Source organism: Nansenia antarctica (assembly GCF_963989245.1).
Source record: "Nansenia antarctica genome assembly, chromosome: 1".
Lineage (NCBI taxonomy): Eukaryota > Metazoa > Chordata > Actinopteri > Argentiniformes > Microstomatidae > Nansenia > Nansenia antarctica.
This window is the reverse complement of record NC_137674.1, coordinates 49,332,922-49,405,010: the sequence shown is the minus strand read 5'-3', so window position 1 is coordinate 49,405,010 and position 72,089 is coordinate 49,332,922. Positions and strand designations below refer to the sequence as shown.

Sequence of the window (72,089 nt, the reverse complement as noted above, 5' to 3'; positions counted from 1 at the left end):
GGAAAGCCAGTCAAGGTGACTAAGGTTCTATGTGTCGAAAACGATTTGACATCATCAATAAATCAAAATAAAGGATTCCGTCTGTCTCCAGACGAGGGAATCTTCTCTAAGTACCTTGCTACAGTACGTGCCCTGCCACTACCATGGAGGATCACACAGTTAGCTCACTGCAATGCAGGCTCATTAGGCTAACGTTAAGCCTCTCAGAGTGTGTCGCTAGCCTGCGGTGTCACAACCTTCACCCTCACCGTGGGTACGTGGTGGTACAGCACCATGGTAGTACAGTGGTGGTACAGTAGTGGTGGTACAGTGGTGGTACAGCACCGTGGTGGTACAGTGATGGTACAGTGGTGGTACAGTACAGTGGTGGTACAGTACAGTGGTGGTACAGTAGTGGTGGTACAGTACAGTAGTGGTGGTACAGTGGTGGTACAGTACAGTGGTGGTACAGTACAGTGGTGGTACAGTACAGTGGTGGTACAGTAGTGGTACAGTGGTGGTACAGTGGTGGTACAGTACAGTGGTGGTACAGTGGTGGTACAGTACAGTGGTGGTACAGTAGTGGTACAGTGGTGGTACAGTACAGTGGTGGTACAGCACCGTGGTGGTACAGTGGTGGTACAGTTGTGGTACAGTGGTGGTACAGTACAGTGGTGGTACAGCACCGTGGTGGTACAGTGGTGGTACAGTTGTGGTACAGTGGTGGTAGAGTGGTAGTACAGTACAGTGGTGGTACAGTGGTGGTACAGTACAGTGGTGGTACAGTGGTGGTACAGTACAGTGGTGGTACAGTGCAGTGGTGGTACAGTACAGTGGTGGTACAGTGGTGGTAGAGTGGTAGTACAGTACAGTGGTGGTACAGTACCAGTGGTGGTACAGTGGTGGTACAGTGGTGGTTCAGTACAGTGGTGGTACAGTACAGTGGTGGTACAGTGGTGGTACAGTACAGTGGTGGTACAGTGGTGGTACAGTACAGTGGTGGTACAGTGCAGTGGTGGTACAGTACAGTGGTGGTACAGTGGTGGTACAGTGGTGGTACAGTACAGTGGTGGTACCGTGGTGGTACAGTGGTGGTACAGCACGGCAGAGGCTTGATGGAGGTGGAAGATGCGGACGATGGGCTGATTGTAGCGCAGGGACTGGAATGGGGAACGGTATTGAACGTGTCGGATACCATTCCTCGTTCCGTTCCGTGCCTTACATGGAGCTCCGTCCTCCAATTTCATAACTAGGGCTGGGTACTCCACACATCACTGCAACTTCTACAGTTTATCTGGTTGGCCACCACTATCAATACGTAGACAGCATCACTGGTTTATTTTCAATTATAAAGCAATGATTGGATTGTTACCATCTTACTTATCAGTTTTTTCAATGGCAGTAAACAATAGATATAACCTCAAGTCTAATAACAGCATTCTCTTTAATGTGCCAAATTTCAGATCTGAATTTGGTAAAACTGCATTCTGTACAATGCTCCTTCAACTTGGAACATACTTCACTCTCTGACTTTAAACTGTGTGTTACAGAGACTTAAGGTTATCTTTTATAGCCTGTATCTGCTCACTGTTTCTGTTGCTTGTTTGTTGTTATTTTATGTTGTATGTTTTTATACTGTCTTTTTAAATTAAGTGCTGCTTTTCTTGGCCAGGGCTCATTTGAAAAAGAGGCTACTGTCCCAACAGTGGCGCCGGCAGGATTCAATGTCATAGTACGCACAGAAACGTAACAAAACTTTGCAGACTAGACTACAATATAGGTTGGATGGTTGTATCACCTATAACGCGCACTACACAGAGCGCAGCAACACAAACATTATGGTGAAGGCGCACCCGAAACACAGATGAAAACATAGCCCAGGTGACAGCGCACCTAACACATGGGGAAAATATAGAGCCCATTTGGTGACACTGTGACAGCGCACCAATACATAGGCTAGCACCGAAACGAGAGTTTTGGCATCTTCAGAGATGACCAGAGCCAGCACATACCATTGATTGATTGATTGATTGAAAACCTTTATTGTCCCCAATGGGGAAATGTTGTTGTCAAACAGCTCAGTTAGGGCAGAAAACATTCAATACAGAAAACAGAAAACATTCAATAAAATACATAAAACAGTGCAGGCTCAATAAGTAAAAAGTTCCAAAAGTTCCAGCTCCAGGTCTCCCCCACCCTGCAGGGCCTGGTTGTAGAGTCGGAGTGCAGCTGGAACAAAGGACTGTCCAAATCTTTTTGTACTTTGGCGGGGGAGAACAAATCTGTGGCTGAACTTGCTCCTCATCCCCGCCAGCTCGCAGTACATCGGGTGGGAGGGATTGACCAGCATGGCCGCCAGTTTTTTCCCCATCCTCTGTTCTGCCACCACCTCTAGGCTGTCCAGCCCGGTCCCCACCACAGAGCTGGCCTTCTTCACCAGTTTGTTTAGTTTCGCAGCATCCCTGGCACAGATGTTTCCACCCCAGCAGGCCACGGCGAAGAACAGAACGCTGGCAACTACCGACTGATAAAACATTTGCAGCAGCTTGTTGCAGACACCGAAAGACCTCAGCCTTCTCAGGAAAAACAGTCTGCTCTGCCCTTTCCTGAGAAGAGCCTCGGTGTTGTCAGTCCAGTCCAGTTTGTTATTAATTTGTACTCCCAGGTACCTGTAGGAGTCCACCCTCTCGACTTCCACCCCCTTGATGGTGATGGGGGCTGGGGTCCTTCTCTTCCTCCTAAAATCCACCACCAACTCCTTTGTTTTGCTGGTGTTAAGCAAAAGGTAGTTGGTGTCGCACCACTGCACAAAGCTCTCCACCAGGGCCCTGTACTCCTCATCCCTGTCGTCTGTGATGTAACCGACGATAGAGGAGTCATCCGAAAACTTCTGCAGGTGGCACTGGTCGGAGCTAAACTGGAAGTCGGAGGTATAGAGGGTGAAGAGAAAGGGTGACAGAACAGTTCCCTGGGGGGCACCGGTGTTGCACACCACCACCTCAGACTGACAGCCCTGCAGTCTCACATACTGACGCCTGTCTGTGAGGTAGTTGTGGATCCAAGCCGTCAGGGAGTCCTCCACACACATCACTGCTAGTTTGTCAGCCAGCAGTGATGGCTTGATAGTGTTAAATGCACTGGAGAAGTCGAAGAACATGGTCCTCACCATGCTCTGTGGCCTCTCCAGGTGTGTGTAGGCCCTGTGCAGCATGTAAATGATGGCATCCTCCACCCCCATGCTCTCCTGGTATGCAAACTGCCGGGGGTCCAGGAAGTCCTTCACCTGGGGCTTAAGGTGTTGCAGCACTAGCCTCTCCAGGATCTTCATGACCTGTGGTGTCAGGGCGACAGGTCTGTAGTCGTTTGGGGTGCTGGGCCGTCCCTTCTTTGGCACTGGGACGATGCAAGAGGTCTTCCAGAGTTGTGGCACCCTCCTCAGTCTTAGAGATAGACTGAAGAGATGTTGGAATGTGTCCGCCAGCTCTCCAGCACACACCTTCAGAACCCTGGGGTTGATGTTGTCTGGACCTCTGGACTTGTTCACATTCACCCTGGAGAGCTGCCTTTTCACCTGCTCAGATGTTATAAAGCTGTGAGTACCGGTGTCTCCAGGTGTGAAGCATGCTCCCTGGCTCCTGGTGTTGGTAAGGGGAGGCAATTGCTGCTGGGGTGCGAGGGGGTCAGGGGGAGTGGGGGCTACTGTTGCCAGGGGTGCGGTACATTGGAGAGGGGAGGAGAGGGTCGGGGGCTGTGGGGGGTGACAGGGGGATGGTTGGTCAAACCTGTTAAAGAAGCAGTTCAGGTCATCCGCCTGCTCTCGGGTCCCCTCCACCACAGTATGTGGCTGCTTGTGGCCCGTGATCTTCTTGAAACCCTTCCACACCTCCTTGGAGCTGTGGGCCACTAGCCCGCCCTCCAATTTCCTCCTGTATTCCTCTTTGGCTGCTCTCAGCTCCTTCTTCACCTCCTTCTGAGTGGCCCTGGCTCCCTCAGTGTCCCCTGCCTTAAACAGCCTCCTCTTCCTTTTCAGAAGGTTCTTGATGTTCCCATTTATCCACGGCTTGTTGTTAGGAAAGCACCGTACCTTTTTAATGGGGACGATGCTCTCCTCGCAGAACTTGATATAGTCTGTGACACAGTCTAGCAGACCATCTATGTCCTCCCCGTGGACTCTCTGGAACATCCCCCAGTCGGTTGTACCACCACATACCTCTGCTGCTGTGTGTCCTCGGGGATCGGATCCGTTACGAGGACGAGGTAGCAGGCCTAGCTACACAGCTAGCTACCAATGGGGGCTCGTCACCGTGTAACTGTTGTTTATTATATCGAGTGGGTACTTAAAAACTTCAAGTTGGTGTTATGAAAAAAACGTTCACTTTTTCACTTTACAACCCCTTTGAGTCAGCGGGTGGTTCGCACATGCAGCCAGCTCCCTATGTCCACGTGAGGCAATGTCCGTTGCCATGAGGACATGAAAGCTGTTTCCTGATAGGCTGAAGACGCTTCATAGAATCTGGACGTTCTGCTGCAACTGGAAAATTGTACGCATAGTGCGTACAGGATTCCGGCTGCCGACACCACTGTGTCTCAATATGACTACCCTGGTCAGTGTTTCCTCCAGGAATTTTTACATTGGCGGCGGATAGCCCTGACCGCGTGCGGATAGCCCTTTCCGCGTGCACGTGCGCTCAAAACAACGACCTCATTTCAGCCAAAACTAGAGGATGGCCAAATTTTTTTTATTTAATATACAGAATATAAACTTGTGACTGACAGTCACATACACACACACAAAGATCATCAGCTATAATATAATACGAAGTAGGCCTACATGAGCACAAAAGCGGCTAACGTTACTGATTAACTGTTTACTGTAGTGCAGAGAGATGGTAGTCGTAGGCGGCGTATCAAAGCTAAACGTTTAATGAAGGACATGAACGATTGTCAACAACACACTCAAGCAGTAAATAGAACAGTCTAAACAACTTGGGTACTACGCACTCAACTGCGGATGGAACAATAGTCTCAACCTATAGTTCCGTGCGTGAATTATGTCAACCCACCACATTACAGAAGTAAAATCACAGTCAGATGGAGCATTCGGTAAACAGCTGAGTATCAGCTGAGTTAAAGAAAACAAACTCTTACCTTTGATGACACCCACATCAGCCCTGTTTTCCTGTACTTCTCCCGTGTGTCTCTGAAGGTCCAAATGTTCCCTGAATTTTAGCTGCATGTTTTTCCAGCATGTAATTCCGTTGTCAATAAAAAAATCGTCTCCCCTTCTTTTCCCCTTGACAATCCTGTGTCGTTGCTAAAGTGACGGCACATAAGAATAGTTTTTTGACTTGCTAATGTCTGCTGATACACCAACACAGCTAGCCGATGCTGATGGCTCTCCCGCTGTAGTTGTAGTTGTAGCTGGTGGTGGTGGTACCCCGCCATAAACGCTGTTAGCTGATCCACCACCTAGCTTCTTTGGTCCTGCCAGCCATGCAGTTTCGGGTCGCTCATAGCCACTGCTAGCTTCAGCAATGTTTGAAGTGTCTGGGACATCTTTTTTCTTGAAAAATCCATCCATCTGTCGCTGTTTTCGTTTAATTTTTCGAAGAAGCTCTCTGGACTTCAGCTGCTCCCGCGTTAGCATTAGCATCCATTTTTTCTTCTCCCTTCTCACCGTCACGAGCTCAAATTACACTTGTCGGCCGATCTAACTCTTAACACTCACTTACAGGACTTCTGACACCATGTCGTGTTATTCTATTAAACATACACGTGAGTCCTTCTGTATTTCAATGTAAGTGTCTTTATTTTAACTCGCTCTGTAAGCTCTACAATACCGGTCTCTTGTTGTCTCGTCGTAACCTGCCCACCTGACCTGGGGGGTATTCCATCAACATCGCTAAAAGAAAATCCAGGTTTAGTCTGACAAGTCTCGCGAGAGTTCCTAAAAACATCCAGGCATATTCTGACAAGTCTCGCGAGAGTTATCCAAAATAAGCCAGGATTTTCCTTTAGCGACGTTGATGGAATACCCCCCTGATGTCACTACGGTGGCCTGTACACAATAACAATAATACCACAGTTCACATTTAGACCAATCAGGAGCCCTTGTGTCACGTCGTCAACTGAATGTTTAATGTCATTAATCTGATTTTGGATCAGCGGTTAGAGAGAGATGGGCGTGGATTTAGGTGCACTTTTAGTCAACATCCATTATAGCGCTGATCTAGGATCAGATATATTTTAATCAGCTAAAATGTTCAGATTTTTTTTGTTGTTGTTTTGAGAACTCTTTTTTTTTTTTTTGTGGACTGAATCAATTAGTGGTGGACGAAATTCATTCGTGGCGGCCCGCCACCAATAAATGCATATAGATGAAACACTGCTGGTTAAATAAAGGATCGAGCACCGGGTTCGTTTCATCTCTGAGGCCCGGACTCTCTAACAGCACTGCTAGCGCCAGTCTGCCAGAGTCTTAAGCTGCGTGCACACCAGGTCATTGCGTTGCACCGGAAGTCATTCATCTCAATGGGGCAGTTGCGTTGATCCGTTGCGTTGCTCTGCATTGCGTTTCTTGTCCGGCAGGGTGCGGTAATCAGTCAAAATATTTCAGATTTTGCGTTGCGTTGGATCCGTCAAAACAACCGGAAGTAAACCGGAAGTAGTTTCTTGACCAGAGCTTTCTCTCAGATGTAAAATCCGCCATTGGCGAAAATCTTTAATTTGGCTCTACAAGTGTTAATATGTCATTTTATGAAGTTATTATATGTTTTCAGGCGAGAAAGTAACCATATATATTCACAAAATGTGTCCAGTTTATCAAAATAACCCGTTTATATATCTGATGTTAACATACTGACTGTGTCCGCGAATGCTATGCTATTGTTGTGCTAGGTGCATTGACTGACTGTCCGCGAATGCTATGCTATTGTTATGCTATCTGAATGGTGTACTAGTTTTCACTGAATAAATCGCGATTTCTTTCAAAGAAGGTAGCAGGTGTTTATGTCCATGTCAAGGAGAAGGTACAACTTGTATGACAGTAGTGTGATTAGGACATAAGTTGAGGATATTAGTCTACCTCTGATGCTAACTTGTATGGCATAGTGTTTGTGATGCTAACGGCGCCATCTTTGCTATCTCCTCCGGACATATATTACCGCTGTGTTGTTGCGTCTGCATCGCATGCGACATGCGTCAAGCCCATCCCACCAGGTTGCGTCAGAACGGTGGGTCACGGTTCGCGGTGTGCACGAAGCTTAAGAGCATTAGCTATGCTCTCCAGTCTGTCACCAGGTTGATAGCATCTCACTGCTTCCCTGACACTGTCAACCAAGGTCAAGCTGAGGTGAGGTTGCACCTGATTATGACGATTTTGGTTGTTGTTTTTATCAAGTTTCTTGACATGTATATCTCACCAGGAGAATCCAGGGATGTACACATATCGTGTTCTTTTTCCTAAAAAGATCTTTAGGGGAAACCTGACCATACTTTCTAGTGGAAACAGGAAGAATGCGAAAATGAGAAAAACGATTTTTGAAAGAGAGCATAGTTCATTTTGTAGTTGGCAGCACTCCAACTAGTAACACTAGTCCAACTCCTCCTCCGGCTGAGTCGATCGGGGGTGTCAAACGTATCAGTCGGGCAGGGGGATGTTAAATCATACTGGACTGTTCTTACTGTATATAATGTTTCAGATGTCTGTTTTATTTTGATTCTATTATTCTATTGTCACTTTATCTTGTTGTTGTTGTAGTTTGTGATGTGAGCTGCTCTAACACTTCCATTTCCGCTCAGGGATCAATAAAGTACCTATCTATCTACAGTATCTATCTAACACAGCTGTCTAGGTTTTATAAACCGATACCATTCCTCTCAGGCCATTCTTCATAGTAATGCCTCATCTTTATGGCCACTATGGGTCGTTGATGTATTATTTAAAATGGCCCCCATCACAAGGTCCTCTGCTCCATATGTGTACCATAACTAAATTTTCCTTCCAGCAAGCCTTTCACAAAATGAATTCTGAACCTGTAGGTTGAAATGAACCATGGATGGATGGGAGTGTTTGAGCTCCTCCCCCTCTTCTAATGTGCATTACAGTCTCCTCTCATCGAATCAGCTCCTCAACTCTACCTCTCTACCTCTCTGCCCTCTACCTTAAAGAACCTCAAAGGAAAAAGACATGAAATGTCTGGTTTTATTTAAGCCTCAGAGCCAGAGAACCTGGAATACTGATGCAATCAGTATGTAAATAACTACTTAACCTTCCAGTCGCCCAAGTCTGTCCAGTCCCCACAAAAGCCATGCTGGAATATTCAACCTCTCCTCTCAGGGGAAATGGGAATAGGATGAATATATTCAATCATGAAAACACACCTTCTGTTCAGAAATCCAATTCAAAAGATAGATATGCAAGAAGCCTTTTGATGCATGAACAAACGCTGCTACACGAGGACTTAACCGTCTGGCAGTCTGGCAGTCTGGTGACCAATTATTGCTTCTGCGTGCACTACTGAGAGACTTCACCTGCTCACTAAGCAGAGGCTTATAACCCCTAATGTCATTAGAGTATAGCATATTAAATCATTCATCAACCTGGATTTAACCTGGAACCTGGGTTTATTTAATTGCATGGTTTTGCAAAATCCAACCCACCTGTGTCCAGTACTGCCCAAGAGGTTGTGAGCTGTGACAGCTACTTCATCACGGTGATTTTTATTGATAGAGAAGTGTGTGTTTTTTAGAAGTGTGTGTTTTTTAGAAGTGGGTGTTTTTTAGAAGTGGGCGTTTTTTAGAAGTGGGCGTTTTTCAGAAGTGGCAGTTTTTTAGAAGTGGGTGTTTTTCAGAAGTGGCCGTTTTTTCAGAAGTGGCCGTTTTTTAGAAGTGTGTGTTTTTCAGAAGTGGGCTGTTTTTTCAGCAGCAGATAGAGCTCTATTATCGCAGCGCAGCCCCTTTTCAGATTCCGATTCCGATTTATGAATTTATTGCCATTATGCATACACATATAGGAATTTGCTTTGGCGTTACAGTAAGTGCGTTTATACTTTTTTTTCACGTGTATACATGAACAAAAACAAATGCAAAAAAAAAACACAGGACAGACAACAGTGCATTGGATAGTGCTACATGTATAAAGTGCAGTGGAGAGTTTTTACAGTGGCATCCCTAATGAAATAAACAACCGTTGCCTTATTCAGGAGGTCTATTTTAGAGCTAAGTGTCCCAACAACAAACGACAAACGAATGATTTAGCGTCCACCACACCAGGATTTCACTTTGTGATTTCTCACTGTGAGTCACGCCAAGGCTGCCCGTCTCTGCCCGCCTCTGCCCGCCTCATTCTCCAAGGACAACACCAGTCCTGGTGGGCACAGTGTGTGTGGGTGGACAGCAGACGCTTCAATCACCCACGCCGTGCACACACACTCACACAGACACAGACGCACACACACACAATGAAACAGATGCACACACACACTCAAACAGACGCACACACACACACACACAGCGCACACACACTCACACAGACACACACTCACACAGACACACACACACACACACACAGACGCACACACACAATGAAACAGATGCACACACACACTCAAACAAACGCACACACACACACACACAGCGCACACACACTCACACAGACGCACACACACGCTCAAACAGACGCACATACTCAAACAGACGCGCACACACACTCAAACAGACGCACACACACACACACACACACTCAAACAGACGCACACACACACTCACACAGACGCTCACACACATGCACACACATTAAAATGCACACAAGCACACCCGCTAGCACGCTCGCTCTCACCCACAAACTCACTCACACTCACGGACACACACACACACACACACACACACACACACACACACACACAGCAAAGCCCAGAGGATCCAGCCACACTAACTACCGTACAGTCTGTTCGAACAGATGCCGTCCAAAAGACGAGGGCTCTTCCAGAGCCTCAGGGCCAAAACTCAAAGGCTAACCAACAGGTACTTTCCCCAGGCGATCAGGCTCATACAGGGGTGCAAACTGGTGGTGGCCCAAAAAGGTGACACTTTTTTTTTTGCGGCTAACCTTAGGGGGGGATAGTGCGCTAGCACTAATGGTGTTAAATAGATATCTCTAGCACTAACGGTGGTCTAACAATAATGCATGTGTAAGTAGCGGCAGCCCTGACCTTAACACCTGCAGAATTACTTCGAAAACAGTTTACCGTGACTGTAAACTCTATGCTGTCTGGAATTGTACCTAGCTCCCTGAAGCTAAAAGTTATTTCAACAGCAGTTAATGGATGACATATTTTGAGATAAAAACGGCTAATTTTGCAGAAAGGTGACAACTTTGCACCCCAGTCATAAACAAGCCTAGTGAAGACAAATTACTATTATCCCCAAGCACACCCCATGTATATGGACTACCTAACCACACACAGTCACTTTACTCAATACTACCTCTTACACCCACTGCCACCACGTGCAATACTCATGACATTTCTACTTGTACTCTTTTATTTGATTTGACTATTTGTACTGCTAATTGTATCCTGTCTTATTTGTCTTATTTGTCTCCCACCACTTGTCACTTGTCCAGTTGTCTCACTTATGTCTTCTACTATTGTCACTTTATTTATCTTGACTTATCTTGCCTATTGCCTTATCGTCTTGTGCTGCAATGTAAGGAACCAAAGCCTAATCATTTTACTCTCTTACAATTGTGTAATGTGACGTAACAATAAAACTTGAAACTTGAGACTTGAAACTTGAAACACACACACACACACACACACACACACATACACACAGGCAGTCTCAAAGCTGCCATCTCCCAGCCTACACCGACGCCAAACAGTTTGACAACAGTGACTCACCAACACAGGCCCAACACCCCCAGTGTGATAGGAGGCTGAGTGACAGGCTTGACACAGCACTCACAGCTGTGAGGGGAACAGATCAATCTCTCAACGTTACGACGGAGTGTTTTTGTTTTTAAGACCTAACGTCTCAAAGGCCATTTCTCAAGTGGATGAAGATATTGCTTCCCGGTGGTTGTGGTTGAGATATGATTCCATCTCTCAAATTAGGGCCTGTGTTTATGGTTTGTTAAACCAGGGGTTGCCAAAATGAACGGGCTTGTTTGCTCTGACACAAATCAAGGAGTTCTACATGTCAACTCTAGGCTGTTTAGGGGGGGCTGTTTAGGGGCGGCTGTTTAGGGGAGGCTGTTTAGGGGGGCTGTTTAGGGGAGGCTGTTTAGGGGAGGCTGTTTAGGGGGGGCTGTTTAGGGGGGCTGTTTAGGGGAGGCTGTTTAGGGGAGGCTGTTTAGGGGAGGCTGTTTAGGGGGGGCTGTTTAGGGGGGCTGTTTAGGGGTGGCTGTTTAGGGGAGGCTGTTTAGGGGGGCTGTTTAGGGGGGGCTGTTTAGGGGCGGCTGTTTAGGGGAGGCTGTTTAGGGGGGCTGTTTAGGGGGGGCTGTTTAGGGGGGCTGTTTAGGGGAGGCTGTTTAGGGGAGGCTGTTTAGGGGGGCTGTTTAGGGGGGGCTGTTTAGGGGTGGCTGTTTAGGGGAGGCTGTTTAGGGGAGGCTGTTTAGGGGAGGCTGTTTAGGGGGGCTGTTTAGGGGTGGCTGTTTAGGGGGGGCTGTTTAGGGTAGCTGTTTAGGGGAGGCTGTTTAGGGGGGGCTGTTTAGGGGTGGCTGTTTAGGGGCGGCTGTTTAGGGGGGGCTGTTTAGGGGTGGCTGTTTAGGGGGGGCTGTTTAGGGGTGGCTGTTTAGGGGGGGCTGTTTAGGGGTGGCTGTTTAGGGGGGGCTGTTTAGGGGAGGCTGTTTAGGGGGGGCTGTTTAGGGGGGCTGTTTAGGGGGGGCTGTTTAGGGGAGGCTGTTTAGGGGAGGCTGTTTAGGGGGGCTGTTTAGGGGGGGCTGTTTAGGGGAGGCTGTTTAGGGGTGCTGTTTAGGGGAGGCTGTTTAGGGGGGGCTGTTTAGGGGGGGCTGTTTAGGGGGGGCTGTTTAGGGGGGCTGTTTAGGGGGGGCTGTTTAGGGGCGGCTGTTTAGGGGGGCTGTTTAGGGGAGGCTGTTTAGGGGGGCTGTTTAGGGGGGGCTGTTTAGGGGGGCTGTTTAGGGGGGGCTGTTTAGGGGGGGCTATTTAGGGGAGGCTGTTTAGGGGAGGCTGTTTACAGGGGGCTGTTTAGGGGTGGCTGTTTAGGGGGGGCTGTTTAGGGGGGATGTTTAGGGGGGCTGTTTAGGGGAGGCTGTTTAGGGGAGGCTGTTTAGGGACGGCTGTTTAGGGGAGGCTGTTTAGGGGTGGCTGTTTAGGGGGGGCTGTTTAGGGGAGGCTGTTTAGGGGGGGCTGTTTAGGGGGGCTGTTTAGGGGGGGCTGTTTAGGGGGGATGTTTAGGGGGGCTGTTTAGGGGAGGCTGTTTAGGGGAGGCTGTTTAGGGGAGGCTGTTTAGGGGTGCTGTTTAGGGGGGGCTGTTTAGGGGCGGCTGTTTAGGGGGGGCTGTTTAGGGGGGCTGTTTAGGGGAGGCTGTTTAGGGGGGCTGTTTAGGGGAGGCTGTTTAGGGGGGCTGTTTAGGGGGGCTGTTTAGGGGAGGCTGTTTAGGGGGGCTGTTTAGGGGTGGCTGTTTAGAGACGGCTGTTTAGGGGTGGCTGTTTAGGGGGGCTGTTTAGGGGGGCTGTTTAGGGGAGGCTGTTTAGGGGGGCTGTTTAGGGGGGCTGTTTAGGGGAGGCTGTTTAGGGGGGCTGTTTAGGGGAGGCTGTTTAGGGGGGCTGTTTAGGGGAGGCTGTTTAGGGGAGGCTATTTAGGGGAGGCTGTTTAGGGGAGGCTGTTTAGGGGAGGCTGTTTAGGGGGGCTGTTTAGGGGAGGCTGTTTAGGGGCGGCTGTTTAGGGGGGCTGTTTAGGGGAGGCTGTTTAGGGGAGGCTGTTTAGGGGCGGCTGTTTAGGGGCGGCTGTTTAGGGGGGCTGTTTAGGGGTGATGTTTAGGGGAGGCTGTTTAGGGGGGCTGTTTAGGGGAGGCTGTTTAGGGGAGGCTGTTTAGGGGTGGCTGTTTAGGGGAGGCTGTTTAGGGGAGGCTGTTTAGGGGTGGCTAAGTAGCTCAGCCGGTAGAGCTGGCGCCTAATGATCGCAAAAGTCGGCAGTTCGCAGCAGTTCGAATCACAGCTGGCCATGTGTCGAAGTGCCCCTGAGCAAGGCACTGAACCCCTAATTGTTCCAGGGTGGCGGACACCTTGCCTAGAGCATAAAATACCAAATTCCAACAATTGACTGACAAGTGATTGCATACAATCGGATTGCAATGCAACAGTTATTATTATTATTTATCTAATAATTGCTTTGTAGCAAATTAACACAAATACATTTCACCAGTTCGACTAAAGTTCGACTCATACCACCTCCTGGAAGCTTTGAAATTCACCTGAACAAAATAGAGTTGTTCATCTCCCAGAGAATCTAGTCTTAATCCTGGAGACTTGATCTCCCCTGGTTGAGCTGTACATACTGCTGTTTATGGGGGAGGTCTGTGACTGTTCACTCATGCGATTAATAATTGATTCCCTATAGAGACCCCTGGCCTCAGGCACACACACACACACTCACACACACACACACACACACACTTATTTCTACACCTCCTCCTTCAAGAAATACTCCCATTGATTTCGACAAACTGCACTTGGTTGAGATGACCTTTTTTCTCTCAAAATACTGGTCATGATGGTGGGCGATAATGGAAAGAGAGGCAGAGAGAGATGGAGAAAGAAAGAAAGAAAGAGAGGCACTCAGATATTGAGTGGAGCAGTGTTGAAGATGTTAACATCAAATGGAACGAGTCTACTGGAGCAAGAAACTGGAGCAAACCAAATTCTGTGTGGTTACTTCTCTCTTTGGGGGGCATTTCCTAGTTAGAAGCTGAGGCATATAGACAAAGGACCTATTCAGACAATGAAGTGAAGCTTGGCTCTGCTGCTCTCATACTGTACTAGTCTTTTGGATTCCCTAGCATAAAGCTAGCATACAGAACTGTATGCTGTTGTCCACCGTATCATGTCTAGGGCTAGATTCACACACACTGCTCATTGAACCTCCCCAGATGCATTTCTGCAGGAACCACAGCTATCCATCTGCTTCCTGAATAAAAAATACTGTACATCCCTAGACATTCCCAGTGCAGCTTCATCTTTTGAAAAAAAAAGAGAAAAAAAAAAAGAAACACAGCTCTCCAAGAAAAATATCTCCATCTGACATGACAGGAAATCTCTGTTATCTTTCGGTCCCATCTCTTCTACAGCGGTATGGAACTACAGGACAGTGGCAGCTGAATAAACAAGCGCCACACAAACCCCGTTGGGAGACAAGACAGGGACCCTGATCTCTTGCCGGTCCTTTCAATCACCGGACACCTTCGCGCACAGGTCTCAGACGTTTAGCTCGGTCGACCGCAACGGCAGATCTCAAATCATTTTCTAATCCCGGAGGCTCTGTCGGTTCGGTGTCCGATTGATTTATGAACTCAGGCTTGACTCCTTTATCTCTAGGTGGTGTGATGTTTTTTCATTCACTTCGCGATTTTTGGGATTTCATTTTCAAGTGTGCCCTATAGCCAGAAGGCAGCATTACACAAAGTTATACACGCACACACAAAAAACACTACACAGTATTCAACATACAGTGCCCTGCGTAAGTAATGGCACAGTGAAGACTTATTTTGTCTTTTGGCTCTACACTGCAATTAAACAATTACTATGAGGTGTAAGTAGAGATTCTCAGCGTTTATTTGATGGTATTGGTTTCACTATTCAGAAATGAATTCAAAATGAATTTTAAGCATAATACCCCTATTTTACGGTAGCCAGGGGTAGTTGGCTTGACAGGTGTTTCTGTGACAGGTGTTTCTGGAAAGTAATGGTAAATGGACTGCACTTATATAGCGCCTTTATCCAAAGCGCTTTACAACGGCCTCTCATTCACCCATTCACACACACACATTCACACACCAATGGCGGCAAGTTACCAAGCCGACCCGCTCACAGGGAGCAATTTGGGGTTCAATGTCTTGCCAAAGGACACTTCGACATGTGGCCAGCCGGGCCTCGAACCGCTGAATCTGCCAACCTTGCGATCATTAGACGGCGGCTCTACCTCCTGCACCACAGCCGCCCCATAGGAAAGTCAGGTGTGTTCTGTCACATAATTTGTGCAGGCATAAGAGAGCTGTCAATGTCTTGTATTGTTTCTACGCTTTGGATTTGCCTTTGGAGTTTGCTATCTGTGTCTGTCAACATGAGGACCAAAGTGGTGTCAGTGAAAGTCAAGGAAGCCGTTATTAGGCTAGAAAAACGGAAACATAGCCAAAACCTTAGGCTTGCCAAAATCAACTGTTTGGAACCTCATTAAAGAGGAACAAGTTGCAGGGGGGGTTAGATTTGGACATGGAGAGCTGCGACTAGAGCTGGCTCACTTCATGCAAACAATTGTCCACCAATAATAATACTAAACATGAGTGCCTAATTTGGACATTTGCAGATTGTAAGCTTTCAAATGATGTTTCATACATTGAAATCTGAAAATGAAAGAAGAAGATATGTTGAAGAAGATATGCTTATTTGGATGTTGGTACTTTTGGAGTGTAGAGCCAAAAGAAAAAAAAAATGCTTCACTATCCTCATAACTTACGCAGGGCACTGTATATCAATCGCTTGGTAAAAACAGTGCAAAGTGCATGAAATAACTAAAAACTGTGAATTCGTCTTCGGTTCACAAGCCTAGTTCTTATATCTAAAACAGGTGTCCTTGCAATGAGCACGACAGACACGTGTATTGGAATCAGCTCCTGTCCACATTTTGATGGTATTAGTTAAATAACATAGTTTACAAATGTTAACTTCATTGTTCATATTTTCTTATAATTAAGAAGAAGAAGACAATTCTGATCATTAGAAATATAGAAAACATCATCATTTTTCAGGGAGTGACTTCAAATTGCAGGTACAGTATAAAAGGTACAGTACTATATTTGTTGCCTCTTCCAAAGCTGTTGAAAGGACCGACTATAAACAGCTCACTAACCGACATGGCTCACAGACTCAGATGCATATTGTACTGCATGTTTTCATACAGAAAAAGAATCGCCTGGCACACAAATGATCATGTTACATACATCCATAAGTAACATGAACTTGTCCATGACCACCACCTTGCCTCCTGATTTAGCAATGTGTGGGTGTTGCTAAAGAGCGAAAAAAGTCAATACGCAGCCTTAATTATTCACAATATTTGTGTCAATGACCTTTCTTACACATGGAAAGGTCATAGTTCCAGAACTTTACATAAGAAGGAATGTCTTACACCAAGTGAAGAGCTATCGAACTTCTCTTCCTTGTGTCTCTGCTAACTTATAGTTATGTAACAAAGGCGGTTGGTCGATTTTGTGGCTAAAGTGTGTGTTTACATACAGCATCTGGAGTGTCACGGCGCATTACGGCTACCGTGGCGACAGAGACAGCTGGCGGGGGGGGGTCTTCATTAATGCTACCGTGGCAACAAAGACAGCTGGGGGGGGTCTTCAGTACTTACTGCCAGCGGATGGACCGACCTGTCAGTCAACACATGACCTGTCAGTCAACACATGACATGCACTTATCAATTAGAACACACAGCCCAACCGGGGGGGAAACTGTAGGGTGTGTGTGTGTGTGTGTGTGTGTGTGTGTGTGTGTGTGTGTGTGTGTGTCTGTGTGTGTGTGTGTGTGTGTGTGTGTGTGCGTGAGTGCGTGCGTCCATGCGTGAGTGTGTGTGCGTGTTTGCGTGTGCGTGCGTGCGTGCGTGCGTGCGTGTGTGTGTGTGTGTGTGTGTGTGTGTGTGGCTTCTGATGCTGGCTGGTCCATTAGGGATATTGCATGATTCATAGACACAGCAGGAAGTGTCCTAATGAGCTCCTGCATTAGGATAACTGATGTTACACTAAGCAGGTTTCACAGAATTCCATTGCTATTGTTCAAGGAGTGGCAGTAGGTCATTTCGCAGGGGCGGCTGTGGCGCAGGAGGTAGAGTCGCTGTCTAATGATCGCAAGGTTGGCAGATCAGCGGTTCAAGCCCCGGCTGGCCACATGTCGAAGTGTCCTTGGGCAAGACACTGAACCCCAAATTGCTCCCAGTGAGCGGGCCAGCGCCTTGCATGGTAGCTTGCCGCCATTGGTGTTTGTTTGAACGGGTGAACGAGAGGCAGTTGTAAAGCCCTTTGGATAAAGGCGCTATATAAGTGCAGTCCTTCCATTTCAAACCCATTTTCTAACTTATATACAGATGTGCATCTGGTTCCCAGAATTCCTACAGTGTGAATATCACATTTATACATTTCTACTTTTTGAGATAGAGCTGCCTGAAGCTGAGCATGCTTTTCTCAAGCTACTATTGTATTGCCGGGCATGGGACTCATAGGTTACTTCTGATTGGTTTAGATCTGGTGCTACGAACACACGGGGACACACACATCACGTATAGAAGCGGCTGCAACACTTAAAAAATGGAATTGAACTCAAAGGATGAACTTCTTAAAAATAACCTTCTTAAAATAATGCCGTACGTCACTTTTGAGGAAAGTTTTTGCCTAAATATCATATATTCTAGATTTGGTTCAGTTTATTCTGTTTTTCGCAAAACTTTAAAATTATGACTTACACCATGAGAAGGGGATGAAATATTGTGCATTCTTGTATGAACCAATCACATGCTAGGCTGGCCCCCATGAGCAGATTCCATCATGCACGGATAGAATCCATCATCTAATAAATCACATAATAAAAGGTTAATGGTTAATTAATTCCCCTCTGTAACGTCTACAATACAACCATTACGCCCAATGACCCCTGTGGAGGTTGCCACTACCACTACCACTCTCCTCCACCACCCTCCTCCACCTCCACCACTCTCCTCCACCTCCTCCACCTCCACCACCACCACTACCACCCTCCTCCACCTCCTCCACCACCCTCCTCCACCTCCTCCACCACCCTCCTCCACCTCCACCACCACCACTACTACCACCCTCCTTCACCTCCTCCACCACCCTCCTCCACCTCCTCCAACACCCTCCTCCACCTCCTCCACCACCCTCCTCCACCTCCTCCACCACCCTCCTCCACCACCACCACCACCACTACCACCCTCCACCACCCTCCTCCACCTCCTCCACCACCCTCCTCCACCTCCTCCACCACCCTCCTCCACCTCCACCACCACCACCACTACCACCCTCCTCCACCTCCTCCACCACCCTCCTCCACCTCCACCACCACCACTACCACCCTCCTCCACCTCCTCCACCACCCTCCTCCACCTCCACCACCACCACTACCACCCACCACCACCACCTTCCTCCACCTCCTCCACCACCCTCCTCCACCTCCACCACCACCACCACCACTACCACCCTCCTCCACCACCCTCCTCCACCTCCACCACCACCACCACCACCACCCTCCTCCACCGCCACTACCACTACCGCACTGCTATACGACCCACTACCACCCTCCTTCACCACCACCCTCCTCCATCACCACTACCACCCTCCTCCACCTCCACCACCACCACCACCACCCTCCTCCATCTCCACCACCACCATCACCACCACCACCACTACCACCCCCCTCCACGACGCACCACCACCACCACCAACACCACCACTACCACTCCCCTCCACGACGCACCACCACCACCAACACCAGCCACCCCTTCACCACCCACCCCTACCCTCCACCACCACTACCACCCTCCTCCATCACCCACCCCTACCCTCCACCTCCACCACCACCACTACCACCCAACCCTACCCTCCACCTCCACCACCACCACTACCACCCACCCCTACCCTCCACCTCCACCTCCACCTCCTCCACCACCACCCACTCACCTTGATGAGGGCCTCCAGCTCGGCGGGCGAGACACAGGAGTGCCTCTGCAGGAAGCCGGCCTTCTCCAGGGTGATACTATCCTTCTGGTTGATCTCGAACGGCTGCTCCAGAGCCCTGAAGCCCAGGCCGCCCCCCACCAGGTAGAACACCACCACCACAAACACCGTCAGCACCGTCTTCCACTTCATCACAGAGTGGAGCATGGCGGCCTCGTTGGCCGGGTCCATGCTGGCCACCAGGCTGGCGGACCGCGTGGACACAGAGAGGCGCGGCAGGGGGCAGTGGCCGTTGGGCCGGGCCTCGCAGTCCATGGGGTTCTGCATGGCCGCCACGCTGGCCTGAACCAGGCTGGACTGGACCATCCCCCCCCCCGAGCCGGCCGGGACCTTCTTGGGAGGCACCAAGTTGGTCTGAACCGCCACTGGGAGGAGAGAGAGGTGTGGGTGTCAGTCGTTGTTGGGTTAGAAGGAGCCGATGTTGGATGATGTCGTAATAGAGTGAATTGGTGTCATCTTGGTTTGGGTCCTGACTGTATATAACCAGTTGGCATGACGTGAGCTTAGAATTATAAAGTTCTATCTCCGTTTAGGGTAGTTCAGAGATATTGAGCGTCAAAGTTTTTACATTCTATTATGTTTTGTGAGATGGAACCTTTGTATTTTATTAATTACTAACTCAAAAATGTCAACATTTTAAAAATAAAAATGGATCGGATTATGTAAAAAACTCAATTTTGACAAAAATTTAGATAGAACCTTATAATTCTAACGTCACGATGAGCTGTGTGATGTAGTGCTTAAGACAAGCATTATATGTACTGAGGGTTTGTGATGGCTTCATGAAGTCTGGACATTTGTTTCATGTGGCTCGCGGGTTCTACACCAATCTCTGATGACTCAGAGCAGAAGGGACAATGTTGCATTGTCATTCTGCGGCTTCAGTAGCAGGGTTCTTCACACACGCGCGCACGCATGTACACACACACGCACGCATTGCTCGCACACACACACACACACACACACACACACACAGACACACAGACACAAACACACACACACACACCTAACTGTATCCCAGCAGGCTAATGATAAAAGCCATTAGTCCTGTGAACTCTAGTCTGGACTGCCGCCCCAGTTCGTACCCCAAAGCACTTCACCTCCCCGCCTGTCGGGATGAGTCACACCCCCAGCAAAACACTCAAACGTGTTGATGTAAAAGAGTTTCACAGCCCCCCCCGAATAATAATGGTACTGTTTCAGTACCAAGGGAAGGACAAATTGTTTGCCACAAACACACCTGATGCTAATGAATGATGAATATTATGTGCCGCATGAAAAACATTTAGACACCCTCTTCCCACAAAAAAAACTAAGATGCAATCTCTTTAATAGACATGCGTGGACCGCGAGGGATAGAGGTAGCTGCCACTCTGGGTCATTGGTTTCCGAATGGGGTGTGAAACGACGGCACGTGAGCTGGAGGAGGTCATACAAAGTGGGGGAGGGCATCAAGAAGGCAGCCATATTTAGATCATTTGATGTATATATAGTATACTACTCATACTGTATAGGGTATTTAAAGCCCCAGCTTTGACCTCCCTGACCCCTCCTCCTGCCTCTCCTATGGGATTGGGGAGGGGCCTGGGTCTCACAATGATGCAATCTCTAACACTCTGTGTATAGAAGTAACACATTGTTCAAAGGGAGGTGGTCTTTCGTCTCATTTGAGGGACTGACACATACGTAATGTGCCAGGTCCATCGATAAAGCAACACAGATGCCATTTGGTAATGAGAGTATTCTGAGGCAAACAGAAGTTGAGAATGAGAATGAGAATGACATGTTAGTGTTCTAGGAATGAGACCTCTCCATCCTCTCTACCCCCCTGTACAGTTTTTCTACTGTAAAAAATGTTTTGTTTAAAAAGTCTTCCTTCTTCTAACATTATGATTGCCAATGGCCCCTGGCCCGAGCATAGATTATGACTGATGGATGAGTCACTTACTTAGTCAAATGTATTTGTTGGAAGTCGGTTTGGATAAAGTCTAATGCCAAAAATGAAATACCGTACTTTCCAATAATGACTGGCATATTCCAGGATGAGCTTGCGCAGCTCTGACACCCGTGACTAACACGAACACACCCCCCGGGATGACTCAAGGACTAACTCACTTCCAGTAGATCAATCCTGTTAGGCGATCCTTTGACATGGATCAAGGCTAAATGAATCAAAGCAATCAAAGCAAAGTTACAGGAGTGGGAAGACATTGAGGGATTCATCCACATGGGCAGCACTTTGAATTATAAGATAACAGCTAGATAAGTCTTCAAATGACTTTTATTCATACTGTATATATACACATTATCTCAGATCTCCAGTTATATATTGATGGACATTCTAGAACATCCAATGTTACAGCCCCATTCCATTCAAACCTGAAAATGTCGAGTCGAGTGTCCCTGACTAGTCTGACAAAAACAATGAATTGCTTTTCATCGCTTCTGATAAATGAGTGGAATGAATCGGCTCTAGCAGAGTAGCCCACGCCATGTCAAGGGGTTGAGCTATCTTCCACTTTATCCTTATCAGTCTAAAAATAACCATCTGATTCACATCACATAGTGACAACAAATGGTCCAATCGTTAACAAAGCTTCTGATTCTACAGATAATCAATGATTTCAAATCCAAATCACCTCTCCCGAAATGCGTTACCTTAATCATAAATTGTGTTCAAATAACCAAACCCGCCTCTTATTGATTTTGAGTTCTACAGATTAGATTATGGGAGAGCAATGCTTTTATCTAATACATTCCTACTCCCTCAGTCTTCCACCTCTCTCTCTCTCTCTCTCTCTCTCTCTCTCTCTCTCTCTCTCTCTCTCTCTCTCTCTCTCTCTCGCTCTCTCTCTAAGTCTCTCCCTCACTCTCTCTCTTTCCTTCTCTCTCTCTCTCTCTCTTTCTATCTCTCTCTCTCTCTCTCTCTTTCAATATCCAGGTATTACCAGAGGAATACTGTATGATGACAAGACATTTTCTAGTCCACAATTGTAAGGATATAAAACTAGGTGGTGATGGTGATGGTGATGATGATGATGATGATGATGAGGAGGAGGAGGAGGGGGGAGGAAGATGATGATGATGATGCAAATAATGATTTTCATATCTCATTTTTATGTTTACAACAGCATCATCTTCTGCGAAACCACACACACATTGAAAGTGTGAAACCTGACTCCTAAACTGTCTCCCTGAGGCGGCACACTGGGAGACTAGAATATTAATATGTTCAGCACAGCAGCTGAAGATGGGGAAACACCTCTGTTCAGCGTGAGGGGAATGATTAACTGGCATGGATTAATGAATAGAAAATAGTCTATGGGATTAACAGTTTGGGGCGAACATTGAGCAACTGAGTCCAATAATAGAATGCAAAATGCAAATTCAGTGCCAATTCCATTTGGGCCCTTTGCCCGGTAATTCCCCAACGGTCCGAGACGAACGGCGGGCATCTCCCCAACCCCCAGCAGCTGTCCTATCCCCCTCCTGATTATCCCTAGAACGAACAGCGCACTGTTACACAGCTAAACCCACGAGGGATGGGGAAGAAAAGGATCCACTCCCAATCGCCTTGATTCATGTAAAAGCACATTGCATGATAAAGAGCATTTAAGATGAAATAAACAAAATAGAACCAAAGGTGTCTAAATGTTGAAAGAAAATATTGCTGTATTTTTGGGGGTATAATTATAAACCATCTATGTTTGCGACAGCCACAGACTGGTGTACCCACAGAGCGTAAAGATGCTGAGAGTAACTGTAGACTATTGATATATTTGAAGGTAGTATTTCACTTTTAATTTTTTTACAGTTAAATTATTATTTACTAACCTTGTTCTGGATCCCATTTCACTTGTTTTATCGGGTTTTCTACTGGAAATTTCATTGCTATTGTTCTTCTCACTAAACACAAAGACCATACATCTGCTCTATAGAGCTTCTTAAAAACGCAGAAAAATAGACCAATTAAGCCAGCGCCCTTCTCTCGTATCTTCCTCTGATAGTTATTAGGCTAATAGTTTGAATGGTAAAATACAAATAGAAAGGAAGATAACGCAAAAACGCATTGTCTGCAGCCATGTACCCTTCTCCCAGTTTGACGTGGGCGCGCTGGTGCACGCCTGGACACATTGATCGTAATGAGCCTTTCACTGTACTATCGTAGCCTAGGACCACCCTACACCGTACTACTACACATCTTACGCGTCAGAGTCAGTCAGACAGTCCACTTGAATTAGGGTCGGGACTCGGAGCCATATGCTTGGAACAAGTGTTTTGAACACCGAACTTTACGCATCTGGATTTTGGATTTGGATTTTTTGATCTATATAGCCTTTAACAACAAAGGACAACTGGTTCTCCTATCTACGTCCATCCAAGCACGCGCCCCCCCCCCCCCCCCCCCCAATTCCATTCTATAATACTATCGGTACGCTGCACTAACATTGCAATTAGTCCATATTATCTAACTATGAAGTAAATGTGATACTTACTATTGCAATATCCTCCTTGCTTTGTTAATAAACGGGATTCTCCAGTCGCGATTGATTACCGGCTTGGAGGCACATGGCGCGGGAGTAAAAGTCATAAATACATTCAACGGTAGATGGCTTAACCCATTACATCATCCCTATGTTGGAGAAATCATAAATAATGAATGAACATGACTATCTCCAGTCAAGTAGGGCTACACGCCTGTCAAATGTCCCACTTGCACAGCTTGCATTAAATCTCTGGGTGTGTTATTCTGAAGTTCCAGTGGGAAACGGTTATGGTGGTCGAGGTAATTTACTAAGTCATAATCGTGACTTATAACAAAACAAATGTAGTTTACCGAAAACCTACGAATGAATATCGCCCTACATGTATTATCCAGATCAAAAATACTATTGATTTGCATATTACACAATGTATTGAATAATGCATTAGAGCAATACAATGCGATCTCTAAAACATAATTGACACATTGAGGATACAATTATTTCCATTGATGCTGATATGTTGTAGCCCGACCTATTCACTAATCCAAAGTATTTACAGATGTGACAACCATACATACAATTCTAATGATCAGCAAATTACCCCAGGAACCAGAATTTATAATTCCATCTGCTGTTTGACATGGACACATGGAATTGATGGCCAATCAGCACTGTGGGCAGTGGGCAGTGAATTCATCAGAAGTGAAAAGTGTTAAGGGCATATCAGAGGACGTTTTCCACATCAACACATTGATCTTCAAGAAGCTGACAGGGTTTTATCACCATGAACATTAGGTGATGTATGCCATATAATGCCATGGTATACGATGTCATCTGCTCGTTTGGGTTGGAGTTAGGGTTATACATGGAGTTTTTAAAATGTATTATGTTTCTTATTCAACATGTTTTAGGTTCTCCCTGAGTGTCCTTGTTAGATTTGTTACAAATTCACAAGCCCTGAACAAAGAAATAGAGAGACATCTCTTCATCTAAAATACAAGGATTGTCTATGGACTCACCTTTGTACAGCATGGCATGAGTCCACTATCCCCCATAGCTGCCTGAACACACTCTTCACTTAGTACTTAGTACGGTACTACACTAAGTACTTTTTAAATACGATTTTATCTTCTGTATCTCTATTCTGTTTCTGTTTGTTGTGGGGGGTTTTGTGCTTATTGTCCTGCTTCTCTTATTTCTGTACAGTGTCCTTGAGTTTGAGAAAGGCATTTTTAAATAAAATGTATTATTATTATTGTTATTATTGTTATTGTTATTATTGTTATTGTTATTATTGTTATTGTTATTGTTATTGTTATTATTATTATTATTATTATTATTATTATTATTATTATGGATTGTGTGTGGAACTGATTGTCTACTCAACAGGGTCTGAGATACTGAGCAAACTGGAGGAATCAGAGAGGATATTGGTTTATGATTTAAGAGTGAAGTCCAACATTGCCAACACTTCAGCCTTGAAGGAGAGTTATCTGTCCCACTTGTGTGCTTAGCCACACAGCTGTGGAATAAATCACAATACTTTTCTGTGAATGGATGGTACTGGGTCAAAAGGTCCCTCAAACAAAAACAAAGGACATGGCACTAATAGCGCTGTTGACAGAATGTTCCTTTGAGCAAAGAGTACTCAGTCTAATCAGATTTTCATTTATTTCTTTTTCATACCATGGACGGGTAGGCTATTTCTCGCTTAATCTTAAATTCACTGGAGCTGCTGAGATAGATGATTTACTGCAAATCTGTGATGTCATGTTTGGCTTGACCTCATCTATTGACTGCAGTCATACAGTTAATGGTATGGCATAATTGCCTTATAGTAAATGCACAGTGAGTGAGTCAATGTCTGTGGTTCGGGGAAGTCTGAAACCATGCAGATTTGCAGCATATTTGACGTAACATGAAATGTGTGCGAAGGAGACAAGGAGATTAGCAAACTAATTTAATTACAGTAATATGTAAAGTACAGTGCAGACAAACCTATAAGTGTTAAATTGTGAATGCTTTCTTTGATCCAAATATAGTCCAGTCCAAGTCTATTTTTTGCATAAATGTACGGCTATTATGTTTTTGTGATAAATGTACGCCTATCATTTTTGTAGACAAGGCTATGGAGAGATGTTGACCTCCAGTGAGGGACCACCACTGAGAATTTCACCTCCCCACCATTTAATTATGAATGCCTTTTTACTGTACGCACCCCAGACCTGAGCATGAATTAATAATGGTATGACATTTTAAGGATGAGATATAATGGGCCCAAGTGTATCATTTTGTGCTTGAAACAGTGTGGGTGTGCAAATTATTGTGTGGCTGTGCAGAAAATGAGCAGAACATGTGTGAACACTATTAGCCTACTATTAAAGACACACGTTATGTGTGTGTGTGTGTGTGTGTGTGTGTGTGTGTGTGTGTGTGTGTGTGTGTGTTTGATTGATGGTTTTATGTCAACATTATGGATAATAATATCATAAAACGTTGGTCATTCAGAACCACGGACAGCTCCTTACTTAGTCATCTCCCCTAGTGCCTCTTGGACAATATCAGTGCCCTGCTGGTTAACGTCAAAAGTCCTCAGAAACGTTTGACCTGGAGATATGTGTGGCTATAGAACGGCACTTGACGCATTGGGTGCGTTCGTAAATACGCTCTGGAAATCTGATCAGAAATCATGGAATGCCTCTTGTCCAATCAAATTACTCGGTCTCTTTATGATGTCGACCCCAAGTGTGCCCTCCGGCGCTCTCAGAGCAAATGTGTGAACGCAGCTCTTTTCGCGTCGAGCGTAATGACGCAGTCATAGCAACCAGCATGGCGACGAAGAAGCTTCATAATCTCGTTGAGGGAGTCAGCGGCAGATTAGGGATTTGTTAAACGACGGATACAATATTGAATTCCACACCCTTGCACTGGGTTGTAGAAGCATTACCATTGATGTATCTGGAAAAGTGAGAGGAGCATGGGATACACTCGGTGTATTATGGAGGCGAAAAGAGGTAAGAGGCAGCAAGCCCGAGGTAGCTAGGTGCTACTAGTAGTTTAGCTAGCATTCTGCTTGTTGTTTACCTGCTGCTAGCCTGGTAGCATTAGCTAGCTTCTACTGACGTTAACCCTTTTAACCCAATCAATCAATTATTGATCAAACATTCCGCCTGGATTTATTTTAGTTTTTATGGCTATAAAAGTGTCAGACAATGTCCTAGGAGTATGTGCTTTTGCCCCTTTTTCCAGGATTGGTTCAGCTTTCAATATATGGCAGTTATTTAACATTACTGTATGTTTATGAGTGTGTAAATACCACAGTTATTTAACATTACTGTATGTTTATGAGTGTGTAAATACCACAGTTATTTAACATTACTGTATGTTTATGAGTGTGTAAATACCACAGTTATTTAACATAACTGTATATTATGAGTGTGTAATACCATTATTTAACATTACTGTATGTTATGAGTGTGTAGTAACAGTTTAAGCTTCGTTTCATGTTTCAGTGAATGCATCACCTGTGCCAGTGCACAAACTGTCTGGACCACCCAGAGGACAGATGGTTCTAAAGAGCAGTCGTAAGTAGCTTACTAGCTATATACATAAACAAACACACATTACCTAGATAATCTAGTTTGGAATGGACATGAGCTAAGTTAGCTAGCTAGCTACCTGGCATTGTATTATTGTAAGCCAATTATTGTAAACCATTGTGTTTTTGTAAGCCAATTGATAAATACATTAGCTGCAGCTCAACGTCATAGTGGAAAAAGTGTCAATAAACTCTCAATAAACCAGAATGATGTGTCTTGTTTGTTTCCAGCTTTCTGCCCTAGGTCGTCCAGCAGGCTAACCCAATATATTATTCAAGACCATATGGTGTCCCATTACAAGAAGGTGTACTCTGCTAAAGGTAAGGGACATGACAGGAGCAGTAAGAGATCCAGCGAATGTGTGCGTAGGAATTGCAAATAGACATGATGTGTCCAGTCCAATATGATTACTTGGGTCTAGATCGATTATTACTGTAGAAGATCACGTGAACTAATTACTACAAGTGATAAACGATCTATCGATATAACATTTTCTCCTATTTTCTTATAGCTGCTGTTGATGCATCAGCACCAAAAAGCTTGTTACACAGTGTCAAATGTAGGTGGTAAACATGACAGCTGAAATATGGCACAAATATAACAACAACAAAATATGGCCCTTTTATTTTCTGTTACGGAATCATTTTTGTCTCCGTGTGATGTTTTGAATTGGCAGACAATGACCAGTTACGGCGAGAGCAGTCGAGGAAAGAGGCGTCCAGGTCTGAGAGACGTCCCCAGTCAGCTCGCTCTCATTCACAGAGAAGCAGCAGAGCCAACACCATAGCCTCACCAGTAAACACCCAGGTAAGAAGACTGCCCCATTTTTAGTTGTCTTACTATGGTAAATGGTAAATGGACTGCACTTATATAGCGCCTTTTTTGCTGCTCCAAAGCTGCTCCAAAGCGCTTTACAACGGCCTCTCATTCACACACATGGCGGCAAGCTGCCATGCAAGGCGCCGGCCCGCTCACTGGGAGCAATTTTGGGGTTCAGTGTCTTGCCCAAGGACACTTCGACATGTGGCCAGCGATTCTTAAAGCAGACACTGGCAACTGACGCTTTCGTTGATGATTCTTAAGACAATTGCATACATTTTAATGATTCGTCTCATATTATTGCGTAATAAATGCACGTGAGCTGGAGGAGGTAATCAAAGGTGGTGGGACTGCATCAAGGAGGCAGACATATTTAGATGCCTTTATTTATTTATTTATTAGTTTATTTGACAGGGACAATGCACAATACATATATTGCGCCAGATATAGCTCAGAGCTCATTTTCATCTAGTCCCTGGGGGAAGGGTAACAAGACAAAAGGGAAACAGGATATACTAATACAAATGACTAAGATACAATAATGTTCTAATCAACAATGGAATAATAATAATCATTTTAAAATATATATATAAAAAATGATGTTGATAATAAAAATGAAAAATAAGGTAAAAGCATTACAACACAACATTACACTAGTTAGGACACACACACACACACACACACACACATCATCACCATTACAATGAATGATTACAGAACAGATTTTCTTTCAGCCATTTTTTAAATCTATGTGTCGATCACCATATTACAGATTGGATATATTCTAAAGAAAACTGCCTCGATTTGTCTCTCTTTGCTTTTCAGAGCAGAGCTTCTGCGTTAGGGGATGAAAGTGCCTACTTCTGCCTGGGAAGCTCCATGATCTCCTCTCCCAGACTCAACACCTCCTTCCATGCCAGGCAGCTTGTTTATCCGTCGTCCCATCCTGCCGCCGGGTCTGGGAGCCTCTCGCTCCACCCCCCTCGCTCCCCGTCAGAGTTCAGCTACAGGAGCCCGGACGACCGGAGGCAGCAGCAGCAGCAGCATTCGGGTCGCTCCTACCTCACCGCCTCAGGCGTGGCCACCGCCCAGAGTGGCTACAAGGCCTTCCAGGACCCTGTCCAGAAGACCTACGGTGGCGACCTGCTCCAGAAACACGCCCACCACTTCACCCAGGACAAGCCCTTCACTCCCAGGACGCTGAAGTCGGACGGCAGGTCCTACCTGGCTGAGTATCGCTATTACACGCCCCCTCGGAGGAAACCCACGCAGGAGAGGGCTAGCCCCAGAGAGCCCCGACAGAGGACTAGCCCCAGACTGACACGGCGAGAGACATATCATGGAAGGTAAATGTGGGCAGCACAGTCATTGACAGCTCAGTTTGTATGTTTCTGTGTGTGTGTGTGTGTGTGTGTGTGTGTGTGTGTGCATTTGTGTGTGTGTGTGTGTGTGTGTGTGTGTGTGTGTTAGAGAAATAGAGAGTTAAGAAATAGAAACGGCAAGTGTTACCATTACCATGGAAACATAGGTCTTTCAAATGACAGAGAAGGTAAATAGATGAGCTTGATTATCATGTGTGAGCACACAGCAGTTGTCCCAGTACCCTGAATCCTGTCTCCTTTTCCTTCTCCTGCAGCACACGGACCAAGGAATGCTCATCGGCTGAACTGGAAGATCCACCTCAGGCAAGTTGAATAAAACCCATAGTTTCTTCAGATAAAGTTCTGCAGTACAGTACAGTATTCTTAACAGGGGGGAAGCAAATGTTGTTATAGAAGTGGTGGATTCTCTCTGGTGGCAGAGAGAAAGTGAAAAGAACGGTTCAATAACAACAATCACAAATGAAAGACAATGCAAGGCTAGCATAAGTTGGAGAATGGTTTAAGCAAAGCTTTGACAGGTGTAGGAGTGACTGAGAATAGAAAAACAGAATATTATTGATCGCGTCGCAATGGCAAGGTCTTGCCATCAGGTAATAATAATGTAAGGGAAGACTGACTACGGCCGCATCAATCATACTGACAGCATCGCAAGGAGCAGCTTCCAATAAGATACTCTTTCAAATTGGGAGAGCAGAATGATGTGTGCTGCAAGGTCAGTGTTATTGAAATGACTGGCGCCGTGTAAACAACTCCTGTCAAAGTGAGCAAACCCCCCAAACGTGGACATCAGGAGTTCCCAAACTTTTTCAGCTTGTGATCCCCAAATTGACATTAATAATTTCCTGTGAGCCCAACAACTTGATCGCAGGCGATGCCAACAGATAATAATGATGTCCAAGTGTATTCTAATCACCTTAATAACGCACTAATTGGTTGGATATGAACCCAAAACACTGCAATATAGACTACAGGTGCAGTACACAAACATTGTTTGTCGTCATACAAAATCTAAATAAATGGTTGTGTCTTATTTGTCAAATCATAGAGGTTTGTTTGTTTTTCTCAGGGGACTCCAATTTGAACTCATGTTTGGGAATTGCTGAAGTACAGAAATAAGTCCAAAACAAATGCCTTTCAACTATTTTCAGATTTCAATGTATGACACATCATCTGCACCTCCATAACCTGTATTTAAAAAAATAAAAAAATAATTACCTTGCCCTACTTGGGGACTTTGTCACCAGTTCCTGTCACATGTATTATTATAACAACCAACGTTGTCCTTTTATAGGGATTTGGTATTGAGTGGTCAGACGATGAGTCCCATACACTCAATCACTCATCATTTGGACGACACAGCAAGGGAAAGAAATGTGATCTCTCCAGAAATAGTGATCTCCTTCACTCCTCATACAGGTACTGTTTAGAAGGGTTTCAGACTGTACTCTGTGTGCTTTGTTCTCAATGATTCAACTATACTGTCAACTTTAAACTATGTATTGCCACAATATGGGTGTCTTCCAGGGTTTCACCGGAAGGTATGAAGTCCCCTATCATGAGGAGGGTCTCTGCAGAGTAAGTAGTTAACGTTTTCACGCATGTAAGCTCTGACAGCTTCTAGAAATACAACTGGGGAATGCTCAGGTGTGAAATAGGCTGCTAAATGTGATAAATGAAGGAGACCTCCTCCAGCTGTAGTATGTCCTCACAGGACTCACTTGGTTTCTATGCAAAGTGACCATCCTTTCCATTTCTCAACAGGGAGGACGAATTAATGTACCTTGAATTTATCGCTGATGTAACAGATGAGATCTTGTCAAGGGGAGTGTACTCTGACAGGTATGTCACTGTTATATGGACTGTTTTCTCAGGACATGATGAGAGGCTGTGTAGCCACTAGCCCGTCCCTCATCTGGCATTAATGCTTTGCTGTAAATCACACAGGCGTACACCCTCACTGATATTCATTATAATACTGCCTCATGAATCCCGTTATGGGTCTTTAAACAGTGTGATAATATTGCTTCACTGCTTTATGTCAGGGTGAATGAATGTGTGTGAATTGCTATTACTGCAACTGTGAGGCGTTCATATTGATTTCTCCCTCCCTGAAAGGATCTTGGAGCGGGTATTTGAACGTCACATTGACAAGAATATACATCGACTAGACAAGGTGAGCATGTGGAGCATCTGCTCTGGCGGCATCGATAATGCAAATTCTATATAACGCATGGTATTCAATATGTTCTTTAAAAATAGCAATGCTGCAACATTTGCTGAGCAAAGCAAACCAAGCCATTATTTTGGTGAACAGTATGTTATCACCCGGACCTGGGGTGATAGGGCCTTTTCAGCCGCAGCCCCGTCCCTCTGGAACGCCCTCCCCAACCACATCAGACAGGCCAACACCCTCCCAACATTTAAACAGGCCCTCAAAACCCACCTCTTCAAGCTTGCCTTCACCAGTTAACCCTCTCCCCCTCCCCTTCCCATGTGTCCCCAGCACTACCTTAATTACGGTTATACTTTCTTTTATTTCTTTTTTTGTGTCTTTTTATTATTACAACTCAATCTTTTCAGTTTGTAAAGCGTCTTTGAGTGTCTAGAAAAGCTCTATATAAGTCTAATGTATTATTATTATTATTATTAATATTATTATTATTATCTTTAATGATGTGTATATCTATGTGTCATTAAGATGTCAGAGAGATGTCAAAAAGTTAACAGGCGTTAGAAAAGGTTTTGTAACAGTCTTGTGTTTATGTTTTTTAAGGACAAAATGCGCCACCTTCTGGAGGTTCTACGTTATGACTTGCAAAGTCCAGCCAGTACGCCCATCTGTACCGCAGAGCCAGAGAGGAGTGACGAGGAGACTAGTGACCTGCTTCATAGACACCTGCGGAGTCTGAACCCTGGGAGGCCATCAGAAACCAAAGAGGACAATGACCTTTTCGCCTACGCATCATTTAACAAGGGTCGTGAGGAGCTGGGAAATGTTGTACCCTTATCAGTCTCCACACCCTTATATGGGAGTCCCCCTGAGAGGATTGCATCACCTGTTGAAGGTGAAGGTGCAGAGGACTTGGAAGAGCACAATCATATAAGGGAAAATGGATCGCCTCCTTGTGAAAATCCAAATATGACCATCACCAGTGAGGAAGACCAGGAGGAACTCAAACATCCGGTTGACAATCATGACGGACTATCGAGAGATGTTGAGGATCTGGAGAGGAATCTCCAGTCGTTGTTCGTGTCTGACAGACTTGACTCCCCCTTAGGGATCACTGAGCACATCAATAATACAACTGTCTCTCTCAGTGACGATGAGTTCTGACATTTTTATTCTGTACTGTATTTAGAGATGAGCCTTTTAATAATGGGTTTTGTATTCAAAAGAGTATATTGTTACAAGTTTAGCATTTTGAAATTGAGGTTTTGTATCTCGTTTTCTAAATGGCAGCTGACATGTATATTTTCAATATTTTTCAAATACCCATTCGTTCCAAAGTGGGCACTGTTTTGCCGTGGAGATTGTTAACCAATAGGCGTCTTTGCGATGTATTATTGTCAGGCAATGGTGAAAAAGGCAAAACCAGAGATGAATGTCATACTGTATCTATCAGCTCACTGTGTAGCCAATTAGTGTTTGATATGAGGTAGCATCAGTGAGCGTCTGTTCATTGTATGAATAGTTTACACACTCAGGACACTTAGAAAAGGCTTTATGCAGATATTCAAAGAAATACTGTACTGTAGTTCTTTCTTCTTGCCAGGGTTGGCTAAAATGAATTGTATCCAATGCACTGTGCTTTTTGACATGTAGCTTACATTAAAACGATTTGTTATGATTCGCCCCCACATTCTTTATGGCATGTACAGTACACAAATAAATTACCAACTTCTGCAGAAAAAATCTGCAGCAGGCAGCACCTGGTTAGAATAACAGTAACTTAGCGTGAAATAAAATAGTTTGACAGATATTTTAACAATGTAGAAATATGAGGCACACACAACGAACTGACAGACAGAGATGTGTGTGTCAGTGGACGGTACTACAGCACTACACCACAGGGGAGGCAGGAGGAGGCAGCTGTCCCATTCCTGCCATGTTCCCCGTCCAGCATTCCAGCTGTCTGATGTCATGGCTTTGCAATCTCCGCGGTGTATCACGCCGCTGATGAGGAACTACGAAAACGTTCCCGACGGAAATTATACAGTAGAGCCCAGTGCTTGAACTTGAAGAAAGTGTTCAATACGATTTCGATTATGTATTGTATATCGTTTTTAGCTATCTTTCGATTATTAAACGAGTTGTGCTACAAGAGTAGAATGTAGATCCGCGGACGTAGATGATTACACACTTGTTGCTCTTTCGGGGGTGCGGTCGTAAATTTGATCTGGAAATCTGATCAGCACTCGTGGAATGCCTTTCGTCCAATCAAATTACTTGGTTTCTTTATGACGTGGAATCCAGCGTGCGCTCCGGCGCTCTCAGAGCAAATTTACGAACGCAGCCACGGTAAGTTTTTCGACAGGAAGTGAAGCACGTTAGCTGTGCTGGTCTTGAGTTAGTTAGACATGCAGGTTCCAACATAGAAAGAAAGTTTTAAAATGTCTTTTAGATGATCATACGTTATGGTTGATGTCAGCTATGGATGTACACCAATCACAAGTGGAATAATTTGACGTTTGACGAAGTGTCAACAAGGTAACTCAACCGATGTTAACGCTCGAGCTATCTGCAGGGATTTGTTGTTATGGTGATGCTTCTGGAGCCAACGTACTCTTACTAGCTTGCATGCTAACTGGCTATCAGTCTACCTGGCCGTGTTCTCAACAAGGAGCTGGCTGATGCTGTTTTGGAAGTTGATGTTTCTCAACCATGCTATGGGTAAATGTGAACGACTTGCTGGTGTTTCTATAGCTAGCTACCTGTTAGCGTTAGCCAGCATTAACCAGGTTACTTCAGTCAAGCTAGCTTGTTCAGTAGCCTTGTTGGCTGTTTAGTTTAGCCAGCTAACTTTTGGCTGTGTCTGACAAGTTAAGACCCTGCACCTGGCGGGGACGTTATCACTACTGTCCTCCATCGACGGCTTGGCTTCTGCTGATCAGAGATGAGCTCTCTAGAACATGATGGTGATAGCATGTAGCCGCTGTCAGCTGTGCCTGGGCTGAGAGCAGAGCTGTCACCAACACACGATGCTGACTGAACTGTCTGTGATTCCATGATTGTCTTAAAGTGTCATTATTGTAGCTGGCACTTCTGTTAGACTGTTTACAGCCAGCTAATTTGTTGATTCACATTCACACTTAAGTCACACTTAATTTTATTATTTAGTCACACTCACACAGCTCAGTCCAACACTCACTAGTGGGGTGACTTGCACCAACCAATGCACCGACGTTAAGGGGATTAGGGTTAGACATATGTGTGGTTGGCATTGGTGGCTACCATCTGTCTTTAGGATGCATTGAGGTAGCAAGCACCACCTTAGTTTATTTGTGCCCTGTGCATCAGTGTTATTGGGTAATGCCATTGATGATGATGATGATGATGATGATGATGATGATGATGAGGCACATCAACTATATTGTTATATTGAACATTTTACATCAACTGTCTCTGTTGAGGGCACTAACAACGTTAATGGCCTCAGAGCCAGTAGCATAATAGGCCGGTACATGTTTTTGATGGGAAAGACAGTTATTATGTATTTACAAATGTTTGTCATAACTACCCTAATCGAAAATAATATCACCTGTAACTTTTTTTTTTCTTCTCTTGGCAGGGATACATGCATCTGACATGTGGATGGCCTCATATTGACTCTCACTTTGATGGACAACGTTTGAAGAGAAGGACACACATCTCTGGACTAAGGAAGAACACCCCCCCCCCCCCCCCCCCCCCCCCGCGACGGGCCTTTGAAACATGCCCCTGCCCTTCGGCTTAAAACTCAAAAGAACTCGAAGGTACACGGTCTCCAGCAAGAGCTGCCTCGTCACCCGCATCCAGCTGCTCGATGGTGAATTTGTCGAGTTTACGCTTTCTGTGGAGAGCACCGGACAGGAATGCTTGGAGGCGGTTGCTCAGAGACTGGAGTTACGGGAGGTATGTATGATGACCGTGCAGAAAACACACAACAACGCTGTATTGTCGTCCTGCCGTGCATTTGTGCGTGTGGGATCGACCCGTTTTCATAATGGGAAGCGATGTGTTTGTTCCCTTTTTAGGAAAACGGATCTCTGGTGTGATTGACCATGATTTGTAATCAGAAGCCATTCTGACTAATCTCTTAATATAGCCTATCCGATGTTCTGGTCATCTTCATCATCATACCGGAATGAATAGTGACAGAGACGGTCTGTTGTTCAAGTTGAACCGAATCGAATCGAATCTTATCGCAGGCATGTCATTGTTAGGCCCAGAGAATGTAGGCCTATTCATTCAGTATTGTCATGCTTTTCACACAGCAAGTCTGCATTGTACTGAGAATGTGTGAAGTAGAGGCGACTTTACTAGTTTCGGCCAAAGACATACCACCGTGGCTTAGTCATGTGTAGTCACATAGTCACACAGCGCTGACACAATGGTGCTGACTATCAGCCATGAATTGGAATTGAATTTGGTGAATTTCCGTAAGCACCTATATTGACCTAGGCTAGCTGTTTTTGCTCTCAGTCATTCCGCAGAAGAGGTCCGTTCATTGTTGAAAGGTCACGCAGTTTCCCCCAACAGACATTGATGATTGCATGAACCTCAAATAGTTTGAATACCGATGGTGTCTGATATGCAACAGGCCCCATCTGTCAACAAAACCAACCTCATGAATAGCATGCTGTTACCATCTGGAGTTTGTACGTCGAAGAATGTGAACAAATGTATAAATGGTGCGATAAAACAATGGATGTAGTCCCCCCCCCAAAAAAGGGGAAAAAAAGAACTAGAATTCCATCTCCAAAACTTGGCTACCTGACACCGAATCACTCACTTGCTCCTCTAGCACCTTGTGTTGGCTAAAGCGCCATGTGTCGACACAGACATTAATTCACTGGGTTAGTAATGGCATATCTGGGGGGCGGCTAGACCGATCAAACCGAAACATTCCCTTCCCCATAAACAGTACGTGTCAGGCCTTCTCTCTAGCCACTGTTCCTTATGTACGCTGATGCACGCTGCTGAACTCATAAGACAGAGCAGGGAGTGGCAGCGTGGAGGCTAGCTCTCCTGGGCTTGTTTGCAAGGTTCAAGACTCACTTGGGTTCACGTCCCACAAGAAGATTACCTTTTTCTCTTCCCTCTCTGCCGTCCTTTATATTGACGAAAGGTTAACTATGTAGCCTGGAGTGTTTGAACGGGACGCTTTATTGATCTAAGGCATTCTAGGCATATTTATGTTCATTATCCACACTGTGATGATTGGTACAAGGGGTTTGGAGGAATAATCAGCTCACAGTCCCAATCGTTCTCCAGAAGACTCAGCTCCTCTGGTTCCCTGTGTCACAACTACTGCTAAACGCTCTCTCTCTCTGCTGTCTCTCTCTCTCACTCTCTCTCTGCTGTCTCTCTCTCACTCTCTCTCTCTCTGCTGTCTCTCTCTCTCACTCTCTCTCTGCTGTCTCTCTCTCACTCTCTCTCTGCTGTCTCTCTCTCTCTCTGCTGTCTCTCTCTCTGCTGTCTCTCTCACTCTCTCTGCTGTCTCTCTCTCTCTCTCTCTGCTGTCTCTCTCTCTCTCTGCTGTCTCTCTCTCTCTCTCTGCTGTCTCTCTCTCACTCTCACTCTTTCTTTCTCTCTTTCTCTCTCTTTTACACTCTCTCACACACACACACACACACACACACACACTTTCTACTTCTCTCTCTCTCCCTCTCTCTCTCTCTCTCTCCCCCCCCCCCCCCCCCCCTCTATCCTCACAGATAACATTCTTCAGCCTGTGGTACTTCAACAAGCAGAACCAGCAGCGATGGATCGACCTGGAGAAGCCCCTGAAGAAGCAGCTGGACAAGTACGGCCTGGAGCCCACCGTGTACTTCGGGGTGGTGTTCTACGTGCCCTGCATCTCCCAGCTCCAGCAGGAGATCACCAGGTGAGCCACGGACAAACACAGCCAAACCATAGCCACCCTGGGTCCAAACATATTTGAAATACAGAGTGTCAGATATGCCAGAGTGCCAGATATGCAGGGTTTGGCACTTTGGTTTCCATTTTTTTTTATCTCAGGCAAACTCAATCAAGCAACTGCTAAGTATTTTTAATTGCTATTTGAACCTATGTCTGGGCAAAAATGGCTCTTTCAGCTTCTTATCTCCTAGCTAAAACATTGTCCCCTTCCTTCTTCCTACCATTGTTCACTGCAATTCGTTTGCTACCTCAGTAAGTCCCCAGTAACACATACTGAGCTTCTCCAAACCCCCCCTGGTTATCTTCTCTGTGTGATGGTTACCCGTCGCAGTGTACATGAGTGAGGATGTCAAAACTAGGGCTGGGTATCGCCACTGATTTCCCAAAACGATTCGATTCCGATTCACAGCTCCTGATTCGATTCGATTCGATTCGATTCCGATTCGATTTAGTTACAATATACATTTTCCTTGAATATGAAGAGATTCTCAGAACTAATGCTATATAAATGGTTCAAGGAACCCTATAACATGTAGCATTGTTAAACATATCAATGTTTACATTAAGAATTGACTCCAAAGCAGTTACATGAATACTTCTTATTGGAACATAAATGAACATCATTGACCAACATTTTGCTAAATCAGACACTACAAAAAGTGCTTTTTAATGTGCTTTACTGCAGCCAGTGTAAATAAAGGGGCTACAAACATAGCCTAAAATAGCTTATTTGCATTATATATATATATATATATATATATATATATATATATATATACTAAATAAAAATTTGCAAAACTCAAACGAAAATAGTGCAATAGATGAGGGTATTTTGGGGAACAAAAAAACACATTGTAAACCATAATGTCCATGAAACTAAAGCCCTTCATTACTGCTTTCTCACTTTTTGGAGATTGGAAGATTTTATTCAGGAATAAACGTAATTGGAAAATCAATGATTATTAAAATATTGTAGTATACAGTAACAATACGTTTGTGGAAACACCACAAATCTACGGAACCACTTATTGAGGCATCACCCTGACGTGAAACATGGAAAAGCGGATCCGAAACAAGCCTCGCTGATAAAGTGGCAAGTGATTGTCAGGTACGAGTCCATTGCTCTGGATGTCCAGCTGTCACACGTTATGGCAACTCTCTCTGCTGGCTGAAGTGAAGTTGCGATGTCACGTTTCACCTGCACGGACATGTCTGGGACTATCACTTCACTCAACTGTTTGCGTGTCGGTAACACGTAGCGTGGTTCTAGTACACTGACGAGGCTTCAAAAGCCAGCATTTTCGACAACGCTGTACGGGCGTATATCCTTGCAAATAAAATTTGCTACAGCCTCTGTAATTTGTTGGGCACACTGAGAATTTGATTGTAATTTGCAACCAAACGTCTTTATCAGCGAGGCTTGTTTCGGATCCGCTTTTCCATGTTTCACGTCAGGGTGATGCCTCAATAAGTGGTTCCGTAGATTTGTGGTGTTTCCACTAAATTTAACCTCCACTGCGGCGCGCACAGCTTGCATATGGCTTTGCTTTTGTCCTGCTCATCTCTATCGTCATAATTTTTACATCCAAAATGCACCCAGACATCTGCCTTTAAGCCTGGTGGTGACTTGAGTGTCCCTGCCATCGCCATGTTTTTAGATTTTACAGTGTTGAGACCTCTCGTTGCGTGAGGTATGAGATATGATAAATTATTGTAGCGCGAGATCTGGCCACGAGATCTCGTTGCGGGTTGAAGCTGCAAGCAGGAAAATGCATGAAAGATTGATCTCGGGATTTATGAATCGATAATCGCTCATTCAATGAAGATCGATTCAGAATCGGGAAATCGATTTTAACCCAGCCCTAGTCAGAACGAGTTGTCTTGTTTCTCATTATCGTTTGTATTCTTCTATCCACACTTCAATCATCTCCTGTTTCCTCTCCTTGACAGATATCAGTATTACCTCCAGTTGAAAAAGGATGTTTTGGAGGGTCATATCCCTTGCTCCATCGAACAGGCCATCCGTTTGGCAGGCTTGGCAGTGCAAGGTAATTTTTACAACTGGGGGGTTTTAAAAAGCCAGAAAGGGAACTAGATGAGATGAAGAACCCCAGCTGTTCAGCCGGTGGTGGCAGCAGCACCTGTCGTAGACCAACACTGTGTGCGTTGTCGCTGCGCCGCGCACCACCGCCTCCACCTGCTGCTGTTGTCATCAATTCCAGACCTCGTGCTTTTTATTAATCCGTAAACTGTCGACTGTCCACCAACGAAGGAGGAGTAACGTTGTTAAGTATGTGAGTCTCGAGGATCAGTTATCGTACCATGACTCGTGGTCGTCATGTAATTTCAAAGGACATCATAGTGGAAAAACTTCTAACTGTTTTTTTTTTTTTTTATGCGCTTGGAATATTAGAGAACACGTTATTGTTCTATCGTTTTTGTCAGTCAGTTTTTATATTAAAAAGTGTCTCTTGTAATAACTTTGTCTGTGGCCTGGTCAAGCACTTCTTCTGGGTTTATAAAGGTTTTCACGAGTCCTTTTTGAACGTGGAGCACTTAAGAAGCAGCACCGAGCCCAAACCAACCTCTGGGGCCCAGGGCGGGGCGACGTGCTGCGGTGTCAAAAAGAACCTTGCGTGCGTCTCCTCAGCATGACATTTCCTCCTCCGACTTCTGCCCCAACCAGAAGAATCTCAAACACTGCTGGCAAAGTTATATCAGGCGCTGCAAGTTACTGGCCTGGGTGTTAAACACAGCACAGACTCTGAGAACACACTCACTGTTCCAACCTGGTCATAACAAACTGACCCCCACGGGCAGAATCGCCCCCTCTGGGGCCAAAAAGGACTGTATAAACGACTGTGGTTGTTCTTGAAAGCTCTGAGAAGTTGAGAAAGTGTTCATTATCTCTCTGAGATAAGAGAACCATGTTAAGTTTGCTTTAGGCTGCTTCTGGCACAGACAGTGTTGGACACGGTCTATTTTTACCTAGCCGCTAAGGTTGGGGGCTGTGGGCCCAGGGGCTGTAGCTTTTAGCACGGCGTGATGCCTGGGATAGCCGACATAGCTGTGAACATCGCTAGCAGGCAGACTGGAATCGCTGCGCTGCGCTGTCGGACGGCCAACACCATTTCAGATGTTGAAGCAATCCCCCTGGCCTGCCGTAACAAACGGGTCCCCTGCTTTTCTAAAATTAGCCTGCCTTGTCATCATATAATACACCCAGGCCTCCTAGCATCACGCCATTCTAGAAATCCCCCCGCATGCCCCAGCGAGCCACGCACTCAACTCCGAAATAGACCCATTACAGGATTTGACCTATTTTTGAGAGAAAATGGAATGGAAATGTGCTTTAATTTAGGCTGGATTGCTTTGTATTTATTTTTAGTGAAGGGGGGGGGGGAAATAAATGTATTCACTGTATTCATCATTATATATCCTGGTGTGGAAAACATTTCTGATTTATTTTTTTCTTTTGAAAATGTGTGTTTCAGCCGACTTCGGAGACTTCAATCGCTACGACTCGCAGGAGTTTCTCCAGAAGTTTGTGCTGTTTCCAATCGTAAGCCCCCCGTCTTTTACGCTTTATGCTTTTTACGAGTCTCACAGCTGAAACGTTTCAAAGGTCTCATTTCCCCCCCAAAAAAACGAAATAAAAAGGGAAATAATATGACGTTAACGTTCATGACGATGTACAATGTCAATGTCAACCTTGGTGTCCCCTGTCTCTCTCACCCTGCAGGGCTGGATCCAGGATGAGAGAGTGCTGGAGGAGGCCACTCAGAAAGTGGCCCTCCTCTACCAGAGCTACAGGTGAGAAGGCTTCAAAGCCCACCCCCCCCCCCCCCCCAACCCCTGCACGTCCTGGGGTCCATCTGGGGAGGAAGACTTTGCCTTTCATCCTCCACCAAACAAACCCCCGTCAGCTCCTCACATCTCCGTAGCAGGCGTAGCTAATTCGGTCCAGGTTCGGTCGCGCGTCGGCCCGCGACGACTCTCTCATCTGGTCCCGGTTAGGAGTCCGTTTTTAAGCCCATCTGGCCCGCGAGGGCCTCATCTATGATTTACACCCCAGGCAGATGAAAAGCCCAGCAAGCACTAAGGCCTGGCACCAAGGCCCCCACCGACACCCCCCCCACCAACTCCTCAACCCCCCACACTCCCCCCTTCAATCCAAGGACAGCTGTTTTTCATCCTCCCGATCTTCAGGTTCCCCCCCCCATCCCGCTCTGCTCATCTTCCCATCCCCTCCATATGGGCTAGCTGGGGCCGTCTGGCTGTCTGGATGGAAAGAGCTATTAAAGCACATAACATCCCTAGGAATAGTTGTCATTCCTTGGCCCAGAGTGGAACGGCAGGGAGGGAGGGTGTCAGTTTCAGGTGGGGGGAGGTGAGAGGTGAAGAGGTCACATACCTGTCTCCCAGTCTTGGTGTTTATGATAAGGTGGGGGTGGGCGATGGTGGTGGCGGTGGGGGTGGGTGGGGGTGGGTGGTGGTAGTGATGGTGGAGGTGGCGGAGCGACATAGAGACTTCCACTTCAACGTGATGAAGGGTGGTGATGATGTCATCCTGATCCGGCATGTGACTAAAGAATGTGGGTGTGGACGTGTTGGTTTACTGGGCTGTGTGGGTTGTTTGTCTTTGGTATTGATTGTGTGTATGTGTGTATGTGTGTACGTGTGTGTGTGCGTGTATGTGTGCGTGTATGTGTGCGTGTATGTATGTGTGCGTGTGTGTGTGTGTGTGTGTGTGTACACGTGTGTGTGTGTACACGTGTGTGTGTGTGTGTGTGTGTGTACACGTGTGTGTGTGTGCGTGTGCGTGTGTCTTGCTCCCTCAGGGGGTTGCCTGCTCCGGAGGCAGAGATGGCGTACATGCAGGAGGTGGAGAAGATGGAGGGCTACGGCCAGGAGAGTTACCAAGCCAAGGTGAGCGTGACATACACAACAGTTTTTTTTTTTTTAACACTCTCGCTATCTGTTTGAAATGAAAAGCCGTATAGGTACGATACTATAGTTAGATGTTGCTGAGGTAATTAAGTAGGGCTAGTTTGTCTTAGTTTTGGCAGTAAACAGGATCATCAGTCAGGACACATGAAGATGAGGAGATGTCATTTCTTCTCTGAACTGTGTTGTGTTCCACCAGTGGTCATTGGTACAGTTCACACTCAGTATTATCATCACTCTCAAATAACAAATAAATCACCATCAGGCTCATTCAACATAACACAGGTACAACGGTCATTTTACATCAATCACATAGGCTACAAGAACTTCCTCCATTTGTTAAGTCGTGACGTCCTTCCGGGTCCAAAGTTGGCTGAGGCGCTCTCTTCGAAATGCCTCAGTAATAATAATAATTCATTATTTTTATATAGCGCTTTTCCGAGGCTCAAAGACGCTGACAAATATGGGAAAAACGGGAAAGTGCTGTGTCCCTTGTTGTATGAATAGATCCGAGTCTAAAAAACGATTTAACTGTCATTCTACCGCTGTAGTACACTGGTACTATGGTGCGGGGAATTTCTGGTTTGGAAATTGCTAAACGTCACGTGTGACGTCAGACTTAACAACCGAATTACAGAATGAGCATCGTGACGACATTGGAAATATTTCTCATCACGCTGGGGATATACAGATGCGCGGCCAAACTCACGAGGTATAAACATAGATAACAATGAAGCAACTGGCACTTAAGACTCAATACTCCGAACGCCGCAAACTGGATCACACATGAAGATAATTGTTAATCGTCACTAATAGGTGAAACTAAACTTAATAGGCTATAATGTGGTGCACACTGAACTTGAGAATCGTCACTCTTTTTAGACGCAATACAAAACTAGCAGGGTCATTTCCTATCACCAGAGAACGTGAGTCTTAACGTGACCCGGAAATGTCAGAGCCTTTTCTACAGTAGGTATACTATGTCTACTGTAGTCATAGCAGAAACCCCACTTATGCTATAATTATATTATGTTAATAAGTTAAAAGAACATCAGGCGAAGGGCAGGATTTTTCCAGTGGTCTCTCTCTCTCTCTTTCTCTCTCTCGCTCTGAACGAGGGTAAACAAAAAAAACGACGTGACTGCTTCCTGGTTCTAACCGTTTCACTTTTTGAACAGCTCATTAAGGACGGGTGACAGCAGGGACCGAACCCAGAACTATTTAGAACGAAGTGAAATGAAACATTATATTATTGGCGGCCATTATCAAAGGCAAACTCAACGTACAAAGACAGGGCTGGCAGTAGCAGCTCTGCAGCAGAAAAACGCTGTCTGTATGGACACCGCAGACGTGAGAGCGGCGGAAGCTCCGCCATGCACACGCACTGCTGAGGTAGTGGTCGCTGGTGTGTCTCAAGGGTTAGACAGGGTTCCCACGAGTCCTTGAAATCCTTGAAAGTTTGTGAATTAAAAAATAAATAAATAGACATGGGTCATTGAAAGTGCTTGGATTCCCCTCTCTCTCAATACTCTCTCTCAGATTTTAAAAAAAGTTTTACGTAATTATATATAAGTCTCTGTATTGCTTAACTTAACACAGGAACTTTACACATATTTTACAATATATTGTTTTGCTGTGCTGTGGTAGAGAGGGCAAGAGACCATCTAGTGTTCAAGCCTCTACATTCAAAAGCCTCTCTTTTTCATTGTTGTCTGTGAGCGGATAGTTCCTATTATATCAATTCTCATCTAGATCTGTCTCAAACTATGCCGTGTCGGGTCCTTGAATTTGAGGGAATTGTTTCAGAAGGTGTGGGAACCCTGGTGAGAGACCGGGCACGGTCCACCAGCCATCACACGCTAGGGCCTACGCTATACCACTGCCCTTAACGCCGGCCCACCGTCCGTTCCCATACGGGGGCCACCTCTACTCCTCCTATACACATGTTCCAGGGGAGGGGATCTCTACCCGTCCTCCGAATTCCCAGCCTCCCCTGATGTGTTAACTGAGGGGAGAAGTTGTCTGTTAAACGTCCCTCTCCTCTGGCCCTCTCCCACAGGACAGCCAGGGTACAGACATCCACCTGGGAGCCTGTCTGGACGGCATCTTCGTCAAGCACAAAAACGGCCGGCCGCCCCTGGTTTTTAGGTAAGGCTCCGGAAATAACCGGCAGAGTTGTTTTTTTTACATTTTCATTTTTATTGACAAGTGATGCCACAGGCGCCAGCGATGTGATCCGCATCTAAATATGAACTGGCTGAATGGAAAGCCCTGTCTGGTTTGTTTCTTCCCGCTCGAAGCAGTCGACGTATTTCACGAGGGGGGGTTATCGTTATCACTATCTATTTGTATACAAAGCAGTTATTTTTAAAGTCTCCCCAAATATTAATACGGAGACCTAGTTGTGATCAGACACACTCCCGTGTCCCGAGACACTCTCCCGTGTCGCTACTCTCCCGTGTCCCATGGGTGTTTTACAGGATTGGGAAAAAGCTGCTTTCTAGCCACTGTGCTCCTCAGATATTGGATGATCTTCAGGGTTGACTAAGGTTGGAGGTACCTGACCCATCACACTCGTTTGAAGTCCTTGGTTAGGGAGCAGCTCACACAGAGATGCTCTGGGTTTTCATTGATTAGTGTTGTTGTTTTGGGCATTTAGCAGACGCAAACAAAGACATTTGTCTTAAGTAAGCCGATCATCTATCCATCAGTCAATCACAAGAAAAAGTAATCTATTCTGGGGCCAGGGGCCCATTGGCAGTCATAATGCTAGAAGAAGGAAGGCTGTGTTATTTATATTTATTTGATTTGATTTACAGTTAGAGAAACTTTGCAGGGGGGTAGAGGGGATGAAGAGGTCTTAGGAGGGACAGTTAAGGTGTAGCCTGAAGAAACTGAGGTCTTTAGTCTACGGCAGAGGATTAGGTAGTGACTCTGCAGTCCTGACAGCAGTGGGAAGCTGCTCATGTTTGTAATGTGAATAGGGCACACCCGCAAAAGAGACCTCTGTCTCTGTGTGTCTCCCAGAAGAAATAAAGGTTCGATAAAAATTTAAAAAAGATTGAGTTTTGGTAGAATCCAAAGTTATTCTTAGGTCGTCTCTTACCTTGTGGGATCAGCTGGAATGTTACCTAACGGCTCAACCTAATGTAGTCTCATTTGGCATGCAAGCGTACTGTGAAATAAGCTCTCCTTCATGTACAACACAGTACAGTATGTCTTTGGGTGTGTATGTGGGTGACATTTGTGCGATCGGTTCTCAGTCTTAACAGCCACCGGTCGACAGTGTTCATGTGAGAGTGGCTGTAATGGAGATTCGGGTTCTAGATGTGACCGGCGCCACCCGCCTGTGTTTTAATTGGCTGTTGTAGGTGGAACGAAATTAACAACATGACTCACAACAAGTCCTTCTTCGCCCTGGAGCTGGCCAACAAGGAGGAGAGCGTTCAGCTCCAGACGGTCAGTCTCCCAATACACACCCACACACACACACACACACACACACACACACACACACACACACACACACACACACACACACACACACACACACACACACACACACACATACACATACACACCCACACACCCACCCACACACACACACACACACACACACACACATACACACACACACACACCCACATACACACACACACACCCCCCTACCTACTGACCAGCAGGAACACACATACACACACACACCCACCCACATACACACACACACAGGAACTCTCTCTCACACACACACACACACACACACTCCCACTCCCAGTGTATCCTTCTATACACCTTAAATAGGAGAACTCTCCAGTTAGCCGTTAGCCTTCAGTCATTCCAGTGGTGCACCTCTGTGTTGGTGTGTGTTTGTCCGTCCTGACGTGCTGTGTGCTGCTGTGTGCTGTATGGTGGCCGTCATGGGGGGATAGTTATGTGCAATGTGTGTATGTTTATAGACACTGCTGTTTGAGCTGTACCGAAAACAAATTCCACCGACCTAGGTCGTGTGGTCATTAAACTATTCATTCATCATTCATATTCATTCATTCATTCATTCATTCATTCATTCATTCAGTAGAGCCACCAGCAGGTTGTGTTGGAGGTGAGGAGGACTGAGGTGACTGAGGAAGCACCACCAGGGTAGTGGATGTCTCATGTGTTCTCATGTGTTCTCTCTCCACTACAGGAAGACATGGAAACCTCCAAATATGTCTGCAGGATGTGCCTGGCCCGCCACAAGTTTTATAAGATTAACAAGAGCAGCCTGTAAGTGTCTCTCTTTTACCAGTCTGGCCCGTTTCCTGTATGTGTGTGTGTGTGTGTGTGTGTGTGTGTTTGTTTGTTTGTTTGTTTGTGTGTGTTTGTGTGTTTGTCTTTCATTGTTTGTTTGTTTGCGTGTGTGTGTGTGTGTGTGTGTGTGTGTGTGCGTACATGTGCGTGGGTTATCATCGTGGGTGTGGGTGTGTGGGTGTATGGGTGTGGCCTCACTCCTGTCCCCTTCTCCCCCCCCTCCAGAGAGGAGTATGACGAGTATGCCCCCCCGCCTTCTGAGGTCTCCCAGAAGTCCCTTCTCTCTCTCTCCTTCCCTCGCTTTTCAATGCTCTCTCGTCCCTCCTCTCCGCCTTCTAACAAGGGGTGAGCAACGCTGGCCTCGCCTACTACAGCCACAGTCCCCCCTCCCCGTCCCCATGCCAACACCCCACCCCCTCCCCACCCCCACCGACCACCAACCACAGCCCTACAAAGGCCCTCCACATCTAAATGAAGCTCTGGTTTAGGCATGGCATGCCCCCCCAGCCAGCCCTGTCTCTCCTCTGAATTGATGCTGTTTTATATGAGGCGACAAACTCAACAAACTCTCCCCCAAAAAAATAAGAAGAAAGAGAAAGAAAAGAGAAAAAAAAAAGAAAAGAGGAAAATTGAGTTTTATGTGCATGGGGGGGGGGGGGGGGGGATAGATCCATCACTGTGATGAAGGGAGGTTTGCCGGCCTGTAGTCTCTCTCCGGTGGGGCGCGGGGGGGGGGGGGGCGTTGAGGGGGGGCGTTGAGTTGGACAACCACAGCTCTTATCTGACACCGAACACGCCCCTGTATTCCCCATAGTTAGCCTCCGTCCCCCTGTAACTTCAGGATGTGACATGACGGGATGCAAAGTACGTTTGGGGACGAATGTGATCGGCTCCGTAGCCGACGACACGGCGTATACGGGACTTTGCACTCGTTTCTATAAGACGTTTTCCCTCGTCAAACTTTTTCCACTTGAAAGAGATCCTGTAGTGTGTGGTGATGTCTGGTTCACTGTGCTCTTCTCCTCCACAGACAAACGCAGACCGCCCCTGTCAACCCGGTGAGACGGAGGTCTTCCACAAGGATGCCTCTGGTACGCTCCCAGCCCCGCACACACACACACACACACACACACACACACACACACACACACACACACACACACACACACTTTACAGACGCACACACACACATACTGTACAGATGCACACACACACACGCACACAATAAAATACACACACGTACACGATAAACACACACACACATACTGTACAGACACACACACACACACATTAAACTCACACTAAACGCACACATACTGTACAGACGCATACACACACACATTAAACTCACACTAAACACACACACATACTGTACAGACACACACGCGCGCGCACACACACGCACACGCACGCACACATTAAACTCACACTAAACACATACTGTACGGACGCACACACACACACAAACATTAAACTCACACTAAACACACACACATACTGTACAGACACGCGCGCACTCACACACACACACACACACACACACACACACACACTCACACATTAAACTCACACCCAACACACACACGTACTGTACAGACGCATACACACGCACACACGCATTAAACTCACACTAAACACACACACATACTGTACAGACACACACGCGCACACACACACAAACACACACACACACACACACACACATTAAACGCACACCCAACACACACACGTACTGTACAGACACACACGCACGCACACACTCATTAAACTCACGCTAAACACATACACATACTGTACAGATGCGTACACACACACACACAAACACACACACACATTAAACTCACACTAAACACACACACACATACTGTACAGACACACGCGCGCACTCACACACACACACACACACACACACACACACATTAAACTCAAACTAAACACACACACGTACTGTACAGACGCACACACACACACACACACACACGCACGCACACTCTGCCCCGCTAAGCGGTGGCATGTGAAAGGCAGCACATGACCGAGGCAGAGCAGCCAGTCAGATGGGCTGTGTGCTGCCCTGCCCGGGGGGCCGCGGGGGGCCGGCCCCAGATCATGTGTGCTGATCTGAATCCCTCTCTTGTCTGACGTCCGTCCCGCAGCCAAAGCCCCAGGGCTACATGATACCTCCACCCCAGATGCACTACAATGGACACTTCACAGAGCCCTACACATCCTCCCAAGGTAGCCTACGGGGGGGGGGGGGGGGGGGGGGGGGGGGCACGGTGGTGTGAGGGTGGGGGGGGGGTTCCACTTCAAACTCTCTGGAATGACGATGCCATAACCATGAATCCACAGAACATTCTGTAACGACACACCACATAGCGGCCCACCCACCCTATCCCTATTCTGTTTCTGTTTGTTGTGGTGGCTTTTTTCTTTTTCTTTTTCTTGTTTATTGTCCTGCTTCTATTATTTCAAATTTTTTCTCTTTTTTTTCTCTGCACAGCGTCCTTGAGGCGCTATTAACTTCAAATCTGTGATTATTATTGTGTTATTATGTCCCACCCACAGCTGAATGAGTACTAATCCCAGAAATCCATGTCCTTCCTTCCTTCTGTCTGTTTGGGGTTTTTTGGGGGGTGTTTTTATTTTTTTTGTTCCCTCAGACAATCTGTACATGAACAACCAGAACGGCTACTACTACCACTCCCAGACCAGCCTGGACCGCTCCCCGCTGGAGTACGGGGGGGGTGGCGGGGGCGGGGGAGGGGGCCGCCTGCGCAACGGCAGCGTGTACAGCGCCCACAGCACCAGCTCCCTCACCAACCCCCAACACTATGTCCAGCCCTCGCCCGCCTCCTCCAACCCCTCCATCACGGGCAGCGACGTCACCCGGCCCGACTACGTCCCCTCCCACCGCCACAGCGCCCTTATCCCGCCCTCCTACCGCGCCACGCCCGACTATGAGACGGTGATGCGCCAGAAGAGCCGCGGAGGAGGAGGAGGAGGGGGAGGAGGTGGAGGAGGAGGAGGAGGGGGGATGATGCTGTCCCAGGAGCATCGGCAGAGCCACTCCATGCGGAACCTGAACATCGGCAACTCGTACGCCTACAGCCGACCCGACCCGCTAGTCTACAGCCAGCCGGAGATCCGGGGGGGGGAGCACGGAGGAGGAGGGGGAGGAGGAGGAGGGGGGGGCGCCCACCACCTCCACCACCACCCCTACCCCTTCCACCTCAACTCCAGCTTCCACAGCCCCTCCCCGTACCCCTACCACCCGGCGGAGAGGCGTCCCGTGGTGGGGGGGGCGGTCAGCGTGCCGGAGCTCACCAACGTGCAGCTGCTGCAGCAGCAGGCGGAGCAGGACGAGTACCCGGCGGCCAACATCCTGCGGACCCAGGTGTACCGGCCGCCCCCCCCTTACCCGTACTACGGCGCCGGACGCGTGCCGCGGCCCGCCAACAGCACGCCGGACCTGTCGCGCCACCTGTACGTCAGCAGCAGCAACCCAGACCTGATCATCACGGGCCGGCGGGTCCACCACTCGGTGCAGACGTTCCAGGAGGACAGCCTGCCCGTGGCCCACTCCCTGCAGGAGGTGTCGGAACCCCTGCTGCTGCTGGGCCTGGGGGGCCCCCAGCACCGGGGCGGTGGGGGCGGGGGTGTCGGGGGCCACCCCCAGCACCAGCACCACCTCCACCACCACCACCACCCCGACCACCACCACCACCAGCACCACCACGACGCACAGAAGCGCAATTCCATCGAGATCGCCGGCCTGGCGTACAGCCTGGAGGGCATGAGGGTGAAGGAGAGGTCGCTGTCCACCACCGCCGCCCCCGCCAACAACGCCTCCTCCTCCCAGGGCTCCCAGCTCAACGTGTTCCTGGAGCGCACCAAGCAGGACGACGGAGGAGGGGAGGATGGGGAGGGGCAGGGGGGGGAGGGCAGGGAGGACGAGCCGCCGCCGCGCTACGGCCACAAGAAGTCCCTGTCGGACGCCACCATGCTGGTGCACAGCAGTGGGGAGGAGGAGGAGCCGGAGGAGTTTGACGGCGGCGGACGGCACACGCCGCGGTCCCACGACGTCCTCGGGGGGGGCGACCACCAGCAGCAGCAGCACCACCACCACCCCGCGGCCCCCCCGGGTAGGCAGCAGCAGACCCCCGCCGAGCCGCCGCCCGCCTACCCCATAGGCTCGGCCCTGGACCCTCCGGCCTATCACCCGCCGAGCCAGGAGGCGGAGCCTCTGTACCTGCTGGCGGACGGGCGCCCCCCCCCCAGGATGACGCCCTCTGTGTCGGAGGGCGACCTGAGCCAGGCCAAGCAGAAGGCCAAGAAGAGGCCCGTGTCTGACGTCCCCGCTGGGAGGAAGCCTGTGGAAGGCCTGCCCCCTCACGTGAGTCCACACACACTCACACACACACACTCACACACACACACACACACACTCACACACACTCACACACACACACTCACACACACATGCACAAATATACACACACATGAATGAATGAATGAATGAATGGACTTTATTGTCATTGCTACAGTACAGGTACCAAACAACGAAATTTAGGAGGGGTGGCTCCCCTGGTGTTAGGAAAGAAAAAAAAAAAAAAAAAAAAAAAAATCACAAGAAGGGAAGGAGCTGGTTTACATAAATAAAGGCTATGTACACTATCCACTGTACTATACTGTACAGATAGACGACTAGGGTTGTCATATTGCACAATAGTATTATTACACATTTATTTAAAGTGTCACAGTTTGCAGGCTTGAAATGTACATGTTTGTGCCTCAGCACTACACCTGATTTTTTCAGTCCAGCAGCTGCCATCAATCCGTCCAGACTGTCCAGGGCCCAGAACGTGCGCGCACGCACATACACACACACACACATACACACTACACGTGCACATATGCACACACACACACACACACACACACATTTTAAATGCTTTATTTATGTCCACATAAATGTACAATATCTAAAGGACATAAATACTATCAGTGCATTTTGACATTATGAAAACAGTCAGTTACAATAGTGCTGGGTTGACAACCAGTTATGCTACACACAGGATGTTATTCACACCAAATGATAACAGTGGAATGACAGATACAGTATCAATACTGTAAAACAGTCTCCAGCTCATGGGTGCAAGAAGCACCGCCTTCTCCATATTGAGTGGCTACCAATAATGCTCCAGCTGTTGGTATTTCAAGATCTTGGTTGAAAAGGCTTCCTCTAGGCTATGGTCAAAGGTGCAGCCAACTTCTAGAATGAGCACCTCTCTGTGGTTTTCATTGACAATTACAGCATCGGGGCTGTTGGTGAAATATTAGAGAACACTTCTGAATCGTCACTACACAGACTGAACATGCTAGGCTTTACAGTGGAGTGCTTGTACAGCGTTGCGGCAGGCCTGAATAGGAACACACTGAACAACACACTGAACACACTCACACTCTGAACACACCAGTGTTTCCTCTATATGCAATTATTCGTGGCGAGCCGCCACAAATGAATTTCCTCCGCCACTAATTGATTCAGACAGTCCACTTTGATTCAGGCTGCGCAGAAAGGCAGCGAGTTATTATGACCGGAGAACAGAAAAAAAGCAGATTGAAGCTAGATTTAGGCCGCTTACAGACCTACATTTCGTTCCGATTTAGGGCGTAGTTAGTTACAATATGTTACAATGTTGCAATTAACCTCGTCGTTTGTGTTCGCACTGCAATCGAGACTGAATCGCTCTCAACAGGCGCGCGGCGCGAGGCGACGCGCTTTCATAACAGTTTTGTGATTGGTCCGAATTTAACGGGACAAACGTATCCTAATCGAAAATGCAACATCATCAGCGACAACTGTGGGTTATTGCATTTACTGCTGTTCTCTGTTCATGTTCTTATACCAGTGCTCAGTATAGAGTATTTTAAATGAACATTCGTAATGTAGTCTCTCTGATGTTCATGGTCAACTAAATCAGCCTATTTTGTGAAACAAATAATGTTCCCGCTAATGGGTTAACCGAGCATTCTCGCACCTAACGCTAGCTTCGAACTATTCATAGCAATATGCGCGGGGCAAAAATAATCTATTGACTCTAAAATCACCACGAACAGAACGGCGGAGGTACGGGTAAGCAGGGCTCATGTTGGTGTCCTCAAAGGTAAGAGTTGGTTTTCTTTAACTCAGCTGATGCATTACCTTGCTGTTGTTGTTTACCGAATGCTCCATCTGACTGTCACACTGTGATTTTACTTGTGTAAACAGTTAATGAGTAACGTTAGCCGGTTTTGTGCGTGTACTCTCATGTAGGCCTACTTCGTATTGATGAGCTGATGATCTTTCATTGTGTGTGTGTGTGTGTGTGTGTGTGTGTGTGTGTGTGTGTGTGTGTGTGTGTGTGTATGTATGTATGTATGTGACTCTCAGTCACAAGTTTATATTCTACGGATGTTGTTCAGTGCTGTATGCGCGTTCCCGGTTCCATGTGTACTCTACTCTTGTGTACTTCATATTCGATGAGCTGATGATCTTTCTGTGTGTGTGTGTGTCCGCTGCAGTTGTAGGATATCTTGGTATTTGATCACCTTCTATATAAAATCACCTGCTCGGCTTTAATGACTTAACCGCTATTAAAAAAATTATAATTGTTGCCACCCTCTAGTTTTTGGTGAAATTACATCTTTGTTTTGAGCGCCAGTGCGGGTTTTGTGCGCGTGCACGCTGAAAAAAATTGTGCGCGCTCTGCTCGCGAAAAATGAACGCTCCGCCACTAATGTGAAAAATCCTGGAGGAAACACTGCACACACATAGCATAGCTACATGAAGTATACAATAAATACATTTGTCTGAAGTAAGTCATCATCAGTAAAGTCACACTGCTAGAGAAGGGAAGGAAACTAGTTCCCGAAAATGAAAGAAACACTTTGGACAATTGTGACTTCAGGTTGGATTTCTCGGAGGTAGATGTTTCTCTGAATCAGCTCTTCCTCATCGCTGACACCCGAAGAATTGTCAGACGCCACGTCGAGGTCTCAAGTTATGTGTCAACACCGGGAAAAGGCCACGAAATGTGCCGTCATCCTTCCAGCCAATAACAGGCTCTCTCTCTCTCTGCCGCTCAGGTGACTAAACCTGCCTGTCGGTATGCGCAGTATGGCTGCCTCTGACATCACACAAGCCACCGTTGCTGATCCCTCTGACCCACATGAAAGCACAGGGGCATTGTGGGTAGTTTCAGGGGGGCGCGCGAGGTGGCGCGGGTGACGTAAACAGGTTCACCGTGACCCCCTCGCGCACACCTGCCACGCGCGGAATGTAGCAGGGCGACCTGGAGAACAGGAACGGTCACATTCCTCTGGGAGAGAGAGAGAAAAAAAACAAAACTGTGAGGGCTGTGCTGTCTCTCACCGTACACATCCGCACACACACTCACACACTCGCTCGCTCTGTCTTCCTGCCTGCCCCGACCTTACACACAAACACACACACACACACACACACACACTCTCTCTGTCTAATCCCTGGCTTCTGACCGTGTCCGTCCGTCGTCTCCCTGACCTCTGACCCCCCCCCCCCCTCCTCCTCCCTCACCCAGCAGGGGATGAAGAAGCGGGAGCTGAAGAAGATGGGTCCTCTGAAGGTGGCGGCGCTCAACGGGCTGACGCTGTCCCGCCTGCCGCTGCACGACGAGGGCAAGGACGAGCCTGAGAAGGCCTCCAACGACGAGAGGGTAGGACCGTCTGTCTGCTGGGATAGACCTGTCTGTCTGTCTGTCTGTCTGTCTGTCGCTCTGTCTCTCTGTCTGTCTGTCTGTCTCTGTCTGTCTGTCTGTATGTCTCTGTCTGTTTGTCTGTGTCTGTCTGTCTGTCTCTGTCTGTGTCTGTATCTGTCTCTGTCTGTTTGTGTCTGTCTCTGTCTGTCTGTCTCTGTTTGTCTGTCTGTCTGTCTCTGTATCTGTCTGTCTCTGTCTGTTTGTCTGTCTGTTTGTCTGTCTGTATCTGTCTATCTGTCTGTCTGTTTCTGTCTGTCTGTCTGTAGCTGTCTCTCTGTCTGTCTGTATCTCTCGTTCTCTCTCTCTCTCTTTACTCTTATGCATTTGTTTTGGTTATGCAAGCAGAGAGAGGGTTGTTTTGTAACCTATCCTGACAGACGTGGTGTGGGATTGGGTTTAGTGAGTTTAGGGAGAGTTGGTGCTTTGGGGATGGCTGTTCCTTGTGTGTTGGATTGGTGATATTGTGGTGATTTGTTATTGTACAGTTTTAGGATAGTGACATGAATTCTATGTGCCACGTTCTCAGGCAGTGATGAGGTTCATGTGATGTTGTTGAACGTGTACGGCACAGACAAACCACCTGTACAGTGAGCGTGTACGGCACAGACAAACCACCTGTACAGTGAGCGTGTGCGGCACAGACAAACCACCTGTACAGTGAGCGTGGGTGTGGATTTAACATGCTTTGTTCAGTGAAGGCTTTGTTATGAGATTGCATATGACAGGGAGAAATGTGTTGATATCGTTGACATAGTAACATAGACCAGGAGGGTATTCCATCAACGTCGCTTAGGAGATAAAAATACAACACACTGCTTAGGAGATAAAAATGCAACACACTGCTCAGGAGATAAAAATGCAACACACTGCTTAGGAGATTTTAAAAAATGAGTTCACAGGTATCTACATACACAGTTTAGACAAAGTCGGCGTGAGACTTGTTAAAAAAAAATAAAGAAAAATCCTGGATTATTTTGTTCAATCTCACGAGCCTGGATATTCCTTTAGAATTATTTTTTTCCTTCCTAGACGTTGATGGAATACCCCCCTGGTAACTGTTAATCTGCCTGATGTGTAGCCGACTTTGTCAAACTGTGTGTCTGTATGTAAGCTACCTGTGAAATCATTTTCATCGCCTATTCTGTGTTTCCCGTAGGGTTTTTGTGAGACTATGGTGGGAGGACCACGTATTAAAACCCCAAAAGTCCTCGGCTGACAAATGCTTATAAAAAAACAGCGCTACAAACACTTTCGGTTTTGTTATGAGACTATGGTGGCACAAATTAGACTATGACGGCCCGCCTCTGTCTTGTCTATGTATGGGAAACACCGTACCAGGGACATTTTATAATTGTATGTGTGTGTGTCTCTCTCTCTCTCTCTTTCTCTCTCTCTCTCTCTCTCTCTCTCTCTCTCTCTCTCTCTCTCTCTCTCTCTCTCTCTCTCTCTCTCTCTCTCTCTCTCTCTCTCTCTCTCTCTCTCTCTCTCCCTCCCTCCCTCTCTCCCCCTCTCTCAGTGTAAGGTGTTGGAGCAGCGTATGGAGCAGGGCATGGTGTTCACGGAGTACGAGCAGGTCCCTAAGCGGCGTGCGACGGGCGACTGCTCCATCGCCCAGATGCCCGAGAGCGGCGAGAGGAACCGCTTCCAGGACGTGCTGCCCTACGACGACACGCGCGTGGAGCTGGTGCCCACCAAGGAGAACAACACGGGCTACATCAACGCCTCGCACATCAGGGTAACACACACATATAGACACACACACACACACACACACATATAGACACACACACACACACATATAGACACACAAACACACACATATAGACACACACACACACATATAGACACACACACACACACACATATAGACACACACACACACACACACACACACACATATAGACACACGAGCTTGCATACGTACCCTCGCTTGAATACATACATACGTACACACCAGGGGAGGCTGGGGGAGGTAGAGGTAGAGATTTTTACCTCCACACACACACACACACGCACACACACACACTCAATAATGCCTCACACATCAGGGTAGCGCAGAGATGTATAGCACCTTTAACAGATTCCTTTAACAGATTCCTTTAACAGATTCCTTTAACAGATTCCTTTAACAGATTCCATGCTTTAGAAGTCAAAGCGTTGTGCTGTCCTGTCTCCCTGATCCCCCCCCCCCCCAGGCTGTGTGTGGTCATGTCAGACATGCCTACCTCCTGGGGCGGCAGACACACAGACAGACAGATCTGGGGCCTGTTGTTCCAGGTCCATTACAGTCACATTACAATTACATTACATTACATTACATTACATTGCATTACATTACAATTACAATTACATTACATTACAATTACATTAGATTTTTACCATCTAGCTTTTTATCCAAAGAGACTTACAATTAGAGATTACAGGGACAGTCTCCCTGGAGTAATTTAGGGCTAAGTGCCTTACTCAAGGGCACACTACGTAGTGGTGGTGTTCCCAGGTGGGGTTTGAACTCATGACCTTCTGATCACCGGTCCAACTCACCATCCACTAGGCCAGGCCACCACTACCCCTAGTGCAGTAGAGGTGTTGGTGGAGGTGGTGGTGGTTCGGCCCACTTCATGACCGTGTGTATCTCTCCTCCCGGGACGTTTCCTAGGTGACGGTGGGCGGAGACGAGTGGAGCTACATCGCCTCCCAGGGCCCGCTGTCCAACACCTGCCAGGACTTCTGGCAGATGGTCTGGGAGCAGGGCGTGGCCATCATCGCCATGGTTACCGCCGAAGAGGTGTGTGTCGTGTGTGTGTGTGTGTCAGTTATTACATGACACTAGGGAGACTAACTTTTGCCCTTTGACCCCCCCCACCCACCCCAGGAAGGAGGCAGGGAGAAGAGCTTCCGCTACTGGCCGCGGCTGGGCTCGCGCCACAACACGGTGACGTACGGCCGCTTCAAGATCACCACGCGCTTCCGCACGGACTCCGGCTGCTACGCCACCACGGGCCTGAAGATCAAACACCTGCTGACGGGCCAGGAGAGGACGGTCTGGCACCTGCAGTACATCAACTGGCCCGACCACGGCTGCCCCGACGACTTCACCGGCTTCCTCTGTGAGCATGACGCACGCACGCACACACACACACACACACACACACACACACACACACATTGTTTTCGGCGCTTCACTAAAATGACACAGCATTTTCAAATTACCATAAAATGACACAGCATGTCCTTCGTTGACCTTGAAAGGAATTGGAATCTATAGACCCCCTCACGAGACCTAGAGCTGTAGAGGTCCTGTTCTAGAACCTGTTAGATCTAGAGCTGTAGAAGTCCTGTTCTAGAATCTGTTAGATCTAGAGCTGTAGAGGTCCTGTTCTAGAACCTGTTAGATCTAGAGCTGTACAAGTCCTGTTCTAGAATCTGTTAGATCTAGAGCTGTAGAGGTCCTGTTCTAGAACCTGTTAGATCTAGAGCTGTAGATGTCCTGTTCTAGAACCTGTTAGATCTAGAGCTCTAGAAGTCCTGTTCTAGAATATGTTAGATCTAGAGCTCTAGAAGTCCTGTTCTAGAACCTGTTCGATCTAGAGCTGTAGAAGTCCTGTTCTAGAACCTGTGGATCTAGAGCTGTAGAGGTCCTGTTCTAGAACCTGTGGATCTAGAGCTGTAGAGATCTTGTTCTGTAGATTCCGACATAGTTCTGGGATTTGCGTTAACAGAGCTCCACGGCTGTTGAACGATTTCGTAGAAACATCGAGTCCCCCGATCCGTTTCGTTATCGACGACTTTCGGTTATTTCTTCCGACCCGAAACCCAACCTTCTGTCCTGTGCGTGTGTTCCTCTCCCACCAGCGTACCTGGAGGAGATCCAGTCGGTCCGCAGACACACCAACAGCACCAGCGACCCCAAGAACACCAACCTGCCGGTCCTGGTCCACTGCAGCGCCGGGGTGGGCCGCACAGGGGTGGTGATCCTGTCTGAGATCATGATCGCCTGTCTGGAGCACAACGAGGTAAGGACTCCCTCTGTTCCCTCTCTCTCTCTCCAACACCCAGGGGAGGCTGGCAGAGGTAGGACATCGGAGGTCGGGGTGGGGGCGTCATTGTTAACGCGTGGGAATGGAACGAGGAACGGTGTCGAAACACGCGTGTGATTGGAGGGTGCTGGCGGTGTTGGAGACAGTTTTTTTCCGTGGGTTCTATGATGATTTTTTTTTCCTCTCTTTCTCCCCCTCCCTCCCTCCCTCTCTCTTTCTTCCCCTCCCTCCCTCCCTCTCTTTCTCCCCCTCCCTCCCTCCCTCTCTTTCTCCCTCTCCCTCCCTCTCTTTCTCCCTCTCCCTCCATCTCTTTCTCCCTCTCCCTCCATCCCTCTCTCTTTCTCCCTCTCCCTCCCTCCCTCTCATTCTCCCTCCCTCCCTCTCTCTTTCTCCCTCTCCCTCCCTCTCTCTTACTCCCTCTCCCACCCTCCCTCTCTTTCTCTCCCCCCCCCCCCCCCCCCCCCCCCCCCCAGATGCTGGACGTCCCCACGGTGCTGACCATGCTGAGGCAGCAGAGGATGATGATGGTGCAGACCATCTCCCAGTACTCCTTCATCTACAAAGTCCTCATCCAGTTCCTCCGCAACTCCCGGCTCATCTAGAAGCACACGGGGACGCTCGCTGGCGTCGGGGACAGGCGGCCCCTTCGGGAAGGGGGGGCGAGAACAGAGAAGCCAGTTTTCCTCAAGGCTCATGAAAAGCGGCGACGCGCTGCTGGGCGACTGTGGCTTCCGGATCCCAAATGGCGGTGCCGGTTGGTTCTAACGGGCGGACGATCTTTTCCTAGTATTAACAGAGATGAGACTGACGGGACTGACACGGACGTCCAAAGAGGAAGCGGCGTCGCCACCCGAGGGGAGGAACACACGACTTCTGTCCCTCCTTCTCGTAAAAACAGTATTATTCAGAGATGTCACTGTGGGTTCGTACGCCGCTCCATGACGACACGTGAAACCCAGCACTTTGACAGTAACCCGGCTGTACGTAAGCCAACCACGGTTAAGCTACAGTTAAAATCTATATCTGATCATTGTATATCCAGATGAATTGCAGATCTATTTTTTATCATTGATTGTGTGATTGTGTGATTGTGTGAGTGTGTGTTTTCTTTTCTTTCTTTTTTTTTTTAAGATGAGTGTTTCTGGGTGAGCTGTGATGATGTTGATGATGGTGGTGGTGGTGATGGTGATGATGATGATGATGAAGGAAAAGACTGGTTTGGAGTTCTTGAAGGAAGTAAACAAGTTGTTATGAAGGCACGAACATCCTCGTTAAATGACCCCCTGGAGACTATACTCTCCACTAGAGGTCATAGAAACATGGTCTGCTAACTAAAGAGCCACTTTAATATATATATATATATTGTGTATAAGGTGCAAGCTCCATCTTTGATAGCACTTTATAGTAACGTTCATGGATAAGCCATTGTAAATGTCTAATTAATTCAAGCTTATAAATGAACGTTGTTATACAGTGTTGGCCCATGTTTTATTGCAGAGCTGAACGCATTGTTTAGAGACACAGTCACAGTCTCATCAGATGTCCACCAAAGAATCTTTACTGTCCAAGTACATCTGGTATCTGCTCAAACGGGCAGGCAGGAAATATCGAACAGCGCTCTTAATAATGATGTTACAAACCTTTTATTTTTTTATTTTTTAAGAGGAGAAACATATACATGGAGGTTGTGTGACTTTCTGCAGAATCACTCTGAACATGAGGGCTTTTTTCGGGGATCGGTGCCCTCATTAAAATCTCCTAAAGTCTTCCTCGGCATGTTTCAGTTGTTGTTATGGTTACCCGAAAAATACAATACACCCATTTGTTTTCATCCAGATGTTTGGCCCCATCCAGCAGTCCCAAGGTGTCAGCTGGTGTGTGTGTGTGTGTGTTAGCGCTGGGCGGACGCTAGGAGAGAACAGGTCATGGTGTCAATGGACAGATGCCTTTTTTTTGGTTTTGTGGTTGCCACGGTGATGCGATGATGTGAAGGGAAAACAGGATGTTACAGTACAGAAGTGAGAATCGGACAACGGAGTTCACTGTTGTTCAAGTTTGACCTGGAGGTTAGGACACAAGGTCAGGAGAGGTTTGGTTTGTAGAGGATGATGGTTTTCTATGTGTTTAATGCCGTTAGCCATTTGACAGTGCTCTCTTGTAAGACGTAAGAGGGAAAATGCTGCTGATTTCCGCAAACCGATCTAACACAAATCGGTGTTAAAAACGAGTGCCGTAACTATTGATGAGCATATACACAATTCCTTGCAGTGAGCTTTCTTTATATCCAGATACATTGACTATTTGCGACGTGTATACATATGAATTGAAAATGCTCCGTATGTTTTGTATATGATTATGAAGGAAACGATATTGAAGGGGTTTGTGACGTGAATGACAATCTTGGAGAGAGAAAAAATGGAAATACCATGTTGTTGTTTTTCTTTGAGTTTGTCATTTTTTGGTTTCTGATGTCCTGACATGACATGACAGTGTTGTGATCTGACCATCTGAACAGCAGTGTGTGGCCTTGGAGTTCACTGAGGGCTGCATCCCAACATTATTACCAGGAGGGCTACATCCCAATATTATCACTACAAAGGCTGCATCCCAATATTATCACTACAAAGGCTGCATCCCAATATTATCAAACAGCTTCCTCTCCTCCTCCTCCACCTTCCCTTCCTGAGCAGTCTTGCCGTCAGGGGCCTGATTTGGGGGTTCATATCCAGATTTGACGTTCATATCCAGTCGTTCCACCTCAGCGCAGCGGTCAACAGACAACAGACAGGGAGGAGGCCAGGACAGACGATTGGGACACAGCCCAGAGAGCTTATGGGAAAGGGGCTGTGCAGGAACCTGCTACCATCCCACCCCGCCTCCACCTGTGTGTGGTGTGTTCAACTGAAGTACCCCTCTCATTAGGAGTGTGGAGAGGAATGTCTCGGGCCCGTGTGACGCCCCTGTGTGGGAGTGGGCTGTGACACGGTCCCACAGCAGCCCCCTGGCAGCACTCTCCTTGTTCTCACCCCAGTGAGACATTTAGGCAGGGCCCGCGACAGAGAGACACATCCTGTAGTTAAGAACGGACTGTCTGAGCCACCGTAGGGGGGGGCGGGGCTCCTACATGACCACCACAGTTAGACCCCTCCCACCTGACCACAGGTCACAGCAACGGTTGTCTTCACTGGCGATGCTACGTGGATAGTGCACAACAACGACAGGGTTCATATTCATAGCGTTGTCAGCTGGGTATAGATTCCCTCCTGTCAGCCAAAAAGAGAGTGATCTGAAGCAGAACAGTGAGATTAGAAGTGACGTCATTCTGTTAAAGCCTTGGTTTGGAACGCGAGTTGTAATTTGTGTGTTTGTTTAGGTGTAAAACTGTGTACATGAAGTTTGATATTCATATTTATTCGATTGAACTGGAAGAAAATAATACATCATGACAAAAAGAAGAACCCTGAAACTGAGTTGGGTGTTGGTTTGGCACAGGTCAGAACTGGATTTGAAGGCCCTTGTAACGCGCTGCTTTTTTAAAGATGATTATATGATTGATTTGAGTCTTATTACAGTGTGAACAGAGTTCCATAAGAGAAGTCTTGTGTGATTGAAGTGGCGAGTCGACTGGTGTGCCCTTCTCTCATTTGTAAGAATGAGGTGTTGTACTGGCCTCCTGCTGTACAGTGTAAAATCATCTTCAGCTTTAAAGCATAATGTTGTCATTTGTAAAACGATGTATAAACTGTATCTAATGAACAAAAATATGGTATTCCATTGTAAAGAACTGTATGTAGAGAATCTTTTTCTGCTCAGATTAAATATTTGAAGTATGAGTCCTCCTGTGTGCACTCTTTTGAACATTGGCCATCTATCATATTCCATAGAAGATATTTCCTGCCACCTACTGGACATTTATGTAATTGCATGTACATCACAGCTCACATAAATTAGCAGTTTCTTTTTCTTTGAAGTTTACCTGAGGTCCTTCGCTTGTGTCGTTGTCTGGAGATGTTTGGTACGATATGCTGCAACAGTGCAGTCTTTGCTGTCGTCAAAGTCATTCCAACATGTTAAAGCACACCAAACGTTTTGTCATAATGTGCAAAGCCTCCCCTGAACCAAACAAACAAACTAAAGAAAAATCATTTAACACCCCGATCTCACATCCCCCGCAGGCAACAAATCCATTTCATTAAGAATTCATTTATTTTTCAAAAGTGAATCAGATTCAACTCAAAAAGTAATCGACATGAGTACCATAACATGCCATGATTACATAAAACCATCTAAATACCGTCAGTAGAAAATAAGTACAAATCTGCTCGTTTTTAAACTGCAGTTGGTCTAGCTTCAATTACGTCCTTTTTTTTCACAGCAATTAAAGTAAGTAAAACATTCAAAAATGAACACAAAATAATATAGAACAGTTAGTTCCGACCAAGTAATTTGATTGGACAAGAGGCATTCCATGAGTTACGATATATAGTATAACAGCACTGGGACTTTTAACTATAGGTATCACTCCGCCGCACAGGTGTTAAATTACCGTTAATTAGACTTCATTGTTACTAAGAAGACATTAGCCAATCAGCGAGCAAAGCAAAACTCTCCGTTTTTAAATCCTCCATTTTGGCCGCCATTGGCTAAAAGCTGTAATTTGGCTCTACAAGTGTTAATATATCATTTTATGAAGTTTTAATATGTTTTCAGGCGAGAAAGTAACCATATATATTCACAAAATGTATCCGGTTTATCAAAATAACCCGTTTATATATCTGATCTGACGTTTTTTCCCCCACTTCTGTGGGAAACTTCGCTAGTTGAACAGTCCCGTTGCGGAACTATTTTTTCTTGACGGAGCCAAAATAAATGATTAAATAAACAAACAAATCATAATCTGTTGTCACTTATTACTGTTAACTAATAAATTGCGCTGTAGAACTGTTGTATAAAAGCAATATCACACTCGAGGTCGTGTGTTATACTAGTATCAGCACGGCTGTGATTGTCTTCGGTACTCGGCCTGCGGCCTCGTACCTATGACCGAATCACAGCCGTGCTGATATTCAGTATAACACACTCCCTCTCGTGTGATATTGCTTAAGTAAAGTATTTCAGCTCACATCATCACTCCAAACATAAACAACACAGTATATTCATGTTAGCCATAGAGACCCACAAATGAGACTCGGTTCATCTGTAGTAACACTGGACAGCTTTTCAATTTCAAAACACTCCAGATTAAAAAAAACGGATTTAGGAGTCAGTGCTAGTAACGTCCTCTCTTTGACCCCTGACCCCAACCACCACCTCCACTCCAACCACCACCTCTCCCCCCACCCCCTCCTCGCCCCCAGCCACCCCCACCCCCACCTCCCCAGCCCCCTCCGCCCTCTTGCCTCTTCTGCCAGGGGGGCATCTCAGGACGGGGGGCGTCTATCTCGGACGGACGGCCGCCTCGATCCGGCACCCGTCCCATCAGGATCTGTGGATGAGGAGAGACACACACACACACACACACACACACACACACCACTATGAGTCATGACCCACAGACACACTGCTGGGGGCCATGGAGGGTGGGGCCACAACAGCAGACACTTGATACAGGTCCGAGACGTGCGCTACATTGTGTGCTACATAGTGCGCTACATAGTGCGCTACATAGTGCGCTACATAGTGAGCTACGCTAGTGAGGATTGGCCCCCCCATACCTTGTTGACGGCGCAGGCCGTGGTGTCTCTGGCGGAGCCGCTGCTGGTCTTGGTCACGTGACAGAGGTCCTCCCTGGCCGCCAGCAGGGCCGCCATGTCCACTGAACAGCCCAGGGCCAGGGAGCGTCTCTGAGGCTGGTACACCCTGGCCATGCTGTCAACCCTCTCCTGACACACACACACACACACACACACACACACACACACAGACACACAGACACACAGACACACATACACACATACACACATACACACATACACACATACACACATACACACATACACACATACACACATACACAGACACACACACACACAGTGCTTAGCTCGCGACGAAAATACAGCGATACTTCCCATCAAGAAGAGGAGGTGAGGAGAGGAAAGTAGAGGAGGTGAGAGGAGAGGAAAGTAGAGGAGGTGAGAGGAGAGGAGGAGGTGAGGAGAGGAGCTGAGGAGAGGAGAGGAGGTGAGAGGAGAGGAGGAGGTGAGGAGAGGAGCTGAGGAGAGGAGAGGAGGTGAGAGGAAAGGAGAGGAGAGGAGGAGGTGAGGAGAGGAGGTGAGAGGAGAAGAGGAGGTGAGAGGAGAGGAGGAGGTGAGGAGAGGACCAACCCCACCAGAAGCCCACTGAGTCCACCTGCCTTGGCTCTGTCCGACCAGCCGAAGGACTGCACCGTGACGTCCAGACGCTTCACCAGCATCCTCCGCCGGCACTCGTACTCGGAGGACAGCAGCGTGTTGATCTGCCCCAGCCTCTCCTGGAGGAGGAGGACACAAGGGACGTCACCTCACCATGCCTTCGTCACATAATGCATGTTTGCACTCTGAATGTCTGGCAGAATTGGGGGTTTGTCGAGGGTTTGTTTGCATGCTTGAAGGTCAGAGGTCGTTGTGCTCACCCACTGGTCACTGTTGAGGGGGTGCCGTAGAACAGGCTGTCCAACATGCTCATTAGGAAACTCTGTAAGCACTGCATTTATCTGGGGAGGGGGGGGTGGGACACACACACACACACACACACAATATGTTGAATATAGGTCTGTAACAATAAAAACTAAATCTGGACAATTCAATCAATTGTCACTGACCCCCCAAAATTGCTCCAGGTGAGCGGGCCGGCACCTTGCATGGTAGCTTGCCGCCATTAGTGTGTGAATTTGTGTGTGAATGGGTGAATGAGAGGCCGTTGTAAAGCTTGTTTCACTGTTATGTGACCCAGATAATGTAATAATACAGCAACCTATGAAGTAAACCATGCCTCTTTATTATCATAAAACCTATTTTGTCACCCTTCACTTTCTCTTACAAATTTGGAATGGCAGTTTTGGAGACGTAAGTCTTAACTAGGCAACTCGTATTGGTCATTAAAAAGAGTACAGCATGTCTTTAAATGCTGGCTTCTCCACTGTATTGAAAAAGAATTCGGTAAATATGTATTAAGCACTTTGAGCTGCAACGTTTGAAGGGAACGTTCTCAGTCTCTGTGTACGTTCTGTATCCGTTCTCAGTCTCTGTGTACGTTCTCAGTCTCTGTGTACGTTCTGTATCCGTTCTCAGTCTCTGTGTACGTTCTCAGTCTGTGTACGTTCTCAGTCTCTGTGTACGTTCTCAGACGTTCTCAGTCTCTGTGTACGTTCTCAGACGTTCTCAGTCTCTGTGTACGTTCTCAGTCTCTGTGTACGTTCTCAGACGTTCTCAGTAGGGATGTCCCGATCCGATATTGATATCGCATATCGCCGCGATATCGGTCCTGAATGCTGGATCGCAGATCGCACCAGAAAAAAAGATAGGCAGCGATCTGGGGCTCGCGATCCGGCGTGTCACTCACGTGATGACAACAGTAGTAGTCAGTGGTCACGGGCATGAGAGTTGGCTAGTAGCTACCTGTGTGTAATGAGTCTGACAATGTCATGATGCTAGCTGGTGAAATCATAAACCATTTGCTTACGTAATTTTTCGTTTGTTTACATCAGGGGTCCCCAAACTACGGCCCGCGGGCCGAACACGGCCCGCCCCCACACTTGGACCGGCCCTTTGAACAACGTCGCCCCCACACACTCTCAACAATGCCAGAAACATATTTTGAAAATAAATAAATATATGTTTTAATCATATCATATCTGTATTTGATATTAAAGGTTGGCTTTCAAATTAAAATGTCCCTTAGTTATAAACTATTTTCATTAATAACATTATTAGTTAGTTTCACCCGCCCACAGAATGCGGTACATTCAACGTAACGTTCCATAGTGAACAAGCACGGATCTATAGCAGGTGCACGCGAGCTAGAACGAACATTCAGAGAGATGAAAAATGGCCAAACGGTTGGTAAAGAGAAAAGTTTATTCAGAATGCAGGGTTTTTAACCAACAGTGCACAAGTGATTATTATTGTTAAATGCAAAGAAAAGGCTCATCTATCAAGAAGCGGTGTCTGTGTTCAAAGAATACAATCTGCGCCGACACTATGAAGCCCGCCACAAAGACAAGTATGCTAGTTTACAAGACCAAATGAGAGCAGACAAGTGTCGAAGCTAAAATCAGCTCAGCAGAATACGTTTGTACCCGAAACCCACGTTCGGGCCAGTGCTGATGAGTTTGTCAATAAATGTATGAATGTGGTCGCGGAGGAGGTGTGTCCCGCGGTGAGTCTGTCCGCAGGTAGGCACCAGATGAATTGAAACAATGGGGGATTAGATAATGTAGATGCCCAGCTGCAGGAGAAAACGAAATAATTTTACCCATATGTTCATGATCTGTATCAAGCAGGGATTTTCCTGCATAGGCCGCCTCCGTCATATTTCTAGCCGCCTCCAGCTCTCGACAAAACTCTGACGGTCGTATTTTCTACCAGCGTTGAACTCGGTGGATTTCTGTCATTTCTAACTGCAATTGCGGCACTGAGCCGACGTGGTGGCGGGGGCGCTGTTTCACAAATAAGTTAGCTTTCGTGTTTGCTAGCGAAACAGCTGATAGTTGATGTTGACTGCTCAAGGAGAATACATATTTGAAAGTACAGAATGCCTGAGAGCCTTATATTGCATTATATTACATTACATTTTGAATGATCATCTGGTGCCTGAATATTGTGTTTTCCTTTACATAAATAATGACATTTCCACCATAAATGGATGCAGAAAGGGCACAAATTGGTGCATCTAAATTCACCAGAAATGAAAGAAATTAAGTGTTTGATCTGATGTTTAAGGACCCCCAGACAGCCCTGCTTCATGGGTCCCCCTGTGTATGATGAGGGTCCTCCCTCATGTATCAGACTGTAAAACGGATTATATTTCATTGACATATCACTATAGGTATAAATTCCATCCAAATTCAACTGTTTAGACTTTGTTTGCATCCACCAGTGCTCTCCTGCGCGCAATTGCTTTGCGCAACCGCCTCCATTTCACACCGTTCCATATTATTTTATGTTAGAGACCGACCCAGGCCCCCCATCACAGAAAGGAAAAATTATGTGGCCCTCACAGAAAAAAGTTTGGGGACCCCTGGTTTACATAGTCTGAAACTACAGATGGTAAGCTTTCAAATGATGCGTCATACATTGAAATCGGGAAAAAATTCAAGACGACACGAGTATTTGAATGTTTGTTTGTATCAATGTTTTGCTCAAGAATGGTGACTGCTAAAAACGCTGCTAACAGCTAGCTGCTAACGTTTCGTTCTAACACGAAAGTATTGTAACGTCCCCACTTGGACAGTGGTTGAAATAATGACAGATAGCTTCTCTCATGTAATCTGTGCGTTTAATTGTAAACTATCTCATACACAACTTTCTTAGTTCACCGGAGCTCTCTCTCCCAACGGTCTCAACAACACACACAGCATGAAACATGAAGGCACTAAAACTAGAAATCTGACAGTAACTATTTTTTTTTTTTCTACAATGCTGAATGCTGCAGTTTAAATTGTTTTAACTTTAAACCAGTTGGTCACTGAGTACTGCAGAGTACTGTTTTGTTGCTTGAATAAAGGCTGGCAGTCTTTAATAGCCAACTGTTGTTATGGACTATATACTGGGGAAGTATTTGTTATTATTCAGGAGTAAAACAATAAATACAAATATCGGATTGATATCGGTATCGCAGATACCTGAAGCCCAGGTATCGGTATCGGTAGTGAAAAAATGGGATCGGGACATCCCTAGTTCTCAGTCTCTGTGTACGTTCTCAGTCTCTGCTGGACCTTGCACCAAAAATCCAACTACTCAGTAGTAGCAACATTACAGTTTCTTTCTTTTGCACAATGCACAATCACCTCTTTCTCAACTAGTCTTTTTATCTGTCAGGCTGTGTATGTGAATATAAAAGCAGGGGAAAACAGTAAAAAGAAAAGGTAAAGAAAATACAATAAAAATGTATGTAAAAAAGGGCTAGTTGATAAAACATGTTACAATAATCGAGCCGGCTTGAAACAAAGACATGAATCAGTTTTTCAGCATCTTTTTGGTTTGTATGTATGATACACACACACACACACAGACACAAATATAAATATAATAACCATCATGTACATTTCCTGAAATCATGTACAGAGCATTGTGCAACTCACCTTGTTTTCTATACTGGAGAAGAGATGTGCTACTTCTTGTTGTCTTGGCTCTGGGAGCCTCAGTGTTTGACAGATGGCCCAGAGAGCCTGCGCTGCTGGACTGCTGTCTTCAGCCTCTGTACCGCTGACGCGTCTGCTCTTCACAATCTGGGCAGCCTGCAGCTCAGAGCTTAAAAATACTGAAACATGAAATACATTTTCAAACATCAGTCAGACACACACACATACACATACGGTACACATAAACACACACACACACACACACACACACACACACACACACACACACACAGAGTATACTTACACACAAGCTTGAGATAGTCTTTTTTATTCTGAAGTCGTCCCTGTAGGATCCCAGAGACCAGACCTGGATAAGGACAGCACAGCTCCTTCAGCAACCCACTGATCTCAAACTGCAGACCGTCTGTGTCGCCTGGATGGAGAAAGCGTCAGTCAGACGGAGGATTATTTAGACACCCAAGTGCAGTCTAGCAGATCGGAACGCGAGGTGTGATATATATAGGTAGGTCTCTCTCTCTCTCTCTCTCTCTCTCTCTCTCTCTCTCTCTCTCTCTCTCTCTCTCTCTCTCTCTCTCTCTCTCTCTCTCTCTCTCTCTCTCTCTATATATATATATATATATCTCTATATATATATCTCTCTCTCTCTCTCTCTCTCTCTATATATATATATATATATATATATAGTGGTATTTCTTTTAGTTCACCTGGCCCTGACGATATCCCTTCCTCCAGGTCACATAGCGGTGTTAGTCGCGACGCCAGCCACACGCACAGGCTGACATACTCAGCGGACGCCAGGCCACCCTCACAGGCGCTCAGCAGCGCGTCTTCGTCCAGCAGAGGTCCGTCATACCTGGACAGGAGAACACCGTCAGAGTCACAACCTCGGTCTGCATGGTGGCTCAGTCAGCAACACCTGGACCAGGTCATTAGCCAGCTAAAGTAGGAGCCTCCATGGTGAGGCAGGTGAGCTGCACATCCCTGGGTGGTGGATGGTACCTACACACCGAGGGCTCTGCAGGCACATTGACTTACCCGACCTGTTCCAGCGAATCTAAGATATCCCATTCCATTGTGGCAGACAGCAACAATTTCAGCAGTCCTTCAAAAATACTAGGTGAGACCAATGTGTGTGTAAATGAGTTGACATCGCACTATAAACTACTAACGAGGAGCTCCGTTAGTTCATCGCTACGATGCTTTCAAAAAGGAGGACATGCCGAGAGCGCTGAGTGAGGCAATGACTTCCGTAGTGAAACATACATACGCGTTACTTTGGTTCCGCTCTGTCAGGAACCATTCAGCAACCCCTTGGACCGAGTCTTCCTCCTTTCTCTCTTCAGAATAGAATATAATTAATTAATTTTAAATCCATCGCTATGGCTACATCATATTTTAGATTCATCTTCTTATTTTTATTGTAGCACTTTGAGATTCCTTATGTAAAGTGCTTTTACAAATAAAATGTATTATTATTATTATTATTATTATTATTATTATTAGAACTTCTTCAGTAGACTCAGGGTAAAGTGATTCATTGTAAAAACAACAACAACAACAACAGTGTAATCAACAAATTATATTCTGCAAAAAGTGCACTAAAAAGGAGAATAGTAACCCTTTTAATGTGGCTTACAATAGAAATTCATCATTTGTATGTACTGTACATGTATACTGTCATCTATGTTCTAAACAAATCATGTGTTTAGTAAACCGAATGTATACTACATTCATTGTGTGTGTGTGTGTGTGTGTGTGTGTGTGTGTGTGTGTGTGTGTGTGTGTGTGTGTGTGTGTGAGAGAGAGCATTATTTCAGCCTTTGATAGTATGATGTTTTCCTCAGATCCTGAGAACAACTGTCTAAGCAGTGAAGTTCCTCAGCAGGTGGTGGAGATGCAGCAGGGTGAGACACCAGGAGACTGATCAGAGGTCAGTGTCTGAAAGGCTCAATACTGGCTCTGATCACTAGAGGCTCTGATCACTCGAGGCTCTGATCACTCGAGGCTCTGACCAGTGACCACTAGAGGATATGATCACTAGAGGCTCTGATCACTAGAGGCTCCGACCACTAGAGGATATGATCACTAGAGGCTCTGACCACTAGAGGCTCTGACCACTAGAGGCTCTGATCACTAGAGGCTCTGACCACTAGAGGCTCTGACCACTAGAGGATATGATCACTAGAGGCTCTGACCACTAGAGGATATGATCACTAGAGGCTCTGACCACTAGAGGCTCTGACCACTAGAGGCTCTGACCACTAGAGGATATGATCACTAGAGGCTCTGACCACTAGAGGCTCCGACCACTAGAGGATATGATCACTAGAGGCTCTGACCACTAGAGGATATGATCACTAGAGGCTCTGACCACTAGAGGCTCTGACCACTAGAGGCTCTGATCACTAGAGGCTCTGATCACTAGAGGCTCTGACCACTAGAGGATATGATCACTAGAGGCTCTGACCACTAGAGGCTCTGATCACTAGAGGCTCTGACCACTAGAGTATATGATCACTAGAGGATAATATCACTAGAGGCTCTGACCACTAGAGGCTCTGATCACTAGAGGCTCTGACCACTAGAGGATATGACCACTAGAGGATATGATCACTAGAGGCTCTGATCACTAGAGGCTCTGACCACTAGAGGATATGATCACTAGAGGCTCTGACCACTAGAGGCTCTGATCACTAGAGGCTCTGACCACTAGAGGATATGATCACTAGAGGATATGATCACTAGAGGCTCTGACCACTAGAGGATATGACCACTAGAGGCTCTGACCACTAGAGGCTCTGACCACTAGAGGATATGACCACTAGATGCTCTGACCACTAGAGGCTCTGATCACTAGAGGATATGATCACTAGAGGCTCTGACCACTAGAGGCTCTGATCACTAGAGGCTCTGACCACTAGAGGATATGATCACTAGAGGATATGATCACTAGAGGCTCTGACCACTAGAGGCTCTGACCACTAGAGGATATGATCACTAGAGGCTCTGACCACTAGATGCTCTGACCACTAGAGGCTCTGATCACTAGAGGCTCTGACCACTAGAGGCTCTGATCACTAGATGGATATGATCACGAGAGGCTCTGACCACTAGAGGATATGATCACTAGAGGCTCTGACCACTAGAGGATATGATCACTAGAGGCTCTGACTACTAGAGGCTCTGATCACTAGATGGATATGATCACGAGAGGCTCTGATCACTAGATGGATATGATCACGAGAGGCTCTGACCACTAGAGGATATGATCACTAGAGGCTCTGACCACTAGAGGATATGATCACTAGAGGCTCTGACCACTAGAGGCTCTGATCACTAGATGGATATGATCACGAGAGGCTCTGACC

The 72,089-nt window shown here is 46.6% G+C and overlaps 4 protein-coding genes across 4 annotated transcripts in view; 2 read left to right on the top strand and 2 right to left on the bottom strand.

Annotated features, from left to right (window-relative positions):
* The window catches only part of kcnk10b (potassium channel, subfamily K, member 10b), a gene marked incomplete at both ends in the record, with an annotated part of 32,698 nt that extends 9,846 nt beyond the window's left edge, over window positions 1-22,852 (bottom strand). Inside the window, 2 exons of the mRNA XM_080523676.1 lie at window positions 18,907-19,328; window positions 22,798-22,852. Of these exons, the coding sequence (XP_080379802.1) occupies window positions 18,907-19,328; window positions 22,798-22,852 (477 nt within the window). The remainder of the gene's footprint in view (window positions 1-18,906; window positions 19,329-22,797) is intronic.
* A 3,593-nt stretch (window positions 22,853-26,445) lies between these two features.
* spata7 (spermatogenesis associated 7) lies at window positions 26,446-32,581 on the top strand (the record flags this gene model as incomplete). The annotated part of the gene is made up of 12 exons (XM_080523664.1): window positions 26,446-26,461; window positions 26,960-27,031; window positions 27,277-27,366; window positions 27,558-27,605; window positions 27,723-27,853; window positions 28,691-29,211; window positions 29,502-29,550; window positions 30,539-30,663; window positions 30,772-30,822; window positions 31,009-31,086; window positions 31,363-31,420; window positions 32,021-32,581. 12 exons carry the CDS (start codon window positions 26,446-26,448, stop codon window positions 32,579-32,581), a joined length of 1,800 nt encoding a protein of 599 aa, XP_080379790.1.
* Window positions 32,582-35,179: 2,598 nt separating this feature from the next.
* Window positions 35,180-59,023, top strand: ptpn21 (protein tyrosine phosphatase non-receptor type 21; the record flags this gene model as incomplete). Its single annotated transcript, XM_080523654.1, has 19 exons — window positions 35,180-35,359; window positions 37,165-37,334; window positions 39,320-39,417; window positions 40,864-40,931; window positions 41,112-41,182; window positions 42,211-42,298; window positions 44,376-44,464; window positions 45,688-45,775; window positions 46,503-46,582; window positions 47,637-47,697; window positions 48,760-48,841; window positions 49,267-50,264; window positions 50,313-50,999; window positions 54,208-54,342; window positions 55,901-56,119; window positions 57,041-57,169; window positions 57,257-57,491; window positions 58,237-58,397; window positions 58,895-59,023. The coding sequence occupies 19 exons, from the start codon at window positions 35,180-35,182 to the stop codon at window positions 59,021-59,023; spliced, it is 3,768 nt and encodes a 1,255-aa protein (XP_080379780.1).
* Window positions 59,024-63,690: 4,667 nt separating this feature from the next.
* fam98b (family with sequence similarity 98 member B) lies at window positions 63,691-69,927 on the bottom strand (the record flags this gene model as incomplete). Its single annotated transcript, XM_080547575.1, has 8 exons — window positions 69,757-69,927; window positions 69,426-69,574; window positions 69,005-69,133; window positions 68,701-68,879; window positions 65,032-65,112; window positions 64,774-64,890; window positions 64,136-64,303; window positions 63,691-63,906 (listed from the first exon to the last, which is right to left on the bottom strand). Exons 1-8 carry the CDS (start codon window positions 69,792-69,794, stop codon window positions 63,691-63,693), a joined length of 1,077 nt encoding a protein of 358 aa, XP_080403701.1. The 5' UTR covers window positions 69,795-69,927.
* Between the last annotated feature and the right edge of the window lie 2,162 nt (window positions 69,928-72,089).